Source organism: Chamaea fasciata, unplaced genomic scaffold (assembly GCF_029207755.1).
Source record: "Chamaea fasciata isolate MVZ Bird 193981 ecotype frontalis unplaced genomic scaffold, bChaFas1.0.hap1 SCAF_23, whole genome shotgun sequence".
Lineage (NCBI taxonomy): Eukaryota > Metazoa > Chordata > Aves > Passeriformes > Sylviidae > Chamaea > Chamaea fasciata.
In genome coordinates, this window is record NW_027094108.1 from 2,650,526 (window position 1) to 2,720,856 (window position 70,331).

General features: G+C 46.4%; 2 protein-coding genes across 2 annotated transcripts; both read right to left on the reverse strand.

Moving 5' to 3' along the window:
• Positions 1–549: 549 nt before the first annotated feature.
• Positions 550–24,647, reverse strand: MMEL1 (membrane metalloendopeptidase like 1). The gene is made up of 23 exons (XM_066203035.1): positions 24,154–24,647; positions 23,860–24,023; positions 17,328–17,387; positions 16,567–16,728; positions 16,078–16,158; positions 15,506–15,601; positions 15,141–15,259; positions 14,416–14,481; positions 11,838–11,972; positions 11,134–11,223; positions 10,749–10,885; positions 10,212–10,305; positions 9,830–9,958; positions 9,457–9,555; positions 9,007–9,090; positions 8,645–8,748; positions 8,014–8,072; positions 5,943–6,062; positions 4,787–4,920; positions 4,316–4,381; positions 3,299–3,394; positions 2,937–3,013; positions 550–2,579 (listed from the first exon to the last, which is right to left on the reverse strand). Exons 1-23 carry the CDS (start codon positions 24,201–24,203, stop codon positions 2,480–2,482), a joined length of 2,322 nt encoding a protein of 773 aa, XP_066059132.1. The 5' UTR covers positions 24,204–24,647; the 3' UTR covers positions 550–2,479.
• Positions 24,648–37,277: 12,630 nt separating this feature from the next.
• On the reverse strand, positions 37,278–49,759 carry TTC34 (tetratricopeptide repeat domain 34). The gene is made up of 8 exons (XM_066203130.1): positions 49,451–49,759; positions 48,231–49,033; positions 47,891–48,116; positions 46,088–46,280; positions 44,496–44,662; positions 43,767–44,034; positions 43,273–43,487; positions 37,278–38,346 (listed from the first exon to the last, which is right to left on the reverse strand). Exons 1-8 carry the CDS (start codon positions 49,757–49,759, stop codon positions 37,828–37,830), a joined length of 2,700 nt encoding a protein of 899 aa, XP_066059227.1. The 3' UTR covers positions 37,278–37,827.
• Between the last annotated feature and the right edge of the window lie 20,572 nt (positions 49,760–70,331).

Here is a 70,331-nt window from a genome sequence, read left to right on the forward strand (position 1 = left end):
GGGAAATGTTGGCTTTTTGCTTAAGGAAAATATGATAGACAACTTCTTAAGGTTGTGTTTTTTTTTTTTTTTTTTTTTTTTTTTTTTTTTTTTTTTTTTTTTTTTTTTTTTTTTTTTTTTTTTTTTGTGTATGTGTGTGTGTTTATTTTTTTTTTTTAAATCTGTTAGTTTTTTCAGCAGAATTTGTTCTGTTTTTGCAGAGTAAGGAGATGTTTCAGAAGCGCTGTGGTTTATAGGAATGGGTGTGCAAAATCACAGCTCTGATGGGAAAAGCTGCAGGCAATGGAAAGTGGAAGGGTTCAGGGAATGCTTTGAAATTCCTTAAAAAAGTCTCTGCTGTACACAGGCAGACCTGTCTGTGAAGAAACACTTTCTGTTACAGTCCTAAGAATAAAAACATTATGATTTTTAGGGTGGGATTTGGTATTCAGTGTTACTGTTTTACTGAGGTGAACTTTTAAATTAAGAGCAGTGAAAGCAGCTCTTGAGGAGGGAAAGGAGTACTACAGTTGTTCAACAAATATTAGCATTATTCAGTTAGTGTTGTAATTAGGAGGAGGGATTTATTAATTTTTAGGCAGCAGTTTCTCCGAAGATGTTTTTGTAAAGAAAACCTGTCCTCCAGCCCCATAATTATGACTTCCAGTGAGTTCACTTCCAGGTGGAAGATGCTGTAGGTGAGCTGGGAGCTCTGCACAGCCAGGAAGAGAGATGCAGCACCAACCAGGATCGTTAATTAAAACTAAAAATGAATTGTTTTGCCGGGTTTGTTGTCTGCACCGACTGTGGTTCAATGGAGTCTGGAAGCTGCTCCTGTTGGATGTGAATTTTGGTCTTTTAGGAGCTGGAGTGGGGTTTGTCACCAGGTGGCAGCATGGGAGAAGGAAAGGCTTCGGATTCCTCCCGGCAAACATCAGGATCTTCCTTACTTTTCCTGAGCGTGTAATAAAGCTTCTCTGAGGCTTCATTGTCTACGAGTCTAAAGTGCAGCAAATCACCTCTGGGTTCAGAACTTCCCGGAGGGCTGAAGCATTTTGTGATTGTGGAAAGGTAGCACGGTGGTCAGTAGGAATTCAGGGCCATTTCCTGGGGATTTGGAGCCTGTCATCTCCAGTTTGTGTGTGGGCACAGCACCAGGATCAGTGGGGCTGAGAGGGGAGGTTGGGGCTGGAGCACTCGGCACTGACACAAACTGGCAGCTGGGAAATGTTCTACAGGTGGGAGATGGGATAAACTTACACGAAAAAATAGTGTAACTTCCATGTGCTGTGATGGTCACTTGGCATTAACCCTTCCAGGCGCATTTTAATTATCTCTTTAACAGTTGCATGTGCCAGAACCTTTAATGGCCCATCTTCAGGGCTCAATGATTTTGCAGAGTCACACAGGCAGTTACTGCCTGGCTGTCAAGTGATTCCTGTGCTAGAAAGAAAAGCATTTGCTGGAATAATATTCAAAACACACTATTAAATGTTGGAAGTTTAAAATATTCTCATTATAGTAGGATGCTTACCAAGGAAAGCTCTCCATACCTCTCCATAGGGAAATCCTTGCTGAATTTGCCACTGTGATTTTTTCTTTTAAATTTTATTAAAAATTAATACATGTTACATTTTCAAGTGTAAATACTGAAAAATAGCCTATGGCAAAATAAAAAGGCACGGGATTAAAACCAGCTTAATTGTTTCCATGGATACATGTCTGCTATTTGGCAAAAGGTATTTTATACACTTTCTACAAGAATAAGCATCATTTTAAATATATCTCTGAAGGGTAGGACCCTGTAATTTAACCATAAAGACAAAATTTGTACTCCTAAAATGTGATAGTGATGCCTCACTTGAAGGGGGTTCTTTGGAGAAGAGGAACTCAAGTGCAGGAGGAGAGTGCGACAGGCGTCTCGACATAGAGCTCACTGTGTGACATGTCACAACAAATAGCAATCCATGACAGCAAAGCAGTGATCAAAGTGCAGGGGCACAGACAGCACGAGAGTTTACACCAGCTCTAACCTGGTCTGGGGAAGAACGCACCAGAAACGGAACCAGGACACTGGAAACGGAGCAGTGGCACATCTCAGACAGCATTGCTGAGCCCCAGAAAGCGGAGCTGACATATTAAAATTATTGTTCCTTTCTGAAAAATAGATTTGTGTCTGCTTGTTGGTTTTGTTTTCGTGTAAGAATTAGTCCTTGTAACCCTGATGCAGTGTCTTAGTAACAGTCAGGTTGTCGTTGGAAACAGTCGTTGGGCCCGGGAACACAGCGTGGCCTCTGGCACAGCCCGCCAGTCCCGGGATCCATCCCTGTGATCCCCGTGATCCCTGTGTGCTTCCCAGTGGCACTGGGAGAGCCGAGTGCTTCCTTGGCTCTCACTGTAGCAGCTGCCCCGGCAGCCCTGGCTGTGGCTGAGCGGCAGAACACCGGGCACATCCCTGCCACGAGCTGTTTGTGGTGTCACCGGAGTGCCCCGTCCTTGGTTACCACACCCGGCACTTCCCTGCGGGATGCATGGCCGTGCCCTTCTTACAGTGGAACACCTCGGAGAAGGCTTCAAAGTTCTGCAACGAGCCCATCACCCTAAACAAAGAGAAGGGACTCATTTACTTGGAAATTGCTGTTCCAGGGAAAAGAAAGTGGTTTGGAGCCTCAGAACCTGATTGCAGTTCAGAATATGGGATGCTTTAGGAAATATAGGTAATATGAGCAATGAAATGCCTGAACAGAGTGGGTTTGGTCTTGCTCCATCCCTTATGGATTGGCAAATTCACCAGGGCAGGTAGAGGTACGTGCTCTCCAGCAGTGTCCTACAAGCTGTGGGAGAAAATCTGATAGTCAGTCCGGAGTTATCTTGTGTATTGTCAGAGTCTCCTGTGCTGTTGTGGTGCAAGGGGTGGAATGATGAGAGTGATGAGTTAGTAAATGAATAAAACTCACCTGTACTTCAGAGGGCTGTGAACGTCTGTCTTTATGGACTGACTGGCATATTCTGGTCTGTAGGAACCGCACCAAACCTGGACAGGGAGATTCAGCATTAGTGGGTCAGTATTGAAGGGAATTCATATTGGGAACCCTCTCAGTGGCTTTCCTAAGAGCCATCCCAGTTTGCTATGATGCCATTGGGGTACATTTTATAGAGAGGCACAATAGATGCAATTATTTACTGATTAACTTTTGTTTTATCTAGGTCTTGGATCAAGATCTGGTGGTCTGGGACAGATCTATCTGCCCTTGATTTCCCCCGGGTGTTTCCTCCGACAAAGTCCAAACACCTGAGGCACAACCCTGTGTGTTCTCACCTGGGCAAAGTTGAGGAAGAAAAGCTGTTTGTGGGACAGGTTCAGTCCAGGCAGCTTTGGCTCCTTCCCTTCCCGTTCCAGCCACTTCAAGTAGGCCTGGAAATGATCACAGATCAACTCACGGGAGCAGCAGGAGGTAGATTTTGAACGTTGTTTTGGAAGGAGGGATTTTAGTCACCACATGCACTAACCAGTGTGTTTCCCTTCTGTATTCGTATGAATTTTCTCTCTCTAATACAAACACTGCAGAGAATTTTATGAAAAAGTTGTCAGCATAAGCACTGTTGGCTTCATAAACTCTTTCTATAGGAATTTGTATCTGGAAATAAAGGGTTAAGTCTCCTCTGCCTCTCTATAGTGATGATTTTTCTCTCTTCAGGTAACTGCTCATGAAATAGCAGATAGCAACCTTGCTCAATGTTAAATCCATTACCTGTTATTGTTGCACATTAATTGGCCTATTTGCTTTTTTTAGGTATATTGACACGATGGAGACAAGTTGATGTGCCCTCACGCTGGTTAATTCCCAACATTCTGTTTCTGCAGCCTCTCAGGTGCTGAGACAGTCCCAAAGCACAAAACTAAAGGGAGAGCTGAGAGTAAAAAGAGATCCAGCACCGGAGAACATCCATAGATTCCGTGTGCCGGCAGTTTGTGTCACCCCACACAGCTCCTCCACATCTGTGACAGCTTTTAGAACAATCCTAATGAAGTAATTATTTGGCATGGCGTCCCTTAGAGTTGGAATTTAGATTTCCAAAGATTCAGGATGTTCTATAAACACCCTTAGCACCATACTTAAAACACTAAAGATAAAAGGTTTTACTGTGACATCTGTTAGGGTTCTTTGTAGGGAAGAACATTCCCTGCTCCCACCTGAGCTCCACCTTCAGCTTTTGGAATATGGTGTTAACATATTAATTGTCTTTTTTTTTTTTTTTTTTTTTTTAGCACAGAATAAGTCGTCCCAATGCTGGCTGCCACGTAAAGTTAACTCACATGGTGTTTGATGATTACCTTGTAAGCCTGTCGGACTCCTCCATTATCTGCAATATTTTCTCCCAATGTGCTTATGCCACTGACCTATAAAAATAATCATTTATTTACTCTATCATCAGTAAAATCAGCAGCTCTAAGAACCGCAGGTCAGTCATACAATAGCCTGACATGCCTGGAGCAAAGGGAAGCTGTGACTTTGCGCTGGACAAGAAAGAAGAGAGTGAAATTTAAGAGTTGTAGATTGGAACAGAACACACACAAATACAACATTGACAGAACCTGGGCTGCTGCTGGACAGAATATCACTGCGCACAGACCCTGGGCTTTCTGTGCCACACCAGTGTCCCCAGTTTATCACAACCCTTGTGCCTCGTTCCCAGAAGAGTTAGTAGCTGGGGTTTGTGCATATTCCCCATAGGGATCCCCCGTTAAAGTCATCATTGGTACAAACCCAGAGCTGTGCCTGTGCTGGTCGTGGTTGTTACTCACGTTCTGTCCCCCGGCCAGCTCCCAGGTGTAGTTCCCGTACTGGTGCACCATGCACAGGGACTGCTCCTTGAAATGCAGCGCTGAGAAGTTGCTCCACCAGTCCAGCATGTTCCCATCTTTGTCAAAATTCCTACCTGCAGGAAAACCCAGGGATAAAAGGAAAGTTTTGAGTGAGATTTTAAAGCTGCTACTCTTCCAGTGTAGCACCCAGGATGTACGAGCTGCACTCCCTTCCTCTTTCCTCCCTGAATTTAGATTCTCAGAAATATTTTGGGCACAGTTTATTCTCTTTGTCACAAGGGAATTGAATTGTGGTTTCTGTTATTTCCTGATTTCCTGTTCAGTCAGCAGCCCTGACTTCAAGTAAAGCTCCAAGGCCAGGTTTTATTTCCAAGTGGTTTTTGCAGATACCGTGTAACAAAACCTTCCCTCACCCTCTGAGGTGTCTGAGGTGCTGGTTCTGTGTGGCCAGAACTGAGGTTTATAGAAAATTGAAAGCTGGAAATGCAGTTCTGGAGTTTGTGTTCTTGACTCTCTGGCTAGAACAAGGTTTTTCTTTGCTCTAGAACTCAGCTTCTGAGGCTGCATTGTGTGTTTATGCGTCATTTGCATAAACTTAATGAGCATTAAAAAAAATGAGCTTGAAGAAAATCCATGTGGAAGAAACTCCTGAAACTCCTGACTTGTTGGGTCAGAAGTGAGCTTTTCCCCCAAATTCTTTTACATGGCATTTGAGAAAGTCAAAGAAGTCAATTTATTTCAAGCATTTGTGTTGAAAAAAACAAAGTCTCCTGGGATTTCAGGACACTACTGACATTTGTTCTATCCCAAAAATTTTGTTCACAGATTTCACTATATTCAGGAGCCCATGGATCTGCCTGCTGTTTGTTTTTGATCCGATGATGCTGTAAAAATAACAATTTTTTTTTTCCTGAGAATTGCAATTACCTCAATTTATTTTTAACATCTTTCTATTTCTTATGCTCTGTTCAGGAAACATTCCCTGCAAAACTTTCCACAGAGTGTTCCCAGTAAGCTCCTATTGCTGCTGAGCTGGATGTGACTGCACAGGGATCTTCAGTCCCAGTGCATTTTAATTCCTGCCATGCCATGAGTTTTGGCTGAAATAATGACATTTTTTCAGTCGTCTCCTCACCGTTGTCATCGAACCCGTGAGTGATCTCATGCCCAATAACCATCCCAATGCCTCCGAAGTTCAGGGCCTGGGGCTGGTGTTTGCTGAAGAATGGGGGCTGGAGAATCCCAGCAGGAAAAACTGCAAAGACAGGGAGAAAGAGGGAAATGCTATAAGGTGGCTTTGTTTTTGCACCCCTGGCAGACAGATTGTTTGCTTGGTGTAAGGGTCAGGAAGGAACAGAAAATATAAAATGATTAGAAACAAGCTCATGCCTCATGTGAAATTGTTTCTCTCTTGATAAATGGAAAATGACAAGTTAATAAAGGTTTAATTTAGCACATCTGCAGCTACAATATCTCCCTGTTTGAGATCCAAGCAGCATTTACATTAAGCTTAGCCTAATTTGGTCCATAATGTTTGCTGCAGTGAGTCAAGAACAGAATGTTTAGGAGCTGTCCTTTGGAGACAGGCACAGTTTGTGTGTCAGAGCCATTTTATAGGGGAACTAATGGAGGTTTTATTGCTTTATTTGGGTTAAGGAGAGGTTAGAAATGATCCCACCAACACTTGGAGTGTAAAACATGCACAGGAGTGATTCCTACAGACCACCAAGGGCACTTGATGCCAGCTGGGGGGGCCAATATGAGATCTATTCTTCCTCAGTCTGCTGGCAAAAACCTTATCCAGAACCATGGGATTTGCTTTTCACCCCTTCTACACAAGCTGAAAAGCATAAATGCTCCTAGAGGAATTCAGACTGGCAGTAATTCACTCTAATGAGATATTTTCTATGAAGGGAGATATTGAAATTATATTTCAAGTATTTAATTCAGAGACAAAACCCTTTTGGCTACACAGGTTTTATCCATACAATTTAGTGGAGGAATGTATAAGCCAGACTGCAGTAAGACAGAGCAGTGTGGCAAATTGTTTTCTCAAGCTAGAGAAATGAAGAAACAGAATTTAACTGACATGCACACTATTGTGGGTGGTAGTGCTTGGATTTTTACACAGGCATATTCATCTCCAAGTTGCTTAAATGAGTTACTTTTGTATGATTTATAAGGACAAAGCTGGAGAGGAACCAGGTGGCTTCAGGACCTGAGTTCCCTGCCTGGAAAGCTGATTCCAATCTGTGTAAAACCAATGGGGATAAACTGGGAGCTGAGGTTGGCCACCAGTAAAGCCCCCAGGAGGGCCCTGCCGTGGCTGAAGGTTCTGGTGCTGCGGTACCTGCAGGATGGAGGTGAGTGGAAGCTGCACAAAGGTAAACGGATTTTGGGAGAGGTCAGAGGGATAAATTATCGGCAATTTGGATGTTTATGATTTTAGCAATTACAGAAGTTTTCTGTTGTGACTGTTGGTAGATTGGGCTGTTTCCACTCCTGGCCTTTGCCCTGGGAGCAGGATGCCATTACTGTCTGGCCTAAAACCCCCATGGATTTGTCCTTCTATGATATCAGTAGTTGAGTAGCAGATCTTCCTGGCAGTCTGGGAATTTGAATAAGCACTTCTGGAGGGAATTATCTATTGTGTCTGCTGCTGGGGGTGCTCAGAGTTCAGCAGAGACTCAGCAGTTTTAACCTGAGCTCCTGCATGAGGTCTGAGCTCAGGGAGCACAGGGAGCCAGGCAGGATCTGAAGGTTTTCTGTGCGAAGAAAGATGAAGGGCAGCCCAGCAGCTCTGCAGAGCTCACACAGCTGATGCTCTGGGGGCAGAGGCAGTTTCTGGGGTGGCTCTTAGCAGTGTAATTCCAGTGCCACATGCACAGAGCAAATTGGAGGGCTGCCCCATGTGCTATCAGAACGTAGGAGCAGGAGCACGAGCAGCCCAGGACACGCTGGGAGCATTCTCTGGGTGCTGGCACTGGTGCTGTCCCAGGCTTTCAAACCCAAGACTGTCCAGTGGCAGGGTATAAACTACACCTGCCAAGGAGGGGGAGCTGAATATTCATCAACAAAGTGCTTGAGCTGAACAGCCTGGCAGCCTTGCCCAGAATTCCTGGATGGGTACAGGCAGCTTTACCTCTGGATGCACACCTGCACAGCTGTGTGGATAAAATTAGCTGGTTAAAAGTGTTCAAACCTACCTATCTGGTTCCTGTTGGGGGAATAGAATGCATTGACCACTGCAGCTCCGATTATCCATCTAAAAATAAATGTTGCGCACAGTTAGCCATGATGGATTTCTTCCCCCGATGTTTTTGAAATTTAATTCTGGTTTAAAAATGCAAGGTATGTAGGAAAGGATTGTAAGGATTTAATCCTTTCAGGGATTATATATATGTATATATTTACACACACATATATATATGTATATATTTACACACACATGTATATATATATATATATATATATATGTATGCATACATATATGTAATATATATATTATCAGGAATGTATACATGGATATATAAAGAAGAAAAATCCTTATAAGGAGATTATATATAAGGAAAGGATTAATGTAGGAAAAAGGGTGCATTGATCACAGCTGTAAAGAATTCCTGATACCAGGAAATATCTGGAGGATTTTTTATGGGCAGCTTTCATCCCAAACCCACAAAGGAACAAACATTCAAGGGAAAGAGCATTTTTCATTTTACCTTAGAATTGTTTAATTCCTTGATTATCTCAGCCATGGGCATTCCCAGGTATGAGTTAAATACCCCCACCATTAACCCAGAATTTAGGCTGTGTCTGTGTCTCTGTCTGGAAACTCACATATCTTGGTCAACTCTCTCTCGAAGCTTTTTCAGGCTCTTTTGGGCTCCAGCTCGCAGATTTTCCAGGATGTTTTCAAAGTAGTTGTGTTCACTGAAGTTTAACTACACAAACAGGGACCCAAGTACATTGGTCAGCTGAGCAGGAAGAGGAACTTCTCGTCCCACTGAATGTCCTCTAAAGAATGTTTTGGTTGCATGGTTTCACTGAATAGTTGCCTCTTTGCACCAATTATTTATTAATATGTTCATTTCAGTGTCCTTGGAAAGGGCAGTTGCACAGGTACAAATATTCCAGGGGCAAGAAAGCAAATGCAGGTGTTTATTTGGAGGTATTCAGTGAGACGTGCACAAAATACTTACATTGGCATATTCCAGGTCCAGTTTCTCATTCTGATCTTCCAAAATATAATCTGGGTAGCCAATTTGTTCTTTGATTGCCATTGCCTGGAAGAAAAGAGTTGGATGTTTCCTCTTAATTGTGGTTTTTGTTGGTGTGTTGTTGTTTTTGCTAAAGTTTCGACACAAATAATAGTTAAATGTTTGGGGTTTTTTCTTGGCTTTGGAATGGTGCTGATGGTCCTGAGGTCAATTAAAAGCTGGAAATGTTTTTTTGGGGGGGGAATTGCATTGTATCCAGTTGGAAATTTTATTGATGTGGGCTAACAAAGGATTGAAAGGAGAGCACAATGTAACAGGATATTAATGCCCTCTTTCCCTCTTGTTTGTGGAGAAACTGGAAATGGTGACACTACAAAATTCCAAATATTTCATGTTCATAAGGGAATACTGAAATTCCTTGTTATCTCTGACCTTCTCACGAGCTTTCTCCTTGGATGCCTCATCCATCCACTGTAACTCATCCAAAGTCTCCACGAACACTTCACGGATCTTCTCTATTAAATCTTGGACCTGAAGGAGAGGCAGGGAGACGCTCATCATTCACATGCCCTATTCCCAGGCACAGCTAAGAAGGGATGAAAAGCTTCCTCCTGGAAGCTGATGTCTCCAGATTCTGTGCTCTAAACCATGGTACTGAGCATCTAAAAGAGCACCACAAATGAGCTCTAGCACCTTCTTGACTGGTGGATAACTCTCCCAGGCAAAAACCAGGGAGCTCACACCAGAGGGAATGGGCACTGTGGGCATTGTGGATGTACAGTAGTACGAAGGGTAAACTACATACCATCCTCTTGCTCTCACCAGCAAAAGTCTCCCGGACATACATCGCTCCCACCGCGTTCTCCATGTTGTTGTTGACGTAACTCACGCACTCCCTCCAGCGCGCCTCCTCCAGCGTCGTCCCGTACAGGGCCTGCAGCACCAGAGCCAACATTAACGCTGCCCCTGCAGCTCTTCCAGACCTCTGCCTAAATCAACCCAAAGGGTTCCACTGCTGCCATTGGGTTGGTTTGAGGATTCCAAGATGTAATCACGGAATCTAGGATGGTTTGGGCTGGGAGGGAGCTCTAAGTTCATCTCTTTGCAAACCCCTGACAGGGTTATGGTGTTGACCAGGCTGGATTTGGTGGCAGTTGTGCTCTCCTCTTTATGAAGAGAGGAAATACCTTCCTGTAGCTGGCCCGAGCGTCCTTGAAGCGCCGGCTCAAGCTGCTGACCCGGTCGATCACCAGCCGCCAGATGAGGTAGTTCTGGATGGTGCTGTGTGGGAAAGCAAAGCTGAGCTTAACACCCTGTAAAAACCAGCACTAGTGCAGGCAGTCAGAGGGGAATTTCAATTTTGGATGGAGACAAGGAAGGAAATAATTGCTGCCAGTCCTGTCATTTAACTGCAGAGTCATCCAGCCTGAGGACTGGGCTGTCGTGTCTGTTCTGGGATTAATTTATTTTTCTTCCTTCTAGAATGGAACAAGAGCTAAGCCTGTCATGTATTTTTTTCTTCCCATTTAACCTTTTCTAAGCAAGCAGCAAGTAAGACACCTTGTACTGCAATATTTGGACTTTGAAACCTCCAAAGGCATTTCTTGTATTTTATAGAGGTGTCATTTTTCCTCAGAAGCTCGGAATCAGCAAGAGGGTCCAATAATTGACATTTGAACAATCCTTCCGTGACTTTTGTCCTACCTATCCTGCAGTTTCTTTACCTGGCTGAGTACTTGGAGATAATTGCTTTCAGCTCTTGCAGATAAGGCATGCCATACACAACCACCTCTTCCTCCTGGTCCACCTGAACACTTACTGAAGACATGACACGTTGGATGAAGAAGGTCCAGTTAAATTCCTAGGCAGACAGAGAGACATTCCAATGTTGGATGATTAAATGCCTCAGTAACTGGACTTTTGACAGTCTTATGACCTTGAAAGCAGCAGTTCAGTAGGACAAAGCTTTTGAAGGAATTCTGAAGACAAAATTAGGAGTGGGAATGAGTTTGCACCTCTTTGTTGAAGCACTGATTAATTCACAAAGCCATTTCCAACTGGCATGGAATTAAAAGACCTGAAGTATGAGACTGCTCATGAAACACTTACATTGAATGCAAACTTTTCCTGCAGCTCTGCTAAGGTCATTTTGTTGTACAACAAGGTCACATCGTGCCTTTCCTCTGCTGGGGTCGTGGCCTGAAGACATTCACAAGGTTATTACTGGAATCAACTGACAGAAATATCAGTGGCTGAAATCGCATGCAGGTGCACACATACACACTCCAGTAATATTCACATTAACCAGTTTGTTTGGGAAAAGGAAAATCATTTGGTTGTGCCCAGTGCCGCTTCCAAAAATTCAGTGCAGGAGCCTGGGTACCCCACTATTCAATAATGTTTCAGGGATATATTGGGCCAAGTGCTTCCTTCTGTCCTCTTTAGAATAGAAGCCTCCTCTGGGGGATTTTTGGGGTGCTGTAGGTTATTAAGGATGCAAGGGAGCCTGCCCTGGTGTTATCCCAGTGCATGGTTGGCAGGGGGGGAATTATCCTGCTTTAGCAGAGTTCCTAATAGAAATAAGGCTGGGACTGGAGCAGCACAGCAGCAGTGTACACAGCAGGCAGAATTAGAGACACAGAGGCTCTGATTTTTGGGCTGCTCATGGCACAAAAAGTCGTCTTCCCCCACTTTGTTCTGTTCTGTGGGTTTTCTGGTGCACTGAAAACTGCTGCATAAACCAGCAAGAGACCCTTCGCCCTCACCCCTTGCACCCCACAGCTTCCTGAGGAGTTCTTGATCTCTCTACTCACATTTGCAATCTCCGTTTCAAGCTCCATGACCTTTGCCATTTCATCTTGGACAAAGGAATCATCTCTGGACACATTCTTGTCTTCCCGGATCATTTTGGCAATGGTGATCATGAACTGCAGATAAGCTTCTCTCACCTGCAGTCAGACACAGAATGTGTAGAAAGGGTTTGCTGTCCATCATTTCATAGACTCCCAGAATGATTGGGGTTGGAAGGACCTTAAACCCCATCCAGTGCCACCTCCTGCCACGGGCAGGGACACCTTCCATTATCCCAGGTTGCCCTGGGATAGGCATTCCCAGGGTTCTGTGTCCCAGGCCACCACAGAAAATGCTTGGGCAGCTCAACTGCTTTGGAAATTTGCCCCAAGGCTTCTAGACAAGCAGCCAAGCCAGCACAGAATAAAGATTTATATATATTTGTATAAAATCATGCAATCCCAGAATGGTTTGGGTTGGAAAGGAGCTTAAAGCCCATCCACTTCCACCCCCTGCCCTGGGCAAGGACACCTTCCACTTTCCCAGGCTGCTGCAAGCCCCAGTGTCCAACCTGGGATTGAACACTTCCAGGGATGGGGCAGCTACAGCTTCTCTGGGCACCCTGTTTCAGGGCCTCACCACCCTCACAGAGAATAATTTCTTCCCAATATCCCATCTCTGCCCTCTGACAGTTTGAACCCATTCCCCTTGTCATATCAGTCCAAGCCCATGATAATAGTCTCTCTTCACTATTTCTGTAGTTCATCTTCACATTTCTCATTCAGCAAAGCATTGTCTTTGTCATGAATACTTTACAGGGCACTTGCCAGCCTCAAAACACACTTTTTGCTTCTCTGTGCCATCCAACCCCAGCATTCTGAGTTAGAATTACTGCTTGGGCAAAGAGGAGGCTCTGTGCTTTGAGTTGCAGTATGGGAACAGCGATCCAAAATTCCAGAGTGAACAGGGAAGGTTTGAGTTCTTTGAAAGTAATACCATAAATCTTCTCAGGTCTGGTTTTAGTGTCTGAAAGAAAAGCTCTGTTTCAGACAGTTCCCAGTGACACCTTTGCTTAATTCCTGATGGGAGGCTCTGACTGATTTATGCCTCATAATGGGCCTTGGAAAGACATTTTGCAGCTGGGGGAATGCTGATCCCTGATACAGGAAAACTTGATGCTACCTGTTCCTCTCACATACTTTTCTTCCTCCGTAGACCCTGGAAGCCAGATAAACACGGTGACTGTGGTGAAATTGAGTCTGGGCACTTACAGATGATGATTTGTGGTTTTAGGCTGAATGCTGAGCCTTAATCAGGCCAGACTCCCCCAGGCCTCAGGAGGAGTTTTGCCAAAAGATGCTGGACTAAGCACAGGGGGAGTTTGGGTCATCAGAGTTGGGCTCATTGTCTGGGGGCAGCGAGCTGGTAAATACAAATAAAAAGGGGTTGTGTCTCTTCCTTGGTCATTAGGATTAAAAGCACAGCCTCAGCCCCCCTGCTTTGTGCCTTCAAATTAAAGCTGTATTGAGCAGAACTGGATTTCATTCACTAATTTAGGATTGTCTCTGCACTGTACCTGATTTCCTACCTCCTCCAGGTCAATCTATGTCTGACCTTCATGCCCCAATGCATAAATATCCCTCTTTTCTGCTGTGAGTTCTGCTGTGGAGGTGACACTTGCAGGGGAGATTCCCGTGTCAGCAGCTCTCCACATTTCCCAGCTTCCAGGAGACTGTTTTGTCCCAGGAGCTGGCAGCTCCTAAAGGTGCCCAGAAGGTGTGGGGGCAATCCCCTATAAACCTCCCAGGGCTGTATTTTAGCTTTATTCTGTATAAAGTGTGGTCAAATACACTGAAGTGAGAAGAAAACTCTTCCCACTGATGTTTTCATCTGCCTTTACAACCACGAGACAAAAGAGTCTCAAATGCTGATTGTTGGCCCTCTGTATTCCCTTCCATTCTTATTAGGAAAATTGGTTTGATGTTGGGCTGCAAATACTCTTTGTTAGCAAGGCATAATTGAGGAAAATAAAATGTACTAAAGCAGTATTTTCATCTTGGAAACAGATAAATTATCTGGCTCTGTTTGCAACAGCTCTCTGTGTATTCACAGAGACAGTGTTTTTGCAGAATCAGTGTTTTTGCCCTGAGCGATGGCAGAGGAAAGCAACTAGAAAATAATCTCTCACAATTTCTTGTAATTTTGGGGGAAGGGGAGAGTAAGTGGCAGCAACTTCTTACTTGCTGAGCATCAGGGATTCGGAGGAAGATGCAAGCAAATCCCCTGCACTGAAAATGTGAAGATGTCCTTCAAAATGAGAGACTGTCCAAGCCGTAAAACACAATTTTATTTTCTCATAACCTTCTTCATGCGTTGGCCAGTTCTGGAGAGGCTTTATATTTATACAGGTGTTCAGTCCTTTTGCAAACTTTACAGAATGTTGGCTTAATTAAAAAAAAAAAAATCTAGCAATGAATGTCACAGTCTAATTCTGATTATTGCATAGCGTGAAGATTCATGTATTGGGGTTTTCAAAAGCACAGGGTTAAGGAATAAAGTTGCTTTAGTGGCACAGAGTAAATCAATACAAGGGATACTTACTCTTTGATAGCTGCCCCCATTAAAGTAGTAGTCCCTGGATGGCATTCCCAAACTTGGCTGGTCAATCTGGAGGAAAATGCATTTCTCTGGTTAGTGGTGAGCAGGAACTGGGCTTGTCCAAAGGAATCCTTGAGAGGCAGCAGGAAATGCTGCGTGTGCCACCATGTCAGGGTTGGAATGACACCCCTGCCAAACACCCAGAAAATTTGGGCTCTCCTGGGTCTGGGGTGAGGTGGAAGGTACAACTTTAATCTCTGGGTTTCCAGGTAAGGACAGGGTGGATCTTAGTGTGGGTTATAAAGCAAAATCTTTCAGTTATCATGGAGATCCAAGAACAAATTTAAGTCACTTTTCTACATTGCTTGACTTTAGGGCTGGACTTCTTGCACAACCACCCATGAACAAACTCTGAAATACTCTTTATGTATTTTAAACCCACGGTTTCTTACTATATATTAAACCTCATCATCATTTTTGTAAGCCACAAGAATTTTCAGCCCTTAAATGCTCTAAATCAGCAAAGTTCCATTGATTCTTATTTCTTATTATGCCGCCATAAAACATTTCCCAGTATGTCTTTGAGACAGATCTGACACGTGGGGTACAGAACTGTTGCCTACATTTTACCACTATTGTTCTATGGGAAGCTCATCTGTCTGCAGTGTAAATAATTGTCCATTGTGACTCTGGCATATAAATAATTCCCTATCATTTTTTTTTCTTACATAAATGATGTGCCTGCTGGAATCCCGGTCATCATTCCACACGAACATGTCAATGAGGACACGTTTGTTAAACCTGGAGTTCATTATGGAAAGGTTTTCCTCCATGCTCCAGCTGGGCTCTGGGAGATAAAAGGGAAAACAGACTTAATTTGTCAATCTACGTCAGACTGGTTGAAGTTGTACAGTTCACAAGCTGGTTGCTGAAATTTTGGAGATCTGTTTAAATGGATTAGCGAGTGTTAAATGTGTGATATCCTGACTTCTGTTTGGGAAGAGAAAATGAAAATGGAGGATTTCACTTGGTGACAGCATCCTCCCTGATTCAGTAAATAATTCTGACTGAACCCTTCCAGGCCCAGAATTACCTTTGGTCTTACTCCAGTCTGCAGAAGCCACTGGCCAATCTCCAACCATCCTCAAGGCCTCCAGCAGAGGAAGGGAATCTCGTTGCTCTATAAGGCCTGAGGGGGGAAAGAAATTCTGTGTTCTTTTCATGCAAAAATAAAATTAGAAAAAATAGGTAATGGGCCTAACAGTTTAAATTTGCAACTCAGTGTGTCATAACAAGAAATAAAGAGATATCGTGAAACCATTCTGTATTAGTCTTCAGAAAAGGAATGAAAATACTTCTGTGGCTCCAGTGCTGGTTTGGGCTGGACGGGTTTGGGAAAGATGAGCTGGGACAGGTTTGTGCCTCCGGAGGGAAAGGCTTTGCATCCACACCAGAGGTGGAGACCCAACACCCATCCTTTCCACATCCCAAATGGGTGTGTTGAGGTTTAAGGAGATACCAAGGCATCTTCATCCCTCTGAAGATGAATTTTCCAGGCACAGCCACACGGATTAGCCAGATATTGACTGAACTTTGCTTAAAAGGACTTTGGTTTTTCTGTACACCTGGTTTTGAACAGGGGAATCGATGGAACAAGACACTCACTCTCGTTCATGCAGGACTTGTAAAGGATTTTAGCTTTCTGAAAGGCTTCTCTGTCCCCTTGATCTGAAGTCTCCAGCACACCTGGGGAAGGAACCATTGCCATCAGATTTTTGCCCTGGAGAGCTTTGATCATTTTAGAGAAATCCATGAGGATTCAGGGCTGTGAGAAGCACTCGTAGGCTGCAATTACTGTCAAACTAGAGAGCTCTTCATGCCATTAATGAAAAAAGTGTCAGGAGGAAGGACCTGCAGACAGAGCTTGCTTGTCCTGCTTTTTTTGGAGTTAGTACCCAATCACCTCGGGCTAATTTTTAGTGGGAACAGGATGTTCCCAAAAAATGGGTGTAGTAAGAGATGTAGAGATTAAAGGACCAGAGAGAAAAAATTCCCCAATCAACACTTCCCTGCAAGTTTATTTCTGTCTGATGTGCAGTCAGTAACCTCTGAAATAAGCACAGGTGCCTGGGGATGGAGCAGCCTCGTCCCTACCTTTCAGGATGATCTCCAGCTCGTCTCTGAGGATGTCAAAGATGCTGTATCTGGAGCTGGTCTCTGGGATGACGTGCCGGTTCAGCCAGCCCCCGCAGGCGTACTGGTAGAAATCCTTGCACGGGTCAGCTGTGGGGTCCATGTTCTGGATTATTCTGGCAGCTGGGCAGCAGAATTGGACAGCTGAATTCTACAGACTGCCCAGGGATCTCTGGGACTACTGAAGACTCTCAAGGAGATGCTTGGCAAGGCTCATTCCCACACATTACAGTTTGAGGAATCTTATTTTCTGCTTAAAAATGGATTTGAATGGCAGAAGAGTTGTCCCAGAGGAGGAGGCCTTGCAGGGAAGAGTGCCTAGTGCTCCCTTGGGCTCCTGTTTAGGCACTGGCCAAGAAACCAGCGCTTCCAGGGGGCTGTTGGGAACATCTGTGCTGGACCCTCACCTCTCTTGAGGTGTAGAGGCCAAAAATAAGAAGGTAGATACCCCATGAGAGAGAAAATTCAGTCTAAAGGGTATTTTATTATGCTCATAGGTACAGATTGTGTTGGTCAGTCCATGGCCTTGTGGTTCAGAGCCAGAGCTCTTGGCCACACTGGCAAATTTCCTGTTCTACTTATGAATGATATTCCTTACCCAAGGGGAAATCTCATTCCTTTTCATCTACTGCAGCCTTAAACTTTGAATTATCTCTTATTTAGGCTCAGTAAAAACACATAAAGCCTCCCCTCTGCAGCAGTGATTCACAATAACCCATTACCTGCTGTCACACACCCAGGGGTGGTACAGATGTTGCCCGAGTTGGTGCCATAGTGGGAGCCTGCAGGGAGAGGAGAGGAAAGCAGATGGAATTACTTGTTTTGGAAGGAAATTGCTCCCAAAGTCACTCACCAGAGCCCAATCTCAGTGACAGCTCTGCTTGGTTTGAGAGCAGGCGAGTGAATGTTGGTGCCAGTCAAAGACATCAGATGACAACCGTGAAGAAATCTGGGGATTTTTGAGGAAAATTTATTGGCAGCAACATTACAACAGTCTTGACAGTGAGTTTTATCTCTCCTGGAAGGAGAATAAGACCATCTTTTCTACCTGCTAACTGCCTCCGCAGTCTACTCTGAAAGTATGGGATCTTTTTTTAGACGATCTATTAAGATGCTCTGAGCATCTTCCAAGCTGAGTCTGAGAGGTTTAAACAGGGGGCAAAAAGCTGGGTCACTGCTGCCACACTGCTTTGAGTCACCAGGATCAAATTTAGGAAAAGAAATGACCTTTATTTCTCCAGGTATTTGTGTGCTGGGGAGGGGGGAGCCTGTCACAGATTTGTTTGGCAATTGTTTCATGTGGCCTTTAAGGCTGGTTCTTGCTGCTCACACGAGAGGTTGTCCCTAATCTGGAATTTTCAGGGCTGATGGAATAGTGTAGGAATAAGGAGACTGTGGACCTTCTGTTCAAATTTGTCCTGCCTTGAGTTGAGCATGGAAAAAGGCCACTGAAATCCTGCTCTTGGCTATTCATTTCCTATTTTTGAGGGCTTAGTCTTGGCTTGTGAAGTTCTCCCGGTGCAGAAGGTCCCCCAAAAGCCAGAGCACACATCATTTTTGATGCTGAGTATTCAGGTGAATGCATTAGTGATTCTGGGCAGGTGTCAGGTCTCTCCCATGTGGTGTTCCCTGTGGAGCTGCAGGGATTTGAGCCTCCCATCTGGAGGGCCTTGGCCCTGGGAGAAGAAAATTAATTTTGCTGGTTTAATTTCCCATTTGAGAAATTGGCTGTCTTGGTTTACTCCCCACTTATATCGAAGAGGCAACTATGTGGTTCCACTCTGAAAAACAAAATCTTGGTACTTTCCAGCAGATTTAGCCATTTTAAAGCTTTGTTTTTCGTCCTTGTTTGCAGAAAAGAGTTACTAAAAAAAATCGTTTTCGATGCAAATAAGTGCTTTACATGAGAGCAAACAAGATTACAGTAATTCAGAGAGAAATAAAACAGTGGGGGAGAAAAGAGGGCTTTGAAGTTCATCAGTGGAAGCGACATAAAAAGCCCCCACTGTGCTGGGGAATGTTCAGGGCTCAGCTGAGCGTGGCCGTGCTGGGTGGGAGCACATCTGCATGAGAAAAACTCTGTGTCCTGCCCTGGCTGGTGTCTGGCAACCTGAACAGGGGAGGAGCAAAATATGTGGAACAATGGGAAGCTTCACAGGATAGTTATACATATATATATATATATATATAATATTTTTTTTTGGCGTTTTTTTCAGCATTCGTTGGAATTATTTTATTTTATTTTATTTTATTTTTTTTTTGTGTGTGTGTGCTGGATGAAGCTAAACCAAATTTTTGGGGTTTCTTAAACGCTCTTGTAATTAGACATTTGGCAAAGTCAAACCTAAGAGCCCGGGGTATCTCCAAGGGGAAAATAAAGTACTTGGAGGGAAAGAAATGAGTAGTTCAAGGGCAAAAGGAAAGGAGCAAAGAGCAACATGAAGAAGAAATTATTGTACTACAGGAATTTTATGTATCTCTCATTGTTTCCCAGGGACCAGGCAGGACTGAAATGGATCCTTTTTTTCTTTCATTTACCTATTTATTTATTTAATTTAAAATCAAAGCTTCTCTCTTTACTACAACCTGGCAATGTCTCACTTCAGTTTCTGGAACCAACTGCTTTGAATGAACCTTGAACTCCTCTCCCTCCCCCAAGCCCTGGTGATCGTGATGCTGTAACTGAGCAGGATGGGCAGAGCAGCCAGAGCTTGGTTTGCAATTCGAGGGCACACTCAGGGCTCTGAAACTCTGCCCCAAAACCAGATCATGGGAAATGGCTGGGGAAGAGATCTCAGTTTACCTCGAAAAGTGTCTCCTTTGTTTCTCTATCAATTCTGTTCTTTTATTCCTCAGAGCCTTTCCCGCCACAGGCTCTGGGTATGACCAGCTCTGCCCTCTTTGGCTTTAGAATCCCAGATCTTTGCTCACTCAACTGGAGCCTTGTCACCCGCACCTTCCAAAAACTAGAAATGAACTTTAAATGCACCTACTGAATTCTCAACAGCTCTGCCTTTTGTTTTCTCAATTACTTTTCTAGAACAGCCCAAGTTTTCAGTAGAAGCACAGGCATTTCTCTCTTTATTTTCCTCCCTGGTTAAGCACTGCTGGCAGGTTGAGTTACAGTGATAGAGAGGCTCCTGCTTTGACATCCATTTCAGTCTGATACAGCAGCAGCAGAGAATTGAGAGAGACAAATGAAATGGCCTGAGCTGTGGGACTACTCCAAATGGGAGAAAATGAGGGAAATTAAGCACTCCAGATGCTACTTCAGAGGTGAACTGCTCACCTGAGAGATGGCAGAGCTGGGACATGCTTCAGACCTCCTGGGGTCACTGTAGAGAATTTTATTGTCTTAATTTGGCCTCACAGGAGCCACTGAGCCCTGTCCCATTTCCTGGCCAGCAGCAGGAGCCAGGAATGACTGGTGGGATCTCTGGATGGCCGCAGTCCCTTTCAGCAGCTCACCTCTGGAATGATGGTGCCTTTCAAACCCAAGCTGCTTTTCCAGGGCCTTATTGCAGCTCCTTTTTCAGAGAACAAAAGCCAAGCCAAGCCTTCTGCAGGGCTCTGGAGGACACAGCTTGTGTTTAGTGTCTCCCCACTGCGCGTTTGGAGGAGCACAGATGGCTGGGGATGGCACACACGGAGACAATTAGAGCCACAGTTGTCACCAAGAGCTCACGTGGGAGCTTTTACCTCTCAGCACCTTCCCTTTTTCTCAGATCTCCTCTGCAGAAGTGCTGTTGGCACTACAAGCTGCCCTTGTTGCTGTTAAAACAGAAATTTGCTCGCAACAAACAACGGAATTGCCAAATTCAGGTTTTCTTTGCTGCCTGTGCCAGGTGTCAACGCCTTCAGACGGAGTGCAGAACACAAATGTTTGGTTTTATCCCACCTTTCCTAGCATTTCTTACCTATAACCATGGCTGAGCCAGAATTTTGTGTGAGAATCAGCAAACTGTGTGTTTGTTTGCCCGTTTTGCAGCCCTGCATGGCCTGTCACTCCCCATTACAGCTCTGCATTCATGTAGCCCCATCTGACTACGACTGAGGAGAGTCTTGCCACCCAAATGTCACCACGACTTGTGTGTTAGCTGCCACTTCTTGAAATTCTGCATCTCCCCTGAATAGCTGCCTCGTTAATGAACGTTCCTGACGTCAGAGGACATTTGGACTTCACACCAGTGAAGGAGAGGAGCCAGAGCTCAGCTACAAACTTGTCTCAGTTTTTAGTTTAGATTCTACTCCTGCTCAGCAGGCTCGTGTAAATCTGTTATTTAAGTGCACGACAATAACATTCAGCACAGGGAATGCAGGAGAAAAACGTGGGTTTTCTTTTTAAATCCACCCCCAGAATTAGGTGCTGCTTGGTTTGTGTTTCTGTTTGTTTGGAGCCTGCCTAAGGAGACAGCAGAGGGCTGTGACCTTGGACTTCCTAACAGCCAGCAGTGGCAACGTGTTGGGATGCAGACAGACACAAAAAAATATCAGTGAATCTTTCTCCTGAGAGGGCAACCTGGGAGCCAGAAAGTCAATCAAATAACCAGAATTACGGGAGCAGCAATCAGGTGAGGATGGAAGTTGTTTGGAGCTAAGTTGCTGGAGGAGCTGCTGAGTGATTTGATGTGCCAGCGACAGAGAGGGTTGAGATGTTCCTCAGGCTGTGACTTTTCCAGCAAGGGTTGAGGTTTGGAGCTCAGTAAATACTGAGGGGGAGCTGTGAAAAGGCTGCTGAGGTGGGGGTGTGGGTGTGAGGGGAGGACTGAGAGCATGGTGAGTTCAGATCCAAACCCAACCCTGCCTCCCTTGCTAGGATCACCCAAATATTACTTTATTCTTCCTATGTTTTGCTTCAGCTTATTTAGATAAGGGTGGTTTTTTGGTCTGAGAACTTCCTTGGATGTCAAAAATCCCCAAATTGTGTCCAGAACTCTGTAACTGCACTGCTGTGAGAGTTTGAGTGTTTTTGTTGGCTGGGAATAGAGCTAAAAATCCCAGTCAGCATTAACAGAACTCCAGGAATTATTGCTGTGCCCACAGGGCTATTTCATGCACCACATTGCTCTTCTGCAAGATGTATACCAGCAGAAAAATATTCTCCCTGAACCACAAAGCCTAAACATGCCTTTATAAATTAAAACAAAAAAAAAAAGTGAATGCAAAGCAGGACAAGCAATGCTTTGATTTTCTAATTTAATTCCTAATTACAAGCTAAACAAAATTATTTTTAGTAGCCTGGGTAGTGTCATTCTGATCAAGGATGTATCAAGGTGAAGTGAGAAATCTGAGTCTGCTCTTAGTGAACAATGCAGTGCCCCATACACATCCCAAAATTAACATTTCAGTGAAATTAGCGATAGAAGAATCCCAGGATAACACTGTTGGTTGTATCACATGCATGGTGCTCAGCCACTCTGTGTTTTTCCTGTTGTTCTGTGGGATTTATGTGGCTCAGCTCTGAGCCAGAGATGCTTTTCCCTTGGGGAACCTGAGACTTGAGGCTTTTGGCTGAGCATTGGGAACGGGCTGAAGTGTGACAGCAAAACAGAGCTAAGGGGGACAAAACTTTTCAAGACAAAAAAAAAAAAAAAGTTTCTACTGCAGGAACAGTCTGAAAAGCTCTTACTGACTCAGTTCTTGCATGTTGACATTGCTCTGTGGGGATGAAGCTCCTCATGCTGCTCCTTTCCCACCTGGAATCTCATTTCCCACCTGGAATCTCATTTCCCACCTGGAATTACCTAAAGCTCGTGGCTGCTCCAGCTGTGAGCTGGGCTGAGGACAGAGGCACAGAGTGGCTCCAGGGCAGAGCTGAACACACCTGGTGGGGTGTGAGGAGCACAGACAGGCAGAACATCAGCCCTGCACTCAGGGAACACTTCCAGGGAAAGTTTAATTGCAGATATGAGCCTGCAAAAATATTTAGGTTTTAGACCTGTTTTCTCACAGATAAGCCTTCCTTAGACACATGTAGTGAGCACAGAGTCTGCCTCTGGATCTGGATGAGACCAACACTTGGGCAAATATTGTGAATACCTGAATTCTGGATTGTCTGGACCCAGCAGACGATGCAGGGCAGATTTCTCAAATCCTTTACGCACGCAGGCAGCAAAACCCTGCCTGACTCAATGTTTGACACAGAAACTCCTCCTCCAGGACCTGGCTCTGGGGAATTTCTTTCCCCTCATCTCCTGAGCAAACAGAATAAACTTTCTGATGAACTTTATGAATACCAAATACTCAGATTTTGCCTGGCGTTCAGCTGCTGCTAGCAAAAGGAATGAACAATAACGAGGCTTCTTTTTTTTTTTTTTCATAAATTATTGCTCAGGATTGTGCAGTGTTTCACTCACAAGCGCTGAAAATGCATCTCCCTGCAGCAGGGGAGGCAGAGACACTGTGAGGAGACAGCAAAGCCTTGCTCTAGTTTTGCTGTTCCCACTTTAATTTCGTTCTCCAGTGTTTTAACAAAGCTCCCAATCCAAGAGACTTTAATGGAAGTGACAAACATGAGGCAGAGCTGCTCCCGAGCATTTGATGCTTCACAGGGTTTTAAAGTGGGACTTTGCACTTGCTGTGCCAGTGGGAAAACTTTGGTTTTACCGAGTGTGCTCTGCAGTTAAAATATTTAGGCAAAACACTTCAAAATAACGTGGCTCAATGTCAGGTTTCTGGCAAGATATTTGCATTCAAGTCACTGAAGCAAATCGCACTTAGAGATCCAACTGCCTGATGGAATATTTAAAAAGTCTCCTTTTCCTCGGTAGCAAGTGGCTTTTTTTTTTTTTTTTTTTTTTTTTTTTTTTTTTTTAAGCTTTCACATTGTAATAAGCAATTTCCCCTTCAGGGAGATTGTTTTTAGAAGTGTTTTAAAGCAGCTGTTGCTTTAAAAACCCTGACAATAATGAATCTTGGCTTGTGCTTGGATAAAATGAGGAAATGTCAGTCCTCGCACACAGGCACACACCTTCCCTCTAAAACAGCGCATCAGCTTTGTCAAAACAACTCGGAATTCAACACACTGCATGGAATTAAATAAAAGCATGGAATTTTAAAGAGCATAATTCAAAATTTAGGTGAAAGCCAACATAATCTCTGTGCTCAAGTTGGGAGCAAGGCAGGGAGAGCCCAGTGCCCCACAAAGGTGACCTCATGGTCTCCCCATATTTTTGTTTTCATTTAGCTCTGTGAGAAAAAGGACTTTTTCTGCTGTTTGCAGAGGGAAGGGGAGGATTATTTCCAGGTTCTTACCTCTGCTGCTGGCATAGAGGATCACCAGGGCGACGGCAGCACAAGTCATGAGGAGCAGCAGGACAGCCAGCCCGATGGCCACAAAGCTCCAGGGCTTCTTCCCGGATTTGGTCGATTTTTCCACAATATCCATTTGACTTTCTGATTTCCCCATTATTGTAACTCTAAATCGGGGAGGGGAGGGCGAGAGAGGGTTAACAGCACGGCTACATCAGGAGAGGGAGAAGAAATGCATGAGAAAGAGAAAAAAGGAAGCAGAATAAAAGGAAAGAAAGAAAACTTCCAAATTATTACATGTATTTGTCCATTTGATTGTCCACAGATTTGCCAACCTCACTCTCCATGCCCTGTGCCTGCGTGTCTGCTCTCGGGGGGGGCTGTGCTGCCCCAGGCTCTCCGTGGTGCAGTGTCAGAACTTCAGGAGCCTCTTTGGGAAGTCTGCGAAAGTCTCATGACCAGGTTGGGCAACTCCTTTCTCCCAAAGCAGAGAAGGAGGAGCGGGGGGCAAACTGCCGCCTTCCCCTGCCCACTTCCAAAGTATTCACGCTGCCGTGAAGAATTCCCTCCGTGGCGCTGGGCAGCTCCTGCAGGGCTGCGTTAACAGCCAGAGAATCCGAGCTGGGATCCTTCCAGGTGCGAGCGCCCTGGAGCGGCTCCGTGGGCAGCGGCGCTGCAGGATGGGGACAGCGGGCGGCTCCGGGCACACGGGGCAGCTCCGGGGGCTGCGGGTGGCTGCGACTTCGCCGAGCTTCTCCGAGCCATGCTCAGGGTTGGGAGCTCAGCCCCGAGCCCTTCCCAGCTCCACGGAGATGCTCCGGGGGAGGAGGAGGGGGTGGGATGGGCTGGAGGCGCTCCGCGCCGCTGCGGCTTCTCCCGAACTCCCTGGGATTCTGTTGTTCCCGGAATGCCCCCCGGTTATTCGGCTTCTCCCGAGCTCCCCGGGATTCTGGTCTCCCTGGAATGCCCCCCCGGTTATTTGACTTCTCCCGAGCTCCCCAGGATTCTGTTCTTCCCCCCGGTTATTCGGCTTCTCCCGAGCTCCCCGGGATTCTGTTCTCCCTGGAATGCCCCCCCGGTTATTTGACTTCTCCCGAGCTCCCCAGGATTCTGTTCTTCCCCCCGGTTATTCGGCTTCTCCCGAGCTCCCCGGGATTCTCTTCTTCCCCCCGGTTATTCGGCTTCTCCTGAGCTCCCCAGGATTCTGTTCTTCCCCCCGGTTATTCGGCTTCTCCCGAGCTCCCCGGGATTCTCTTCTTCCCCCCGGTTATTCGGCTTCTCCCGAGCTCCCCGGGATTCTGTTCTCCCTGGAATGCCCCCGGTCATTCGGCCGCTGGGCTCGCAGGGGAGGTGGGAACCTGCTGAAGCTTTCCGGCTTCCCAGAGCGCCGGCAGCTTTGGGGTGGGATGGATGTGTGTGCAAACAGGCTGATTTATGGGGTTGTGGCAGGCAGTGCACACAATTCCTTCATGGAAATCTGGCTGGGAACAACTGGGAAAGGCAGTAAAAGCCAGGGCAGGGTGGGCCTGTGGTTTCCCTTGGGTTTTGTTTTGCTCCAGAGCAGACTCCAGGAGCAGGGAGAGCCAGGCTGGTGCTGGGGGTGCTTTCCCCCGAGCTGGGGTCACTCACTGCAGGAATTCACACCGGAGAAATGCTCAGGTTGTGCCTCTGCACTCCCAAGTTTTGTGTGAGTTCAGGAGGAGGTGCTGGGGGCAGAGCAGGGACTCCTTTGTGGCTGTTCGCTGGGAATGGACACAGGGTGTTCCAAGAATGGGGAACAATGAACACCAGTTCCTTCTGCCAGGAGCCCAAGTCTCCTGTCCCAGTCAGCATTCTGCCATAAAATCCTTGGGAGAGTTTCCCTTTTATTTTTTTCTCCAGAGTCAGGTTAACTCAGGCTCCTGGCAAGTGTGAGGGCAGCAATTCTCATCCCACCAGCTGAGGAGGAGCAGGAGAACACAGGGATGTGAAATGCACACGTGCTTGAGCAGATCCTGGGTGTGCATATGGGGAACAGAGCTGCAGAAGGCAGGGTCACTTCTAAGGACAAAACTATACATTTAACTGGGGTATAAGTGATCTCTCATTTCTGTTTGCAGAAATTCCTACAGCTGACAAAGATTGGTTTCCTGCGTTTATGGGAATCTTCCTTGTTGTTGAGCAGTTTTACTCATACTTTACAGTGTAGCTGCCTCCGAGTAGGATGTACCTGGTTGGCATCCATAAAACTGCAATAGGCAGGTGCCTCACAGGACTTAATGTGGCATTTTTTGTAGATTTAATGTGGTCATTCTCATAGATTCAATGAAGTTACTTTTATAGATTTAATGTATTTATTCCTACACCATGGCTATAAGACACTGCAGGGTATTATTGTGCCCATTTTGGAGGTGGAGAATCAAGATGCCAAGAATCTAAGAGCTTTATTCCTTCTGCTGTGCTAAATGAAAAAAAAAAAAAAAACAAAACCAAAAAAACAAAACCCAACCCAAGAGAACTCAAGAAACCCCTTATTTTCTGTGTGAGGAGCACCAGCAACTGTAAAGGAATTATTTGCAGAATCATTAATTTTGACTGTCTTGAGCAACTTTGAGTGGTCACTGGAATGGAGCAATCTATCATCCTGACAGTGCAGCAAGGTCCCCGTTCTGGCCATTGCTTCCAAGGGGACAGACCTGCTTTGATTCCTGCCAGTCCCACTCTCACCTTGGAGCCTCTGTGGCAAAGGCAGCTCGATGCTGTGAAGTGGAATGGGGTTGCTTCGTTATTTATTTTCCCCTAAATCTCACATTCAATTAAATTACTCATAATTTAATCACTGCCTGCAGAAACTCCCATCTGCTGGCCCACTCCACCATCCCTCAGCTCTTTATTTGACAAAAGAGCTTTAAAAGCTTAATCCCTCTTTGCAATCCTGGGATGGTGAACACTGGGCTGGGGATTTCTTTCTCCAGAGGTTGAGGAACAGTGGGGGTTTTCAGTTCTTGGAAAACATCCTCTCTCCCCAAAGCAGTGTAGACTCAAAACATAGGAAGCAATGAGGGATTTGCTGTTTGGGTTGGGCCACTTTGAAAGGATTTCTCCCTTTTTGCTTACTTTGTAACTTTGCAGAGGAGGTTCTCCTGTTACTGGAATTTGGAAGTGTAAAGAGCTCGCAGTGGCAGGGTTACAGCTTGAAAAAAGCCTCAAATCAGGGGTTTTTACCCTTGGATCCTGCAGGGATGAAGCTTGAGCAGCCAAGCTGGATGACTGCCTCTTTGCGGGATGTGTTTGCTGGGAACTCAGAGACCCCACACATGAATATTTACTCAAAAGGTGCTTCCTCAGGCACAAGGCATCCCAAACTGCACAGAACAGAGGGAGCAGCTCTGGGGTTTTATGCAGTGTTTTTCTTCTTGGGAAAAATTCTCAAGTCTGGGGGGAATTTAGGACAGAGGTTCCTGCTCTGGACAGCAAATATTTGAGCTGGTGCCTGACTCGTCTGGGAGACAGCACTTGGATATTTTTGTCATTGTGTTTCCCCTGGAGAATCTGGAATAACCACGGTTATACCTGGGACTCTGAGCTGGGGTGAGACTATTCAAGGATATTTTTACCTTGCTCAGAAGTTTAGTTGCTGTGTCATAGTTGCCACAATGTCAAGTTGACCTTCAACTCCTCCTTTAGAAGGAATTGACTCTGGAGATAAAAACTGTCTGGAGTTGTGCATTTTTCCCCCCTCTGCCTGTGTTTGTTTTGCCACTGCTGATGTCACAAAAACATTGTGCTTATGAGAATACATAACCTAACATTATATATATATATGCTCCTGATATTATTATATGAGAATATATTACCTACTTTAGTCGCCTGTCTGATTTTTGCACAGTTTTTAGTCTTAATATTGATGCGATTGAATGCTCTGGGTCATCAGAACAGATGATCCCATGGTTCCTGCTCCCTGTATGCTCCCAGAAATCCAGGGAGTGGATGTGCAGTAGAGCAATGATTTCCCAGCTGGAGCTCTGGGCTTCTCCTGCAGGAGTTAAAGAGCTCCACCAAATGTAAAAACAACTCCATGTCCTAAAGCAATCTGAGCCAAGCAGGATGTGGCAGCGTCTTTAGTGTGATTTGTCTTAAGAGTTGTTGCCATGGAAACAAAGTCTCCATCTCTATCTGGTACATCCTTATAGATGTCCATAGTGAGACGTGAGGGAAATTCTCTTACCTCTGGGTGTCAGGGTTTGTAGTTTGCCCTGAATCCTTTGCCTGTGCAAAGGAAAAAAAAAAAGAAATTATTTGAGGCAGTCCTGTGTCAGTGGAAGTGCAATTCCAGATCTGGAATCACTTTTATGTGAACTGCAGGTGAGAAATGATCAGCTCCTCTGTGTGAGGGGCAGAGGTGTGGGGACCAGCTCCAAAAGTCCACCAAGACTGCTTGAAATCCTTCCAATTATTTACCTTTTTGGTTTTAGTACAATAAAGAGCCATGAGTCTGGAAAGAGAAGCTGTCACCTGTTGTCATCTGAGTTTCAATGTTCAGGTTACCCAAAGTTCTGTTTCTTCTGTGCATATAAATTAATCTAAACAGGAAAACCGACCTGAACCAAGATTTTTGATGCATGTGTAAAATGGTCAGTTTAGTAACCAGAACAGTGTCCGTTATTCCAGTCAAAATGTCAGCAAATGAGATTAGTATCCGCTTTCAACTTAAATACAGAAGAAAATCTGAAGCTATAAGGTGACATTAAAACAAAAAAGCCCAGCCCAGCAGCCTCTCCCCAGTGAATCAGCAGATGCCTGGCTCCAGGACAATGGCTGGATGTAGCCTGTGATTTATTGTGGCAGGGATGCTGCCCACAGAGGAGAACTCATTGTGCTCAGAAATAATGGCTTTGTCTCTGAGAGCCAGCAGAACCCCGTCATCTGTCAGCCAGCAGAAAAGAAATAAAGCTCAGCATTGAAATATCTTCTTGGAGCAGGTTGGCTGCCAGCTGTGTGTGGTGGAAATAAGTCCTGGTAGAGGCACAGCTGAAACAGTTTAGAATTGGGAAAACCTCGAAGTTTAGGCGATGTTTCAAAACTCTTCTCTTGCTCTCCCTTTAGAGATGAGCATCCTTGGAGCACCCTCAGAATTAAAAACTCCCAGAAATCAGAGTTATTATGCAGGAAAGGTACAGTAGCTCCTGCCCTGAGTGTCTGGATGCATTCACTGCAGAGACAAGCAGGTAAAAAGGTGAAGGTGTCTTACCTGGCTCTTGTGGAGGAGCTTTTTCAGCTGCAGAGGTGCCTCGAGCAGTTTCTGGAGTGGAACTGGACTGTTTGTGTTTTCTGGCAGTCAGAAATAAACATTTATTCATGTTCCCAGCACGGATCACCTTCCAGGCTCTCCCCGGGAATGGTCTTTGCAAAGTGCTGTGCCCAAATCTGCCTCTCTCCCCCTCGCTCACACCCAGGTGTCTCCCGATGCCCAATGAATTAAACGCTCTGCTCCGAGACTTCTCAGGGATTTAACCCCTTCCAACGTGTCTGAAATCACTTGGTTTTATGTCTAGACTGGAAAATAGGTTGTGTAGCAGGGCTGCCTTTAGGAGGACAAGGTGATTTCCTGGCTTGCTTAGCGTTTGGAGAATTCACTTTATTACAGTAATTAACTCTTAGGAAAGTTCTCATTTTCCATGAGATGCTCTTTTTCCCCAAGAGGTTTTTCGAGGCTTCTGGAATGCAGTGTCTCATTTTCAAAGTTAATTTCATTATTGTAATTATTTCAGTATTGCAATTATATTCTTAATGAAAAAACTCTTCAAAATTATACGTACATGACTTGAGAGGTATAAAGGTATATTTTTTGCATTGCTTTGCTGTAGAGGAAGGCTGATTCCAACAAAAAAACAAAGAAACCAAACCCTCAGATATTTTACCTTAAATTATTTTCGGTTAAAGAGCACATGCAAGTTTCAGCTGTTGCAATGTACTGCTTTTAAAAATGACAAGGAGACACTTCCTGTTTCGAAGGAAAGCTGCTCAGACCAGTTGAAAAGTTAGAGTACATAACCCCAGTCCTGTGTTTAAACACCACGCACATGTTATTTAATGCAACACAGAAGTCCAAGCCATAAAATGCTCTTCAATGAACTATTACACTTGGTTTCAGCAAGACTGTGAAGTCCTGGATTATTAAAATGTTTGTAAATATGCTTAACTTCCTGCAAACTTCCCATTTTCACCCAGCCCTGACACTTCCCTTGCATTCCCACTGGGAATTAGGATGCCATGGGGGAACTCAGGGGCTTGGCATCCTTCAGCCTGAGGGCTGAACTTGCCCCCTGGACGGACAATTGGAGTGTGAGGGGTGGTTGTGACAGGAGCAGGAGCTGCAGGACAGGAGGAGGCGGAGTCTGGTCACCTCTTTCAGGTAACAGCTGCTGAAGGTGCCTCAAACCCCAGAATGGTTTGGTTTGGAAGGGTCCTCTGGACATCACCCAGTCCAAACCCCTGCCAAGGCAGGGTCACCTGGAGCAGGTGGCACAGGTGGGTTTGGGATTCTCCACAGAGGGAGACTCCACGCCCTCCCTGGGGAGCTGTTCCAGACCTCTGCCACCTTCATGGAAAGAAGTTCTTGCTCAGGCTGAGATGGAACTTGTTGTCTTTTAGTTTACGGCCATCGCTGGTTGGATTTAGGGTTAGGAATGGGCACTGGGGTGCAGAGAGGTCCTGGGTGCCCTCAGAGCAGGGTTTGGGTCCCAGGTGCACCTCTGGTTGGAATTTCCCATTAGGGAATGTTTTACCTGCGGGGTTCCCTTTGGAATGGGCAGCTCTGAGTGGTTCCTTGCGCAGCAAAGCCTCTGGGGCTCAGTCAGGCAGGGCACAGGGGATCTGAATGTCTTTATTATTTCTCAAGCCTCACCATTGTCAAAGGCAAACACAGAGCCTGCCCTGGGGCTGGGTATCTCCTCGTCCCTGCTGAGGGTCTGTGCCAGGGCAGCTGATAGCACAGGGTTAAAATGTTTCTAGAAATCATGGGAATTGTATACAATCGGTTCAGGGGAGGTGGAAAGAAAGGCTGGGCCTGGATAGGCCTGAGGAAGGGAACCAAAACTTTGTAGTCCCTAAAAATGAAGGTTGGGCTTTGTCTTTAATAGATCATGTGAAACTGCACCTGCATAATCATCATATGATAAATGATATGATTGTCAAATGGAATGATTGTTTGAATATTATTGAATTATTTGAATAATTGAACGTGATTATTGTTTATTTGTAACGATGTTTGGGGGGCCTGATGAAAACGACAAGAATTCATACAATGGAACAATACGGGTTTAATAATTAATATGTAGTTATATAATGAAAGGGTATAAAAACATGTCCATCCCCAATCCATGTGGGAGTCAGATTTGGGTCTGTACTCTGTACCCCTGATTCCCAGAGCTCTTCGATAAAAGCACCCGCATAAAATCATCCTGTGATTGTGTGTTTCAACGCTAACACAGCTGGGCCAATACCCGGGCACAGAGCAGGGGGTGACCTCCAGCAGCAGCACTGGCTGGGGACAGGGGCTGGGGACAGGGACAGGGGCTGGGGACAGGGACAGGGGCTGGGGACAACGTGCAGCTCTTTTACAAGAATGGAAAATGTACAAATAATGTCATCTTCAAAGCGCCGTGTACCCGGAACTAAGAGGTACTGACAAGCATCTGAAAGAGAGAATTATCCCCATTTTACAGATGAAAGGGAGTCACACAGAGAATCAGAGTCAAGATTAGATTAATAGACATTGATGCCAGAGGAGCTATTATGTCTTGTCTGGCATCTGGCAGAACAGACTGGAGAATTTCACACAGATTGCTCCATTAAATCCCTAATCTCTGTTTGGGCTGAGGAAAAGACCTCCAGAGCTGACACAAAGACACTGCACCATCTTCAAGTGAGTTGGCTGTGGGGCACTACTGGAAGTTCACATCCTATCCCAGTTGGAGTTTATTTAACTTCCTGCTGCCTCAGCTAATTTTATTTGAATAATATTTTTAAGAGCCCTCCCTCCCATATCACCTGAAATCTCCTTTGCATTTGTGCTCCCTCGAGGTGATTATTGAGCTGATACTTTTCGTGTGGGAGACGAGGGCCGAAAGGATGTTGGAGTGGGAAAAGTTTAATCTTGATAAAATTTTTTTTTTTCCGGTGAGAATAATCAATCACCGGAAGAGCCTCCCCAGGGACATGATAAGGTCCCCCTCTCTGGAAGTTTACAGGATTTCCCAGGCTGGGCAGGGTGCTGGATAATCTTATCTAGGACCCCTTTCCCATTGGAGGTTGGCTCAGACGACCTTTCGATGTCCCTTCCAACCTGGGCTGTTCTATGATTCTGTGTAAAGGGTTTTGTGGATAGGAACTGATGTGTGTGCTTAAAGGTTGTGTTGGATCAGGTCTTGGGGACCAAATCCAGCACCAATTAAGATGAATTTTCCCAGTTTCCCTGCTGAGAATGATCTGGATCTTTCCAAATGACACAGTCTATTCTGAACTGTCACTTCCGTGGCATTTTCCTCTACATCTGTGCTTGATGTGTGATTATCCTGCAGTTCATCAGGCAGGTTTATTAGGAGACTTAATTGGACTGCATTAGCTGGCAGTTAAGCCATCCAAGCCATTTGAGAATGCAATCAATTAAAACATCCAAGCACATTAATGGTGTGGACACAGGGCAATTTATGTAGATGGCTAATTACCTGTTTACTCCAGGAAGCAGATCAAGAATGGCCAACTGATGCACGAGAAGAAAAGAAACAACATTGCAAAAATCCTGTTGGCAAGGCTGCAGAAATTAGCACATGGCAAGGTACAATTGTTTCCATTGTTAAAGTCTGCAGTGAGAGAACAAACCCTGCACCGTGACAGGCACTCAGAGGTGTTCCCAATAATTTCAGATTTGAATGTGACTTGCAGAGAACAGATTGAGCACATTACCGATGCTGGAATGTCTTATAATGGCACATCTGAGGTTTCTAAGCAATCAAGAAGCTCTGAGATGGTCATTTCAAGTGGGGGACTGCTAATCCCTGTCAGTTTTCCATTTCATCCACTACTGATCTGGATCTGAGGCTGGGGCTCTGCGGGGACTCCAGGTCCCTCACTCTGGGTGACCTCCAAGGAGCTGTTTTTGGTGTGGCAGCACCCACCTGGAGATGAAAGCACAACTGAGGGCCATAACAAAATGCAAACCGGGGTGGATTGGAATCATTGGCATCCTCCTGTGCTTCCTGATCCCTCCTACAATCCCCCCCTGGCTTTACAGCTACATTTTCTCCTTTACTGATGCAGTTCAGGAATGAGGCATGCAAACTGATTATCAGTGCTCTTAATTTCCTTTACAGTCCGGGGGGAAATTCTTGTTCTCGTTCATTCTCTGCAACTCCTGACTTTTTGGGGTTGTGTAGGGGACATACAAACACAGAAATGATCAGGTTGGGGAGTGGCACACCTAAAGCCACAGCTGCTCTGGCACAGAACAAGTTCTCAGTGGCTCTCAGGGATGCAAGGGAGGCTTGTCAGGGTTTCCAGGAGGTCTCGACCATGCATCTTGTGCCCAAGATAGGCTTTGGAAGTGAATTAATTGAAAATTACCTGGTTGCACATGTCTTAGAGGTGAAGGTTCCACACCTGTATTGAGGTGTGGGACCCAGAGGGTCGGTGGCACCAGGCTGGGGCTTCAGGGAGGGCCAGGACAGAAGGTGTTTTCTCACTTTCTCACCTTCTTAACTGCTGGTTCATTAGTGAGGACCTAAAAACAGCATCACTGCGATCATGAGGGGTTTCTACTCTCTGCTGACATCTTTGGGACTGGCTCATGTTCTCCAACCTCCCATTTAGGGTGGAAATTTGTTCCCCACCTGTCCTCAAACATCCTCATCTGCTGAGAGCTACAACCAGCAATATCAGCTGTGCTTGTTTTCTGCCCTCCAGGCACTTCTGGGAGCCAACAAACCACTGCTCCTGTGCTCAGGGTTGTCTGTACACACCTGTGGGCAGGTGCACACTCTGCAGCATTGACAGAACAAATGGAAATGGAAAAGTCATTCCTGAAATCCACAGCAGGAGCCGGAGGGGGGAGAGAGTCTCCTGAATCCCACAGCTTTGGGATGCTGTGCCTCCTAAATAATGAACTGCTTTTCTTAAGGTGCCACTGAGTAATGGCTGAGTGAAGCAGCAGACCCCAGCACAGACCAGCGTGGCTGGAATCCAACTGAAGCAGCCAAGGCTCCAAAGGCAGGCTCCAATGGCAGTGATAATTTCATGTAACACGTGAAATTTCTGGTGACAGCGACTCCTTGGAGCCCTGGCAAATTGGAAACTGCTGGATGCAGCAGCAGCACAAGGATAACAGTTAATCTTCTGCAGGGGCAGGATGGTAAAAGAAATGGCTTTTAGATTAGCTGTCATTAGAGTGAAACATCTGCCCCTGCAAGCCAAGGGGACTGTCCTCACTTGGGCACAAGGAAGCTCATTAAATCCCCGGGTTTGCATGGCTCTGATCCAGAGCCACACTTCCACCACGCTCTGAAGCTGGGAAGCACAATGACTTGGGCTGAAAGGCAGGAAGATGAATTCCCTGGAGATGTGTCAGCTTCCAAAGCAGCTGCTGAAGTTGGTTCATGTGTTTAGATTCCCTTAGTACCTGGGAGCACACAGCGAAGTGAAATAGGAAAATTAATGGCAGTGATGGGGTTTAAAAGGAAATTAAACCTTCTGAGACCACAAAAGCTCAAAGTTTAGCTCTGCCTGAACTCTGAGGAAAAGCTTCCAGTGGAATATTTAATTCCAAACACTTTGCCATCATTTCTAAGCTGTTCTTTGCCTGCTGGACTGCAGAGCATGAGGTCAGGAAACTTTCCTTGTCTAACTCTATTTGTGATGCAAATATTCTCACATCTGATTTTCCTTTCACATACTTAGAAGGAATGTTGAATGCTTCAGAGGGGCAAGCCTGGCAGGGCAGTGTTTGTGCAGGAACATTCTCAACCATGATTTCACAGTTTTCTTTCACCCTTCATTACCTGGTGATGATGTGCAACATGGTTATTAAGGTTTCAGAACACTTTAAAGGAATAAAATTTATGGAGAGCAAAGAAATACTTGGTATTTAGTGCCTGTATAGAGCTCAGAGCTGAATAAACCACAGATATTTAAGCTGTAATTAATTAATGACAGCAGCTGCAAGCTGGATAACAAACAGGTATCCAGTTTCATCTTTTATTAGGCCGTATTTTCTTCTTGATTACATTAATCTTGATTAATACAAATGTATTTGAATTCTTCACAGTTGTGTGACATTTACAGCAGAATTCCTTGAGGGCATGTCCTACAGCACATGGTACAAGGAGCAATAAAGTTCCTTTACTAAGTATTCAGCCTTGGGCTGCTTGCACAGGGTGAGGGAAGGGTCCCAAAGCAGAGGGGAAACAGCTCCACAGTCCCTGTGAATTGCAGCTGCACATTAAAGAAAGGTGCAGAAACGATGACTGCAGGTTTTTCCTGCCAGATTCTTCAATCTGGAAGAAGTAGAACCAGTTGTTGTTGTTGTTGTTGTTGTTTTTTTTTTTTTTTTTTTTAAGAAAATAGCTTTTATCTAATGATAGAATTACCGACTAGTTTGGGTTGGGAGGGACCTTAAAGTCCACCCCTGCCATGGGCAGGGACATTTTCCACTACCCCAGGTTGCTCCAAGCCCTCTCCTAGAACCTGGTTGGAAGAGTAAGAGCACAACAGAGAATTAAAGGACAAATCAGGAGCTTGGGCACAGGCAAAGGACTTTAGAGGGCACAGAGAGAGGACAAGGAGAATGAAAGACACCAATGAAAATGCTGAGAAGAGTCAGGAGCTGCTGGGAGAAGCAGCCATTCCTCAAGGTCTGGAAGAATAGGCAGTCACCTGAAAAAGAATTTTTCCTCAGGATAGCCCTCTAGCAGTCTTGCAAGGGTGCCTGGTCCCTATTTTTAAAGAAAAAAAAATCTTTAGGGGCAGTAAATGCATTCTGTCCAGGAGAATACATTGCTTAACAAAAAGAACGGGCCAAAATGCCCTGAACTTCCAGACTAATGGAGGGAATATTACTCCGGGGGACAGGACAACTGGATTGTCTTCTCAGGGCTTTCCATGGTCTGAAATAAGTGGGATATCCTGTTTTTACATAATGGAAAGACTTCCAGAAAAAATTCCAAAGCCCTAAAAACCACTTCTCAAAAATTTTTTGAGACACAGAGAATTTCCTGTCTGTTGGTTAGTACTTGAAGGGAAAACATGATCAAATTTTTTCTTTTCAGCTTGCAAATGGAGCCAACAGTTGTTTAAGGATATAATTTCATGCTTGGAAAGAAGCTCTCCCGCAGCATCTTTGATGCCCATTAGAGAGAAAAATCCTCATCAGTGTCACTAGGATTAAAATCGAATTTGAAGGGCAGGAAGCCCAGTTTTACCTGTGCTTTTACGGCAGAAAAAAAGGAGCATGCAGAGAAGAGGAAAAGGTGGAAGGTTCCAGGTGGTATCATTGCTACGGGTTGATCCCATGGCTGCTGAATGAAGTTCCACCCCAGATTGTTTCCTTTGAGACAACAGCACAACAAAAGAGAGACTGCTCCCTCTTCCCTTTCATCCTAATGAAAGCAGCACAGCAGTCCTCAGCGTTGCTTTAATCTTTGTTTTCAGCAGTAGTTTCTGTTTTTCTCCACGGTTGTATTATCACACTCCAAAAACGTTGAGGTAACTCCTTTGGAGCAGCCAAAACAAAGAGAGGAGCTGCTGCTCTGGGCCCCACCTCGGGTCCTTCCTGCTCCTGGCCTGAGCTGAGGGCTCCCATCACACAGGTGAATCCCCAGGGATGTCCCAGCGCTGCCTCTGGGGACCCCAAATCCACCTGAAAGGTGGAAAACAGGCACATGACAGCAGGACAAGCCCTCCTGGGGCCTGCCAGGGGCTGATTCCACGCTGTCCAGCAGGCAGGAGGAGGAGGAGGAAGGGATGCTGCAGGACTGGGAGCAATCCCATCTTGGATGCTGTCTCCAGCCTCCTGCTTGTGCATCATCACTTCTGGATGAGCTGCAGGGCTGGCTCTGGGGTTTGAACACCCAGGGGTGTGAGGGATGGGATTCAGCAGCTCTGGCAGACAGCTCTGAGGGGAGCTGATCCCTGTTCTCTGCCCTGGCAAAGGGACACACGGGATCTGGGAATCCAAGGTGAAGCCTGGGGTGGAGCTGGCCATGTGCCCTGGATATCAGGGCAGGAGTCCCTGCAGTGGATTTTGATTTCTTTTGAGTCTCACCCTTCACCTTTATCCATTATTTCACTGTTCCCTGGGCCAGTAGAACAGTGTATTTGGTGTTTGTGCTGCCCCATCCCCCATATTGCTGCTGATCCTGGCAAATCCACTGCATTCCCACCAAGGCAGATCCTACATCCATGAGTGGGGCAGGAGAGGGGTGTAACACAAATGGGCCTTCACAAACACCCACAGGAGTTACTTTTGACTGATCCTTCTGACTGGCCCATAAAAATAAGGCCATTGGATTGAACAGTACATGTTAAAGCTCATCAAACACTAGCTAGGAAATGCACAATTATTATTCATGAGCTGCAAGTGATTTGAATGTTTTCCTTCAGTAGGACTGGAACCCCTGTGTTAGAATTCCTTATTTAGCCAGAAAAAAAGGCTTTTTTCACAATGGGGAGTTTACATAATCCACAATAATTTTAAGGAATCCTGAATGCTGCAATTTTCTCTTTTTTTCCCTCATTGCTCTCTTGGTCAGTTCTGTTTCGCTGCCTCAAACTTTCTACTCCTAATTCTGCTGTCCCATGTTCAGTGTCACGTCTGTTGCATATTTATCATGAGCTTCTCATCTTTCTTATCTTTCTTATCTTTCTCATCTTTCTCATCTTTCCTTCATTCTTGCAGCCTCCCAGAATGCAATCAGACTGGAAAATCCCCAAACAGAGAAATCAATGTATGCTGCAGCTCGACGCCTCCCTTTTGAGTCTTGTTTTCAGCTTCTGGAGCTCGGAACTTTTATCGATTTTAAGCCCACAGTCTGTGATTTTCCAGGCCTCTTCGTAACGCTGCTTTTCAAAGTTACACTGTGCAATTTTGTGAAAAGTTTTGGTTAAAGATTCCCTGCCAGGGCAGTTGGTGATGGTGCCCAGGGCCAGGGGCTCGTCCAGCTGCAGGGCTTGCATGTAATGCTGCACTGCTGCCTCCTCCTGAGCCAGGGCCAGCAGCAGGAAGCCCTGGCAGCAGTGATCCCCAGCCTGTGTTTTTGGGCTGTTAGAGCCGTGCCCCTGGATCACTTTTGCCATGTCTTTCAGAGCTTTCTCGTGTTTTTTCAGGTACATCAGGCAGGCAGCTCTGCGCCGCAGGTACCTGGGGCTGTCCCTGCTGGCCAGCACAGCCAGGCTGAGGTAGCCCAGAGCCTGCTCGTGGTGGTGGCTTTTCATCAGCACCTTCCCTTCCTGGGCTGCTGCCTGTGGGGACAGAAGTCATCCAAGTTAGTTAATAAAGAAATAAAAAAGGGGGAATATCTAGTCTGGACTGGTCACAGACACTAAGAAATCTTAGTTATTTTATCAAATGTTGGAATTGCATCTAGCTGGGGAACTAATAACTGGTGTATTTTTGCATACAGATAAGATATAAAGCTCTTGGCTCGCTGGGCACTTGCTGTTATCTGAGGAGCTTCTGAAGTCTGCTGTTTCTGCACGTCTGCCAGAATTTCTTCTGAATTTGTTTACATTCCTTAGGAGTGGTGAACAAAAAGCGGCCTGGACCAACTTCCCCAGGTGCTGCCCCACGAATGCAAGTGCTAAAAATGATTTTTTTTTTTTTTTTTTGTCTCTACTGGAGCTTACCTAAGCTGTAGAAAAAAAAAAAGCCCAACTGGTGGCTTTGCTAATTGTGAATCTCGAGAGCAATTTGAACTCTCTGCCCTCATCTGAAGAGACAAACAACAACAAGAAAACAGAGAAGGCCAAAAGAGCCACATAATTTTTAGGTTCATGGAGGTCAATAAAGAAAACTCCATTAGAACTATTTGCCTCAAATGGATTTCTCATTATTTCCCTTTATTGGTAATAAATAAAGCTTTTAACGTGCTGCAGCAGATTGAATATTCAAGATATAAACAAGGCAGCCATCAGCAGCTGAGGGCTTACAAAAGGCTGGGCCAAACAAGCTGAGGCTTCAAGCAAAGGATAAATGTTTCCATTCCATAGGGTAACTCCTGCTTGTGGATGCAGAAATCCAGTTAGCCCAGCTCCTGTTCCGGTAGCCACACTCAAGGGCCAGGTCAGGTCCCTCCAGTCTCTTAGTGTGACCATTTTATTTTGGCTGACTGAGGTTAGAATTGATTGCTGTCTGCCAGGACTGAGGAAAGCAGGTTCTGCAGGAAAGGGATCAATACTGCAGGGCAAATCCCAGCGCCTCATCTGAGAGCAGTGGCATGAAATAATTTAGCCTCTCCTCATGGTTTATGAGGGATTCTGCCCCAGTTATTTCATTATAATGCACATTACATATATATATATATATATATATATATATATATATATATTCTCTTTTTTTTTTTTTTTTTTGCTGTTTTGCTTGATGTAGTCATATTTATTAAGAAATCTCTCAACTTCCACACAGAGAAATAGCAACAGGACCTCTTCCTGAATAGTGTCAACCCCTGGCTTTAAAAATTCTGGCCATAAGTTTTCAGGTAGCCTGTCTGAACCCATCTCAAATATCTTGTGTACATTTAAAGAGCAGCACATTTATTTTGTCCTTTGAAATGTTTTTAAGACAACTCCTCAATGCAAGAGTCCCCTCAGTGGCAGGAATTTAACAAGGGCTCAAGGTGGAATTGCAGCTGCGTGAGGAGCATCCTGGCAAGAGAAGGTGTTTTTATTCCCCATGAAATTCCAGAGTTCTGGATCACATTGTTCCAAGGAACGCAGTGCAGTTCCTCCAGATAGCTTGTGTTTGTGTAGTTAAATTGTCATTTTCAGCCTCTGAGGTGCATTTGTTGTCTCAGAGGCAGAGGAAAACACAATTGTTGTTGTTGTTATGCTGAATCTGATGCTGGAGACTTCGGTGCTCTAACCTGGGGCATTTGGGGTTATTGCACCACAGGCAATATTGCATTTATTCACTGAGCCACTGCCTTGACTCCTTCACATTTCCCTGAGAGTCCTCAAACCAAGCCACGAGATTCTGCCTTTCCTGCCACACTTGAAGGAAAAATCCCATCTGAAAAGAAAAGATTCCCTTTCACCCTTCCTGATGGAGCAAGGTTGGGCAGCTGGATTCTGGATCCTCTTTTGGCTCTGCCTGGCTTAAGGGACCTGAGCTGGGACATTTTGGGGGTGTAACAGGGAAGGATTAATCAGCATCTTGCACGTGATCTCCTAACAGAGACAAAGATGAAAACCTGGCTCAGGGAAAGAAGGCGAAGGAAGCCAGAAGCACGTGGCACAGCTGAGTTCAGCTGCTCCCTGCACCTGGCCTTGGAGAAACATTTTTGTCATCAGCCTCATTGCAGGTGACCTGGAAGGGCAGGAAAATCTGTGGAGTGCATTCCAGGGGAACCCAAGTCCAGCTTGTCGCTAAAAGTTAGATTTTGGCTTCCAGACTGAAATAAGTCAGGTGCCACCTGGAAAGGGCCACGAGTGGATCCCTGGATTAGGTCTCTGTGCCCCTTTTCCCATTTATTCACCTCGCTGAGTGTAAAGGACTGAACATACACATATTTTTGTGGCATTTTTGGTTCCAATCCCTAGGGACCAATCTTATGATATGACCAAGGCTTAATTCCTTGGAAAGAAAAAGGAGTGAGGAGTTTAGTGGACATGGAGTTATGGCCAAGGGTTAGTCCCTGAGCAGTAAATCCCAGCGGATGGAATGATAAACTCTGAGCTTTGGGAGAGGGTTGGATGTTCCCAGAAGGGTTTGGAGCAAGTCTTTCCTTCTCCACCTGCACGTGCCATGAAGGGCATGTGGAATGGCAACTTCACCTAATTCTGGCACAGACCATGGAGTTTTGGAGACCCTCTCTGTAGGAATCTGGATATCCACAGAAGCTGCAACCCCAGGATCTGTGTGAGGGGCTGGGAATCAGTCGTGCATTTACCCCTGACTTAGGAAAGCCAAGGGTTGAAGCTGCACGAGCAGCAAGCAAACTCCCTTCCTCTGACCTTTTGCAGCTTAATAAATCTTTCAGATTCCTATTCCCATGGGGCTTGCCCAGTTGTTTACAAATTTCTCAGCATGGGACCCCTTCGACTATAAATAATGGGAGAATTTTATGGCTTTGTTTTCCATGAAAAAAAAAGAGTACATCAAGGAGCTCTCTCCTTCCTCCACCCTTTCCTATTCAGCTTATGGAGAACTATTTTTAGCTCTTCAGACCTGGCTCCAGGATAATGATGACACGGTTTTGAAACGCTCTGTAATTCCAAATACTCCAAAAACAATATGGCAGAGATGCTTTTGTGCTGGAGTGCTGAGACGGGGTGTGAACTCAGAACTCTCCTTTTCCTACCTGGGAAATTCAGGAACAGAGCAAACTCCCTGCCCCAGGGTAGGAACCCTGGCAAAGTCAGGCCATCACTGGAAAATTTAGCACTAATTCTGTCTGTAAGCTTTTTAAATTCTGCTTTTACTGAGATCTTCCTTTCACAAACCAGAGTAACCTTGCAGTCAAAAGGAAGTTCTGCTGAGAAATCCTTTGAGACTCTGGGCAGGTGGATGAAACAATTCCTTCCCCACCCCAGAGAGCACACACTCCTCCCCTGGCCACAAAGCACATCTAAAAACCCCCAGGTGCTTGAGTTCAAACATTAACTAGTCGAACAAAAGCAGGAGATGAAAGAGAGCAATGTTCTCTTTTTAAACTTCCAACACTGGTGTTGGGCTCCAGTTTTGAAATCAGCCTGGTCACACCTCTTGTCTCAAGCATAAGAATCTCTCATGATAAATAAGCCACACCGAGGGGTTTTATTTCAGACACAGCTGCCAAAAAGAGACAGAAATAAGTTTCTCTCCCGTTTTAAAGGCTTCACTCACCTGTGGCACCAGCGGGTTCTCACATGTCAGTGCAGTATAAGCGATACAAATGTTCATTTGTTTGTTTCTTTTCATTTTTCTTTTCTTGTTGACAGCAGAGAACATCCCTCCTGTGTTGCCTCAGGAAGCAGCAGGGATGGACTGGGCTGTGAGACCCCCACAGAAGGAGTGATGTGGCAGCAGGGGAAATTCAGCTGTAAAATGTCTCTTCATTTACAGACACCTCCTGAGGGCCTCCCTAGTCACAGTCTCAATTGTTCCTTTATCAACTTTCTGAAGTGGAAGATTGCAAATTGCCTCTGAAATCTTCTAACTCTTCCCCCTAAGACTGAACTTTTTACATTATTTAGAAGAGAGGGGCTCTTTTTTCTGTAATGGGGCATGTCTGGGGACTGGTAAATTAATACTTGTTTACTTATATCCTCCTGCTGTTCTGTTCAAATACATTCCAAGGGCTCCTCTTGCTGCATTAAGGATATCAGCATGTTGTTTGTATTATAACCTGGGAGAGAGCATAACAATATAGCTTCTCACCAGGGTGCACACCAGCAACAAATTGAATAAAAGGAAGCAAACTGATTCTCAGAACACAGAGCTTCTGGGTAATCAGAATTGCAGATGCTTGGCTGAGTGTTAAAACTCTCCACCATCAATCTGGCCTTCTCCTGTCTTATTATTGGAGATACTTTCTGGGTGCTCTTTGAGGGAGAAACTTGAAAAAATGCTCAATAATAAATACTTGGGGGCGACCAGAGCTATGTGAAATTGTTGTGTCAGTTTTAACTAAGAAAACCAACCTCAAAGCCTTTCATTTTATAAAAATATGAACATATCAAAAATCCTAAATGTTGCACAAAAGAGCAAGAAGGATGGAAGCACTTAATGTCACTGAATTGAAACATTCAGTATAATTTTACCAAGGAAATGAACAAAACATGAATCCCCCTTCCCCAGGAGCCATCCATGAGCCCCATGTATCCCCCAGACTACCACAATTAGCAATGAGCTGTTAAATTCCTGCCTGCTGCCCCTCACCCCCCCGAATTTCAGTGTGAGCATCGCCAGGTCCTGTGCCAGGGAAACCAAAAAGGAATCCCAAGTGCTCAGATGTGGCAGTGATGGATTATCAGAGACTGATCAAGGTCACTGCAGTGAAAGAAGTTTGACTCCAACTGCCCGACCTGGCTGGAGGAAAAGCCAATTTGTGTCCTGTCCATCTGATGAAACTCTTCCCACGCACTTCTCAAGGCAGGGAGAAATCCCTGCAAATCCCAGTTTTGCTTCCCAATTCTTTCCCCACTGAATCCATGGATGTGGGATCATCCAGGATCAAAAAAAGGCTGTACCTGAGCGAGATGCTGCTGTTGCTTGGTGTCTACAAAGTTCAGGAGAAAAGCCAAGTCCTTTTCATCTCTCCTGGCCAGGGCACTGAGTGGGACAGCTGCTCCTGCCACGTTCCTGCCCTGCAGCTGCAGCACAGCCAAGCGAGCCCTGGCAAAGTCCTCAGCAGGGCAGTGGCCAAAGGCTTCCTGCAGGTGCTTCAGGGCCTCTTGGTGCCTCCCTGTTGGGGAACACCAGCACAAACTCCAAAACCCATCCCATGGCGGAGAAAGGCACCGAGAAACCTCAGCAAGGCAGGGTTCAGGCACCCAATCCACATTAATGTGTTAATTAACCCTGTCCCAAAATGTTTTCAAACTTCTCTTGAGAAGCACCATCCAGCACCACCCAGCATTATCCAGCACCATCCAACAACACTCTTGACTCTTAATGTTCATTTCCATCCATTCTCTGCCCGTTCACCAGGCCTGACCAGCTGTGCTGGAGGACTGGAACTCACCATTTGCCATCAAAACATCAGTGTAGAAGATGTGATGCTGTGCAACTCTGCAGATTTTGGTCAGTGCTTTTGCCATCGTGAGAAGGTCCCCCAAGGTTTCTTCTCCTGGGTGGTCTTTGGTGGCCACGAGCTCGGTGAGAACAGCCCTGCCATGCTGGAGGAGCCACCCAGTGACCAACCCTCGGGCTTCAGGCTTCAAGGACAGGATTGCTGGGATCACCGCTCCTGCCTCCACCTTCAGCGCTGAGATCAGATCTTGCACTGCCTCCTGTGGAAAAACACCACCAAGGAAAGAAATGGAAGCAATAATTAAGTATTGATCATTCGTTCCATCACCTGCTTTCTGTTCTCTGCTGAGCCATGGAAGAACTTTGCTCTTCCCTGTCCTTGTGCTGCAATTTTTTTCCATTTTCAAAGGTGATAGGAGATCATAAATCAGGTTTGAATCATAATTCAGGATTGAATGAGTGTTTGCAAAGTGTTTTCAATTCCTTGGGTATCACAGAAAGTAATGGCCAAGGTTTAGTCTTCCTGTCTCTAGGCTTGGGAAAGAAAATCAGTAACCTCAGGTGGGCTGTTCATACACCCAGCCAAACCCAGAGCCTTTCACTGCCCAAATTCTGTGAGAAACTCCCGATTTCACCGATTCCACGGCAAGTTCTGTGATACTTTACACTCACATCGTCCAATACCGTCAGGAAAATCAGCAAAGCCCCACATGGACAGTACCTTCTGCTGCCTCAGAGCGAGGTGGACAAACCCTCGGCCGCTCAGAGCTTGCACATTCCTGGGGTCCTCCTTCAGGACAGCATTGAAATCAAAAATCGCCGTTTTCATCTGCCCCAGGCGCCCATAGCATCGGGCCCTGGTGAGGAGACAATCCTCAGCATAACCACCTGCAGGACAGGGATGCAGCCATGGTTACTGCAAGGATACCCACAGGAAGCTACAAAGAAAGCTCCACTTGGCCTGAGGATACCTCAGGGTGAAGTACAACGAGAGTTTGCTTAAGTGGAGGTTTCCTTTATTTTCCCTGCAAGTGGAATTCCTACCACGTGTTATCAGCCATGAGTGGAAAGGAAAAAAAAAATCTGTGTCAGGTTGGAGTGGGAGCAGCACAAAAGAGAGGGGAAAGCCCTAAGAGGGAGATCTGTGACTGTGTGAGAGTGGAGGCACGAAGCCACTTGGCTATTTCAGTAAAGTGGGCTCAGAATCACAGGATAGTTTGGGTTGGAAGGGACCTTAAAGAATCCCCAACCCCCTGCCACGGGCAGGGAAGGCACACATTGTTTTGGATAAATGAGTTATCCAGATGGGACTGACTAATTCCCTGCCAGAATTAATATGCACTGGGATTTGTGATACTGAGCTGCTTTTTTGTTTTCGTTTTGTTTTGTTTTTTCTTTGCTTTCACCCGAGTCCTGCCCAAATAAACACATAGAGTTATCAGTGAAAATCCTGGTCCCTCCACTCCCTGCCTGCAGAGCATTTTTCTCCCTGCCATCCACATATCCCTTCCTTCCAAGGCAATTTCAATAAGGATCTTAACATGCCCAGGGTTGCAATCAATAACTGTGGCATCCAATATTGGATGATAAATCATCAGTGCCACTAGAAATATGTTTTCATAGGGAGGTCAGCAAATGCAGCTGCCTGCAGAGATCAGCCAGCAGACAGGCTCCAAGCAATTCCTCTGCAGTAATGAGGCTTTTCCTCCCTCCTGATTTGCTCCAAAACTTCTGTACCAAAGATTATTATCACTCTGGAGCTCTACCAGTTGGCTCCTCTAAAGACAATATCTATTTCTTAACAAGCATCTGTTCTAGCAGGTGGGGAGCTGATAAGCTGGAATGCACGGGCTGTGAAATGGAACCATCTCCAAGCAATTAACAGGCTTTTTATTCCATTTCCATGAGCCAGTCTCTCTTCTTCTCTGTGCTGCTGTCATAACATTTGCTCAGAGTGAAAGGCAGATTTCCATACAAACATGGTTTTACTTGGAACACGCCAGAAGCATTTCCATGTCAGCCTGGTCTCTCTCCTGAGGGAAAGCTGGGATAGTGAAATGTGTGAGGGGCTGCATTCACTTTTTTGCACTGGGTGAAGAAAAGGGCCTGATGTCCATGTAGAACTGAGCTGAACCCATTTCAAGGAATTTAAAATTGATTTTCTTATTGTTTAAATACACCACTTCATGGCCCAGGTGAACCAGCTGTGTCAGCCCTCACCCGGGAGGAGGTGACAGAGGAGATCTGGACATCCTGTCCCACCCATGTGATTTCCTTTAGGAGCAGATCCCCACGGACATCCTGGTGTCCTACCTGCAGCAAGGATGGCAAAGGACAGGTGGGCAATGGCCTCTTTGATGGCAGCACCCTCCTGTTTGCCCTTCAGGATGGCCAGGGCTCGCCAGCGGCAGTGGCTCTGCAGCAGCTTTCTGTCCTCGTCCTGGAAAATGTCCAGGATTGGCAGGAGGCAGGAGGAGTCTCCAATTCTGATCAGTCTCTTCAGCAGCTTAAGGATGAGAGAGGAAAAGGCAGTGGAGAAAGAACTGAACGAGATGTGAGGTTGCGTGTGAGACCACTGTGACCTTCCCCAGCTTCCCCACCTCTCCCTGGGGCTTCAGCCAGCCCAGGACCACAAATCTCCCTGATTTATCTCCTGAGCTGGCCCTGGTGTGAATGCAGCTTGGAGAAAACGGGAACTCTTACCTGTCCTCACCACCACTGCAGCTGTGAAAATAATTCTGGGCAAATACCTGGTGCTGCCTGCTTTGTTTTGGGCAACATCTGCTCGACATTGGCAGTGGAGTGTTTTTATAAATACAGGATGATTGCCCAAAAAACAAGAGTGTTCCTGTGAAACACAAGGATTCCAGTGACCCATTTGAATGCAAAATCAAACCCAGTGAATTAATGGAAAATAAGGGAAGTGCTGTAACTTATTTTTAGTATTGTTATTGGGAACCTGGGAAAAGCATGGATTCAAACCCACAAATTACTGAACTCCTGGAAAAGAATCCTGTCTGACCTTTGGCATCTTTGCCTCAGCAAGCACTTTTTTCACTGCACTGCATTTCCAATGAAAATGAATCAAAAAATGGCTTTTACAGTGCTCGGCAGTGACTGGATATTCAAATCTGAGCCAGAGAAGCTTGGACAAGAACAAAGTTATCCTGATGTACCAGACACATCTCTCGAACTCGTAACTTTATTTTATTAATAGATAAAAGTGATTGGCATCTGCCAGGCAACTGGGATAAAAACATTTTGGAGAGAAATTTTCAGATCTTCCGTGTAGAACTTGCAGCAGATGGAAACCCAACTTCCAAGGGCAGCACTCTAACAAAGCCACACCCTCCATTAACAGCCTTCCCAAAGGCAGCAAACTTTTATTTTTCATAGGGAGTAGTGAAGTGCTGACAATAACACCTTTCTCCTTATCGGTTAGCAGAATTTATACGGCATTTAAAAAAAAATACAATAGTTCCCTCTGATGGCAGAGCCTGGGAATTCAGCTTTGTAATCCTGGGTAGGAGAACCAACTTGCTGGAAATGGCTTTCAGGGTTCCAAACAAAATTTATCAGCATTAGAGAAAGAAAACTGCAGACTGACACTGGGGTTTCTGCATTTGTGTCTTTCTGCTCCAACGCTTAGGATAATCGGCGAGGTGGCACTTGTGCCTTCTTTTCTCTAAGGGAACATTCCCAATCCCATAAAGTTGTCCCCAGGGACAGGATGCCCTGCCTGCTTAAAGTGCTGAGAAATGCCATTAAAAAGCACGTGAGGAGTGAGCTGGATTTAGCTGGGAGTCCTTGTGTGGCCTTTTTGGACACAAATCCCTGTGATTCTGTAATTTTATGGCAATATCAACCCCGTATTTACACCTTCAAAGCTCTTCTAGAGGTTCTGCACGTGGTCTCCTAGTTTCACTGTGTCACAGCTCTCCCTGTTGCTATTCAGGGAGCTCCTAACAGCAAAGTTTAGTTTTAAAGAGGAAATGCACCCAAATCCCTGAACGCAGGGATTACTCTGTAATTTCACTGCTGTCTGGGACAAATCTGGCAAATCAGCTCTTGAGGAGGGAATGAGCCTGAGGGTGAGGTTTTCCAGGTGCTCCTTACCTGGTTTCCATCGTGCACAAAGCCTCTCTTGAGCTGCAGCAGGGCCAGCCTGGCCAGCACTGGAGCTCTCTGGGGGTTTCTGGAGAGGGCCAGTGACAGCATCATGTGGGCTTCTTCCCCACGGCCCATCTGGTACAGGGCATCAGCACACAGGAGCCGGGATGCCTCGTCAGAGCTGTCCAGCTCCACCAAGAGAGAAGCCAGCTGGAAAACCCCAGGGGCATCTCTGGAGGGGGGAAAAAAGCCAACAAAACAAAACAAAACACCTTCAAGGTTTAGGAACGTGCAGCGCAGCCCCGTTTGCTTTTTCTGAAAGGAAACTGAGCTGCCTGCTGGGTACCTCTTCTTCTGGAGCATCATCTGTCCTTCCTCCTGGAGGACCTTCAGCAGCAATCCCCTCTGGTTCCAAGGCACATAGGACTTGATGGTGAAGATGGTTTCGTCCAGCTTTAACTGGCAAGCTGTGATATAATCCAGGGCCGTCAAGTAATTGCTGCCTCCAGAAATGCGGATCAGCCCACGCCCACACAGGGCTTTGATGCAGCTGTTGGGATGTGGGGAATCGTGCTCGATGACCCTCTGGAAGTCCTGCAGGGCTTTGGGGTGGTCCTGGGCGTGGAGGGAGCAGAAGCCTCGCAGTGCCAGCAGGGTGTTGTGGTAAGTGCTCTGCTCTGCTGCAAGCAGCTGCTCACACATGTCCAGGGCGGCCCCGGGCTGTCCCTGCAGGAGGTGACAGTCTGCCAGGCGGACACTGAGCTCCCGGCTGGAGCCTGGGCAGATGTGCAGGAGCAGCTGGATTGTCTGGATGACAGGAGGGAGCAGCTCAGTGCCACGACTGCCCCTGAGCTCAGCCCGGACACGCACAGCCTCCCTGTATGCTGCAAACCTCTCCTCCAGGGCATCTCTGGCCTGCTCTTCGATCTTCTCAGCATCACAGGGTGAGAAAAGCTCTTCAAAGCGTTTCATTGCCCAGGCAGGGTCTGCTGCAAAGGCTGCTCCTAAATCCTGCATCATTTCCTGCGTCCGTCCGCCCAGGAAGAAATACCCAGCGGCTCGTTCCAGGAGCAGAGCCAGAACATCCTCACCTCTGGGATTGTCAGCTGAGAAGCCCTCAAGGGCCTTGGTGCAAACAGCCACACACTCCTGAAATTGGCCTGTTTTTAGGAGGTGAGCTGCCCTTGCCCTGCACACCCCGCCGTGCCCCGGTGCCACGGCAGCCAGGAAGCTGTAGCAGTCACCCAGCCACTGCTCGGAGGACCTGCAGCCCGGGCTGTCCTCCTGCCACGTGGAGAGGTGATCACAGAAAGCCCGGACCACCTGGGGCAGGTGCTCCCTTTGCCTGCTGCACACGTAGGCCACCGCCTCAGTTTGATGCCGCACAAAGGCTTGGACATAATCCACGATTCCCTTCCCAACCTGTGTCCCTGAGAGCACCCTTGCCAGCGCCCTCAGCAGCAGCAGCTCCATGGAAGCCCTGGGGTCAGCCTCCAGCAGCAGATTGCATCTGCTCACCACCTCCTCCGAGGCCCCTCGCCGGAGCAGGGCCTCCAGCTCGTACACCGAGGCCACCACGTTGTTGGGGATCAGGGCGGAGAGGAAAACGGCAGCTATTCCCACGCTGAGGGACACCACGGCCAGGTTCCTGCTCTGGATCTCGGGGATCTGACCCTGGCCTTTGCACCAAGCCTCCAGCGTGGCCACCACTCCCTCCCGGAGCCCGTGGCCTACGGAGCTCACTCTCTGCACTGCTGTGGGGGCACAGCAGCTGAAGGCAGCCAGGTAAAAAGCCGTGGCTGCTGGAAATTCCTGCTGGGAGAGGTGCTCGTCCCCTTCCCCACAGAGCAGGGCGGCCAAATCCTCGGGGGACATTTCCCGCGCTTGGGCCTTCACCCGGCGGCATCAGGGGTGGCACGTGGCTGGGGCCTGTAAAACAGAAATGAGGGGCTGTGGGAGAAGGGTTTGAGAAAAAAATCAGCAGTGAGGGGCTGTGGAGCAGGGTTTTAGCAGAATTTTAGCAGAAAGCCATCAGTGAGAGGCTGTGGAACAGAATTTTAGCAGAATTTTAGCAGAAAACCAGCAGTCAGGGGCTGTGGGGAGGAGGTTTGATAGAAAATGAGTAATGGTGGGCGATGGAGAAGAATTTTAGCAGAAAAACAGCAATGAGGGGCTCTGGAGCTGAGTTTTAATAGAAAATCAGCCATGAGGGGCTGTGGAGAAGAAGTTTGACAGAAAATCAGCCGTGAGGGGCTGTGGAATACAGGTTTGAGAGAAAATCAGCAATGGGGGAGCATGGAGCAGAACTTTAGCAGAAAATCAGCCATGAGGGGCTCTGGAACACAAGTTTTTCTGCTTGGAGGGAAAATGCCAGATGTCAGCAAGCCCAGGTGCTGTGAAAAGCCAGGGTTTGGTCACTGCCAGGTTTGTGGGGGAGTAAAGTCATGAGGAGAAACATCAGAGAGGTTCACAGTGCCCAGGCAGGTTGGAAAGCACCCACACCCCCTGGTCAGCGTTCCCTGCCCATGGAATGAGGCTGGGACACCCACCTGATCAATCTTTAATCGTCAATGTCGCCGCTGGTGGGGGACACAGAGGAGACAGAGCCACACCTCGATGCCTCTCCCAGCCCTTACCTTTTCCCTGGGCCTGGAGAAAGGAGGACAAACTCGGCTTTTTTCCACCCAGCGGGAAGGACGAGGCTGCTGCCCCTCATCCCGCACACCTGGGCCCGGCCCTGCAGGCGCGGGGGGAGCGCGGATACCTGAGAGGGGACGAGCCCGGGGCTGGGACGGGAGGGATGGAGGAAAGGAAGGAGGAAAGGAGGGAGGGAGGGAGGGAGAACAGGGCGGGAGCGAGCGCTGTGTTGCCTGGAGACCGCAAACACTGCCCGGTCCGGGCGTCCTGCGGGGCGGGGACGGGCACGGGGACCGTGCCTGCGCTTCTCTCATCATCCCGCGGGATGGGGCGGGATGCTCAGGGCATGGCCAGGGCAAGGACCCCCCTCATCTGACAGAAATGGTCCCTCACCTCGGGGAAAGGATCCCCACCGCTTTGAGGAATTGATCCTGCTCATCTCGGGGAAAAGATTCCACTTACTTTGGGGAAAAGATTCCACTCACCTCGGGGAAAGGATCCTCTTCACCTTGGGGAAAGGATCCCCCTCACTGTGGGGAAAGGATCTCCCTCATCTTGGGAAAAGAAACTCATCACCTTGGGGAAAGGATCCCCAACACTTTGGGGAAAGGATCCCCATCACCTTGGGGAAAGGATCCTCATCACTTTGGGAAAGGGATCCCCCTCACCTTGGAGAAGGCATCCCCATCATCTTCAGGAAACTAACCCAGGTCATGATCCTCAGCAGGACAGATACAGGGAATTACTTACACAAACCACCAAACTCTGTGATGCAACCTAAACTTTTAGCCTGATATTTTTATTAATAAGCCTTATTTTTTAATTATAAACGTTATTTTGAATAGTAACCCTCATTTAAAAAATAACTACTCTTACTTTTTAAACAACAACCCTTATCTTTTAAATAATAATACCCTTTTTTAACAATTAGAGTGCTTATATCAGTAGATCAACTCTGTTTTTAGGAGTGTTTAGCCTGATGATGTCCCTTTAAGCCAGGGCCACTCTGAAGTGCAACTCTTTCTTTCTGCACATTTTTTGACATTCAAAAGAGTTTAAAAAAACCCTCTATGATGGATAGAGATTTTTTGACATTTTATTAAGAGTTTGCCCATTACGATGATTTGATTACTTTCACTTTAATTACCCTAATTAGCCATCTAGATATAATTTAGCATTGCTGTCACATCGGGCCACAGGTGATATTGCCAGGAAAAGACTCAAGGGCACAACAGAAGCAGTTCTGAAATAGAAATCACATTAAGGGGAGCTGGGTTGATCAAATGCCTCTGCCCCTCCTTGGAGGCTCAGGCAGAGCTTGTGGGAATAAAATTGGGACTGGAGCCTCTGACGGAGCCTGGTCCAGGCTGCAAAAATCATTACCCATCATCTGACTTTGCTGCATGACTGAGTGGGCTGGAAGTTGCTTCCAGCCACGTTTGGCCCCGTAGATACAGAGAACGTGAGGATGGCATTGTCCTCCATCCATCATTTCCAGCTGAAAAAGGCTGGTTTGGATAAGGATCCCGTGTGCTCCCTGCTGTGCACGGATGGTTTAGGGGATGCTGTGCTTAGCCAAAAAGGCAGCAGCCTCATGAAATGTTATTTTGTTGAGTTTAGGTAAGAAAAACACAATCGATTTTATGTTGTGTATCAAATTTAAAACAATTAGGTTCCTAACTTTGGTCCTTGAAGGAATAAGAGGAGCAACACCCAAGGAGCTCAGTGGAAAAAGAGAATATTTCTCTGTGCCCTGGTGTCATCTCTGAGAGTGTGAGTGTTTAAACCTGTTCTTGTAAGAGGTGGAACCAGCAATGTCTCTTAAAGACTTAAAGATTCCTCTCAAGCCTCCAGACAACTTGCTGTATGTCCTGTGGGGTAGATAAGAACAGCTCCTTTCCTAAAAAGATCATAAAAACACGGAGGGGGGGGGGGGGAGGATGGTGGAGATGTCTATCTAAACATTAAATATTAAGTCTGCTGCACACTCATTAAATAGTAACTCTACTACAACAGCTCCTCGGGATGTCTCTGATTACTGATGAATTTTTAAAGGGAGGTCTGCAAACTTTGTTTTTCCTGCTTTGCAGAGCAGGAGGTGCTCAAACACGTCTGCAACAGCCCTTCTCAGAGACAGGGCTGAGAAATCTCGAACTTCTTTCTTTTAAAGGCTCTCAGTGCCTGTAGTGTAACAAGTCCCTTCTCTTATGGCTGTTAAATGTAGCTAGGGCTGAGGCTGAGAAACCAGCAATATGGGGTTGAAAATTTGGCCTAAAAGAAGGATGACCTTTCTTCGACAGAGAGGAGCATAATGGGGTGGGGTATTAATAATGTAAAAAAAAAAAATCTTTGATTTATTCGATGACTGTTTTTCACTCTGAGCTGTACCTGGGCTGGAAAGTAGACACCAAATTCTGCTCTCGCTGAAGCTGAGGAGCTCTGCTGGTGTGTGAAGCCACACGATGAAATTTCACCCCGAGGCATCTTTAGTTCCACGGCCTCAGTCTGTCGGGAGAGCTGGGCTGCCAGGAGCTCTGTTGTCAGCCTGAGGCAGGATCTCCTTCTCCTGCGGAGGGAATTTGCAGCCCTGGCACCGTGTCCCCATGTCCCCACAGCTACTGCTGTGCCTTTGGGTCCCAGAAGAGTTCAAATGGAGATCTCCAAGGGTTGTCGGTGACAGATCTGCTTCCTAATGCAGTCTGGTAGGAAATACTAATTTTCAGGATGTTTTCCATCTTTTGAGTGTTGTTTTTATCACAGAGTCACTGAGGTTGGAAAAGATCTCCAATATCAGAGTCCATCCTGGGCTTGATTCCCACCTCGTCACCTGCCCAGAACACTGGGTGCCATGTCCAGCCCTTCCTTGGATACCTCCAGGGATGGGGACTCCAAACTTCTCTGGGCAGCTTCTTCCAAGGCCTGACCACCCTTTCCATGGGGAAATTGCTCCTGATGTCCAACCTGAACCTCCTCTGGCACAGCTTGGGTCCATTTACCCTCATCCTGTCCTTTTTTCCCTGAGAGCAGAGCCTGACACCCCTCCTGTCAGGCAGTTGTGGAGAAAGAAGGTCCCCCCTGAACCTCCTTTTCTCCAGGACTTAAAATCCTATTATAGAATATGTTAGACAGCTCTTTGGTCAAAATTTCCTTCTCACCAGACAATCACGACCTCCTGGGTGCATGAAGGTGTGTGGGCACAGAGAGCCCAGGTGATCTCTGCATGCACTGGGCTATTTTCATCTCTGCTCACCCAATAAGAATGACAACGCAAAGGATTGCAGGGATCCTCGATAAGGAGCAGGATTAAGATGCACTTGAGCGAGATTACAAGGAAAGCATGGTTGTTCCATTAGGAAAAGGAATAATCCCTTTGTTTATGTTCTGGAGATTAAAGCAGTGACAGCAGAAAGCACCCAGAGGTCACCACACGCAGACTTTGCTGTCTCAGTGGCTGTCTGGGCTGTGACTCTGACAATTCAGCTGCGCAGTTGCAGAATTTAATCAGTTCTCCTTGTGCTGGGAGTTCTGCAGTGTGAGGCAGGAAGGTGGATCTGCCTATTCCACAGGCAGATAGGAGTGCTGGACTTGGAATAAAAAGGAGGTTCCCCTACGATGTTCATGGTGTTCCCTTAGGATGTTCACGCACCTGCCTTCCCCTCTGATGCTGCATCCTCTGATGCAAAGGCTCGAGGGTAGAAATTTTCAGCTGAAATCACAGAATTATGAGGTTGGAAAAAGCTTCCAAGATCATCAAATCCAGCCTGTGACCGACCACCACCTTGTCACCCAGACCAGAGCTCTGAGTCCCACGTCCAGTCATTAAATTGATGTTTAAGAGAGCTCTCAAACGTGTGGGTGGAAGGTGGTCCAGGGCAGAGAAGTTTTAACCTGGTCATTTTATACTCTGACCCAGTCAGTCAGGATCTGGCTGAGTATTACAAATTCAACCCCTGGAATCTTGCCCTTTCCTGCTCTGAGTTATTCCACTGGAATTTCCCAGCCTGGCTCTGCAAGTCCAGGATTTTCTAGATGGAAAGTGCTGAAATCAGGAACAGTTGGGCCATGTGTGACTGGGGACCAAGACGAATCTCTGGATATCCAAACACTCCGACATCCCAGATTTCCCACCCTCATAATTAGGCTGATTTTCCATCTGGCTCAACACCTCCATGTCCATGTTCAAACAGGTTTGTTTGAACAAATTCCTCAATATGTCAAACAAGGGGCATTTAAAAAAAAAAAAAAAGCGATGCCCTTTGCTTCTGTTCTTCCCAGTGCAAAGTGACAAAGTCATCACATTTCTGTGGTGTGATATGTTATTTGCCATGTTTTTTTAGGATAGAAGCATTTGAGACCAAGGACAGTGATGAGTTTGATGGGCTGAGCCTTAGAAGGGACTCCCAGCAATGCTGAAACTTGCAATAACAGACCATGAGGGATAAAAAAGGGAAGTTGTTAATGTTGCCAGCTGAAATTAAACACTGTTAACCAGCCCACTTTATCCCTCCTCAGTTAATATTGAAGTTTTCTGCTCTTATTTCCCCTCATTCCTTCCCTGCTTTCCAAACAAACAGGGATAAGGGGATGTTGTTAAGGGATAACTTGTTTGGTTCTGCTGTTTCCAAGTCATCTGGGCCTGCAGTAAGTTTATCAACCAGCCATGGCAACATCAATCACCCAGAAAAATAGCACAGAGTGAAATGACTTTTCAAAATGTCGTTGGTATAATTATCATCTTGGCCATTACATTAAATGCCACCATTTATAACTGTTATGTTTAAGTATGCAAACAGTAATTAACTTGGTAATGAACTGAGGACCCCTGTGCCTTTCTTCCCTCAGCTAATTTGCATGTTAATTATCATTAGCAACCAGGGAAACAAGTTATAAACAGCTTAATTAGCAGCTTAATCATTTTTACAAGAAAACGTGCTGCACTTTGATACACGAGCAAGAGTTGGATTAATGAAGTCAGATGAGGGAGTTCTCCCTGTGCTGGTCCTGCTGCAGTGCTGGGCTCGTTTTGGGTTTGTTTCGGGCAATTTGGGGCCCCAAGATGTGCTCTTGCACACCCCTGTGCACACTCATGCCCTGGGCATCCTTGCACAAGGCTCTCTCAGCCTTCCTGATTGGTATCTACTTTGGAAATTCTGAATTTCCTAATAAAAACTAATTTACTTTAGTTTTATCCCCATTTTGTTTCCTTTTTGGCAGAAATTTTCTGCTGATTTAATGGAAAATTTAGATATAGTTTGATTGTTTAGATATAATTTGATTATTTGGCTGTAGTTTGTTGGGGTGTTTTTGTTGTTCGTTTGTTTTTTTTTTTTTGGTGTTTTTTTGGGGGGGTTTGGGTTTTTTTTAGGTGGTTATACTTCCATCTCCCAAGTACAGTATAAATAACAATTATATTATCTATATTCTAGTATAAATTATAACCAGCTCACATGCATTTAGAAGACTTTTTCCTTCTTTTTAATTTTTTTTTTTTTTAAATTACACTCAGAAGTTACAGAGAGAGCTGGAATTTGGTCTTAGAGACATAATAATTAAAGGAAGGCAAACCCAAATAAGGAGGAGAAATGCGAGCTGTGGTTTGTGGGTGGTGCTGCCCACTCTGTCTGATGGCAGGTGCAGTGACCTGTGTGGATTTTGGATTTAGGAGATTTTTCCAAGATCCTGGATGGGTAAAATCTCCAGATGAGGCTCACCCAGTTCTTATCCTTTGGATAAAATGTCGTTCTGGGAATTATCCCACGTTACCCTGCCAAGAGCGCTTCTCACTGGATCAGGAGTCAATCATTTGATGGAAAACAGCAGGAATTTTGTCCTAAGATGGGAACACATTATCCGAGGAGGTTGTGGGATCTGTCACCAGGGATTTTGGGAACGGGTCAGATAAACATCTGTAAGAGAGGGTTTGGGCATTCTTGATGCTGATTCAGGACAGCAGAGCCTGGAACCGGGCAGCTCCTGGGATGTGGCTGCAGAGCATCCCCGGTGCTCCATTGGGACATTTGAGATCCGACAAAACCCCTTCCACCGCAGCTTTGACCAAAAATCAGGGCTGAATTCCAGATTCCACGGAATCTCAAGCAAGCTGAGGATTCCCGCGGTTACGATGCTGAGAGAAACAGGGGTTTGTACCCAAATTCGGCTGAAGAGGCGACGCAGCCTCGATTGTCGCCCCCGGTCCCGCAGTGCCACCCCTGCGGTGCCGGGCCCCCGCCAGCAGGGGGGGCCAGCGCTCCGCCGGAAAGGGCAGGAACGGGCCCGTTTGGGAATAGCCCCTGAAATTATTATTTATTTTTATTTTTTTATTAACACAGAAGCAGCAAGCTGCCGCTGCCTTGTGGGCTCAACGCACGGAACTCGCCCCAAAAGGCTGCTTGCAAAATCCTGGTTTTTCTATCCAGAATGAAGGAGCTAATTTGGGGAGCTCAAATGCCTTAAATGTCTTTGCTTCTTCCTTTTTTTATTCCTTTTTTTTTTTTTTTTATCCCCACAGACAGAAAAATTTTGATTTTTGACATTTGAATTTACCTGCTGGCACGTCACTGGCCCTTATTCATTCAAAGGAGTCTGTAAGGACGGGTGAAAATCTGAAAGTTCCCAGCTCAGGCAGGCAGAGAGTGGCAATGAAGGGTACAGTGAAAAACTGCAGTCCTTGGAGGTTAATGTGTAATTTTAGCAAAGAAAAGACAGTGAATGCTGGAAGGGGAAGGAATCGTTGCATGACACAAGGGTGGAGTGCTCCAGCCTGCTCCAGAGCCCTGCATGGCTCGGGAAGGGGGTGAAGGGGGTGATTTACAGCAGCTGAGGGGCAGCCCCGCGTGTTTTATCTGCTCTGCCACTGCCCCCATCATTTCCTAGCGAGGGGCACTGCCCCTGGAATGGCAGCCAGCAAAGACAGAGCTTCCTGTGCTATGTTCCATAAATTCTTTATCAGCTCTGTAATCAGAGAGCGTGGCTGGATGTTGATTTTGTTACGGTACCTGGAGCGAATCTCTATATGTTAATTTAAAGCCATAAAACTACAGCTTAGGGTTTCGGCGTCCTAATTGAAACTTCCTCTTCTTGGAGGCATTCATTCCGCTGCAGAGGAATAATAATCATGGGGAAAGAAAGGGAGATGCAGATAAAATGAGAGGGCATTGTTCTCAGGAACCCATAAATGCCAGGGAAACTCCAGCACCTGGTGCCCAGCACACGGCCATGCTCAAGGATCCCCACGGGATTTTCTGTTGGATTTTCCCAGCAGGGCAGTAGCAGCTCCATGGGATTTGTTGTCAGAAATGTGAGGTTTTGTCTTTTTCTCCTGGAGAATGCCCTCATTTGCACTGTCACAGCCTGGGGAGCACCAGAGCTGGACACAGCCAGGCCCAGGTCGTGGTTGTGTCATTTCATTGTCCTGTCGATACTTGGCTCCTCTGCTGTGGAAACGTTCACCAAAATCAGAATATTTGTTCTCAAAGTGTTGAAACCAACCCAGGCAGTCACTGACAGCTGCAGATCACATCCTGAAAGTCTCACACCCCTCAGCCAAGAGTGGGATGGGAGCATCACCCCAAGGGACAGGCACAGAGGGTGGGTGGTTGGTCCAGGGGGGGCACTGGGCTCCTTCCTGTTGTTCTGCTATTTCCTCAAGCTCAAGGTGTAAGTTCTGCTCTTCTGCACCCTCCAACCTCAGGCTTCTGTGTCCAAAAATCCCATTAAAGCCCAGACAGGGTGTGAGACCTCGTGCTTGGAAGCGAAGCAGGAAGGATAAGACAGCAGCAGCTGCCAGACTGGGAGCCAAGGGCTGGTGCAGATCAAAGGCAAAACTAAATTATAGATTGATAGATGCCTTTAGTTTATAAGTTATTAAGCACCAGGTAACAGGTTAGATTAATATTGTGCCTGGAGGTTTCTTTTTTGCTTCCTTTTTTTCACCCCCTCTCTTTCTCCTTTTTTAAAAATTGGAGAAAACAAAATATTTTTCTAATTAAGTAAATCTACAGTGCTTGCTAATGGGGCCCGTCTGTGTGCTTGTCAGGGCACAGGGAGAGCTGGAATAATGATTTTATTTTTTCATTAAATAGAATTATAGGCAGTTACTCAAAGCAACTGTGAGTCTAATTGAAAGAAAACCATTTCTTCTTAATTTACTTTCACGGTTCTGGATGATAAAAGAGTGCGTTCGCTGGAAAATTAAATAAAAAACACAACACGAGGAAGCTTGAAATAATGCTGCTCAGGCACAGGTGGGAAGAGGGAGCACAGCAGCTTTCCTGCTTGTTATTAGTGCAGATACCAGAGCTTCCTCTTACACCCAAAAAGCACATTTTTCCTTCCTAAGCTTCCCTTCCAACTCCCCATTTCTGTTTCCAGGACATCCCTTTGTTTTCCAGTCTTCCATCCACCACGCTGACCATGTAAGCTCAGCCCTTCTGCAGGGTTAGATTTCGCCTCTCCTCCCATGAATGGTAGCAGGTTTTTGCCTGTATCCCAGAGGTTCCTGGCCAGTTCAGGGACTGGGATCACTGGGATCACTGGGATCACTGGGATCACTGGGATCACTGGGATCAGCAGGCACAGGTGGGATGTGAGCAAAGGGTATGGGAAGAGCCCAGGACACGGCAGGGCTCTGCTGCCCAAGCCCTGAAATCACCGTGTGTGAGTCTGGGAGAAGCCAGGTGGGGAATTCAGCTTGGAGAGGGAATTAGAGCCACTCCAGGAGTTATTCCAGGGGCAGAGCAGAGAGTGGGTCTCTGTAAGGATGAGTTCCAGGGTGTGAAGTCACATCTAAGAGGGGTCTGGGGGCTGGGAACTGCAACAGGGCTCTGCAAACACTACCCAGGAGAAGGCACAGCCCAGGATCTCCTTCTCCTTCCCTTCCACTCCCCCTTTCCTCAGCTCCAAGCACCAGCCTTGGGCTCCAAGAGCACCTGGGATTTCCCAAAATCTCGTGGGCTGCTTGGATTTCTGTTCTCTCAGTGGCCAGGAAAGGTTGCCCGTGCCTTCTCAGCCTGGAGTGGCCACAGAAACCCTCAGGCTTGTGCAGAGTGGCCCAGCACGGGCACGGGAGGGGTTAAATAAATGGGAACTGATTAATTCCATGGCCAGGGTCCCTCCCTGGCCCTGGTGCCACATCTGGCAGGGTCACAGCAGCAGGGCCCGGCTGCAGCAGGAGGAGAGGGTCTGTTTCCACTAACCAGTTCTGCTACTTCTTACACTAAGTACTTCCTAAAGAGGGCCTGGGATAAGGTTTCACCGGGGCTGCCGTTAGATTTACGGGGATCCCATTTGCTCCAGCTCTTGGATTCACTCAGGCCGGGACAAGATTAAAACCAACCCTTCAATTTCCTTTTTTTTTTTTTTTTTTTTCTTTAGGAAATGAACTGTGGCTTTTCTGCTAATGAAAGTGCAGAGACACTGAACTCATTCAGGCTCTCTGCTGGCTCTGGGTGTGTTTGATGTGTCTTCAAGGTGCACCTGAAGGAAACAAGAAGTTAAGGCAACTCTTGGCAATTAGCACTGAACCTTATTTTCTGCCTTTTGTCAATGCCTGTGCATATAAGGAAGCCAGAGCCGTGCTTGGAATTGTCATTTTGGGAAATGTTTATTCTTTTCTGTTTGAAAATAGGGTAAAGAAAATGTAGTGAAACTTTCCATGAAACAAAGCTCAGTATCCAGATGCCTCCTGTATCTTCCTGTGATCCTGTGAGGCTCACAAATCTGTTTCATTCCAGTTTCATCTTCCCGCTGGTAATACAAAACTCAAGAAGTAATTTCAGAAGAAAATTGGAATCTGCTCTTCTTCTTCTTCTTCTCCTGAAATATTTCTGAGGAATGGTGTTTGTAATTGAGAAGAGCTTTTCCTTACAAACTGTTCTGCTGTTGATGCCATGGGACTGTCCAAGGGAAAGAACTTCCCTGTGATACCCCCTGATCAGCTGGATCAGGACGATCCAGAGCAATGGGACAAGATATTTATATTTTTCCCACCAGCAGATTTAGCTGGGAATTTTGTGACAAAAAGGGTTTTCATTGCTAAGTGCTGGTTCAGCCAAAATTATTTTTCTTCCATCTCACTCCCAGAAAACACTGCCTCCTTTGTTTCCTTCTGCTGCTGGAGGACCTGGGCCTCTGGGATCAGTGGTTCCAGTGCTGTCCCAGCACAAGCATTTTCCTCCCTTTGGAAAATATGAAGCCTTCCAGGTAGTCTGGAGGAGAACTGGACACCAGAAAAATCCCCATGGAGGCAAAGGAGCTGGGATTTTGGGATCCAGCTGAACTCTGGCTTGAGTCTGATTTACAGAGGACTTGCCAAAAGAAGGCTGTTGGGGTTTTCATTTTGTTTGTTTGTTTTTCCTCAGTATCTGAAAGGATGGGGTCAGGTAAAGAAAATTCCTGGTCAATGGGCTCACTGTGCTGTACTGATAATTTAAACTGGGAGGAACCATCACCAGGCCCTTGGAATTTTAGGTTTGAGAGACACTTCCAGTCCATGTTAGATGAACTAAAATGAAGAGATGCTGCTGAATCTCCCATTTTTATTAATGTGGAGGCCCTCCCTGCTTCGGAACATCCCAGTGAAGTGCTCTGAGGAATAACCAATGTCCTGGGAACTGCCTGATAAATGCTTCTTTCAAAAGAAAGACTTTTTTTTCCCCCCAAACTCTTTAATACCTTCCTAATCTGAAGGACAATTTTTCTCCTCTATAATCACTATATTAAAATTTAATACGGAGTATTAATATAACATACTTAATGACGACCTGGATATTATTCTGGACATATCTGCACTCCGAAAACTCTGGGAGCTTGAACAGGAGAGAATTTCACTCTTCCCAGGCTTGTGGGGGTAGCAAAGGTGTTTTTGTTGCTGCCATACAGAGCAGCGCTGGGAATTTTGTTGGCAGGTGGCAAGCAGGGAAATGTGTCCTCTTATTTTTTCTGCTGGGATCGTTTCTGTTCTGGAAAATGTTCTTTCTGAGCCCATTTTTGTAGGGAATTTAGATGACAAGAGAGAAGAGAGGGTGCGGTGGTTGTGGAGGCTGTTACTGAGGTGTTCAGTCATGGCAGGGTGGAGGATGGAGAGGTTTGGACATCCCTAAAAAGAAATAACTGAGGAATAGAAAAGGATATTTTACTGTCCCCCACGCAGCGTGGCTGTTACCTGTCCCCAGAGTCCCTGGGCTGTGTCTGGGGGACTGGGGGCTCCATGCAGGACTCTGGAGTGTGGAAAAGAACTTTCCCACCTCTCTCCTTGTGTCCTTTATCCCTTTGCTTCTCTAGGGAGCAGATTCTCAAGATCTCATGCTTTGCTCTTCCTGCAGACGGTGCAGCCTCACCAAGGAGCCTCAAAAAGGGAATCAACCCCCAAATGATGAGATTGGCTCCAACCCACAAGATTACTGTTGAAAGATTGTTTCAAAATTTGGGGTTTTGAAGGTTTGTATTGCTAATGTTCAACCTGTGGTCCACAACTTGCTGTAAAGGAAAACTCATTTAACTTGTAAACGCAGCCAGGCAAAAGCTCTGGCTTGATGCAAAGTGCTGGAACTCAGGACAAAAATCTGTGTGGCTGACAAAGCCATAAAACCTCAGATCCACTCAGAGGAAAAGAACACAGGAAACAAATATTTCCATGCAGTTTGGGTCCCTTTTTTTGCAGGAGTGGCTTTGTGCGAGTGCGTTTCCGAGGGGCTAAAAACGGTGAGAGGGCTTTTTTTTACAGCACGTTTTAACAGAGTCGCTAGGTAAAATATTTTCACCTGCAAAGAAGTCTGTGCTGAGGTGGAGGGAGGGGGAAAGAAATTGGAAAAAGAAAATAAAGCAGCAGGCAGTGGGTGGCAAAAGGGAGCGGGGGACACAGCGGTGAGTGTGAGGGATGACTTGGAAAGGAGAGGGATGCCATTGAGGAACAGCAGTAGGAAGGAAAAGGGAGCGGGGGGGCTGAGGGGAAAAGCAGGAGACATGGTAAGTTAAGTAAATTCACATTTATTTCTGCAAGAATTTGCTTCAAACGCTCTTCCTGCCCTTGCTGAAGGCTGGGTGTTTGGACGCCCTCCATGCCGGGGGAACAAAACGGCTCTGTTGGAGCGCCGGGGGTGAAGCCCCGGTCACTGGCACGGCCGGGCTCCTGTGCCCCACCTGAGGAGCACATGGAGCTCCTCCAGAGCTCCTCCAGAACTCCCCCGAGCCCTGCTGAGCCTCTGGGCTGGGCTGGGAAACCCAACCCCGCTGCTGATTATCTCCAAGAGCTCCGTGGAGGAGCTGGTTCTGAGCCCTGGTCACCTCCCCACCATCCCGGTGGTGTTTAAATTCAGCACGTCAGGCCAGGCAGCTGAATTCCCATCCCACCCTGCCAGGGAGATGTGCTCAGAGATGGTCTCTGGGTTATTGGAGGGCCCTGGATGGCAGAGAAAATGAAAGGCTTTTCAGCACCAAGGAGGGCAGCAGGGTTTCCCCCAGCTCGCCTCCCTGCTCACAGACAGCAGATATGGGCCAGCTCCTTGGGACTACAACCAGGCCATTGTTCTGGTCCAGGGGGAGCTGCAGGGAACAATGGGGCACATTGTGGGGCTCTGCTGCTGGAGGTTTCTGAACGTGTGTTGAGCTGTGAGGGCTCAGAACATCTGCAGAGTGATGGTGGAGATGTTTCTGCACGGGCCTGAGGAGGCTCCTTCACACAAATCCCTCTGTTTTTACCAGGATTTCCCATTCCCTACGGAATCCTGCGTTCTCAGCTCTCTAGTGGCCTCCCTAGACAAAAGCTGCAACCCTTTAATGATCATAATTTGGAATGTTTTACCTGCTATGGACCCCAGTCGTGGGTGTTGTTGCATGGCAGTTGCTGTGGGCATATTCCATAGGCCAGCAGTATTAGCATCATATTTATACATATATTTTTTTATTGGAACTGGTTGTTCTGGACCACTCTTATTAATCTGCTGTTTTAAAGTGTAAGATCTTCTTTCCTTTATAATACATTGTGTAATGGGATTTAAGAAAAGAGCTGATCCACTTTCCATGTCCATTCAAAAGTACATTTTGCTGCTACAGACCCGTTAGTCTTTTATGCAGGAGAGCTGTAATTTTAAAGAAATTTTAGAGATTTCATTTGAAGTTCCCTGCAGAATTTATTTGGCTTCATCACCTGCAGTGAAAGGTTTTGGCAGATAAATCCTGAGTTGCTTTCTGAGGTGGGAGCACCATCCCATCCACATGAGCTGGAGGAGAATCTGTCAGGAACACCAGCACGACTGACCAGTGGTCTGACAATTAAATCTAATATTTCGTCCAGTGCAAGTCTTGGTTCCTGTAACAGGAACCCTCCTTCCAATGGGTAAATTTTCCCTTTGGGATGTAGGATCTGCTGGAATTTTGAACCAGGGGCTCCCACCCTGTATCTCTGGCACTGGCAGTGATGCCAAGCCAGGAGTACCACGGTTTTCTAGGAGAGGTCAGTCCCCCTGTGAGAGCACCAGAACCAGGGAAAAGATGTTAAAATATGAAGGATGTGTTTTTAGGATGTTTTTTCTCTGTGTGTTGATGTTTTTTATTACTTGGGTTTTAGTATTTTTTGGGGGGAGGGCAGCTGATTTATCCAAGTTCACCACTGCCAGAGGCTCCTCTAGCCAGGGATGCTCTGAATGCCCTGGAAGAAATCAGAGGTTTACACCTAAATTTCTGATTAATTATCAGAACAACTGATCAGTAACTTACCAGTTAAGTGATAACTTTAATAATTAAATAACTGATTAATTATCAGTTATTAAAGGTGGAGAAGGCTGAAACAAGTGGTGCTCCTGATGCCATTTATCTGTAAAGCTCCTGGTGGGCCCTGCTAACCCAGAGGGCTCCAAGGCAGCCTCCAGCTGGCTGACATTTCCCACACGTTCAGGGTGTCCCCCCAAGATGTTCTCCAATTAGTCACCATCACTCACAGTCTGTTTTCCATATTCACCCACAGTTTACAGTCAGGCAGAGGAGCACAATGGCAGCACAGCTGCTCCCAGCCAGACACAAAGGTTATGGCTCTGTGTACATAAGCAAGCTGTGAAAGTTCCAGTCCCAGCCACCCAGCTCCTTCACCCTCCTGTGCTTTTAAAAGCCAACAGAAGCAGAAACAAACAGTGAGTGCGCCTCTCGTCTCAGCCCTGGAAAAACATTTGGAAGCATGGAGTGAAAGGGGGGATTTTTGTTTTTCTAATTTGATTCCCATTGCTGCAGCTGCAGCCAAAACCTTTGGGTTCTGGAAAAAGTTCAGAAAGTGCTGCTTTTTGGAAGAGGTCGTGTTTATTGGAAAATTACATCTTGCCCAGTAAAAACTGACAGTATAAGTACTCCAGTCTATTAAAAGCTACAGAAGACACAGTTAAGAGTTTATTTAATGATTGCTGCAGATGGGGTTTGGGAACTCGGAGCCCTGGCATTGGTGAGTTGGGCTGGGGATTGTGTTCTGGGAACACAGAAACCATCACTGTCGCGTTAGTGACCCCTCTCATCCACCCTTGTGCCTAAATCAGAACAAATTGTCACAAGGAGGCTCTTGCCTGGTGACTTGTAACTCGTTTTTCCTGAAGGAAAAGGTGTCAGGGATCAACACAACAGCTCAGTGAGAGCACTGGACACACCACAGCTGGGGGAACCCAAAGCTGGCAGACCTGGGATCCTATTCTGGGAGCAGACTCTGGCTCAGACTGGGGCATGACCCCGTGAAGTTTCCTGGAACTCTTTGGACTATGGAACAAAAATACCTTGTGGAAAGAGAGGAACTGCTGCCCCAGAAATGTTAGACCTGACCTAAACCCCATCAGAACGTCATGAGCTGTAGGCAGTGTTTGAACCGAGCCCTTGAAACACAACTGCTCCATGGCAGAGCTCTGCATGGAAGGAGGAAGTTCCCATCAAAACCTGGATCTCCAGAGAAGGTCTATTTCTCACAGTTCTACCCATGAAGAGGAGAACAGCCTTCTCCTTTGCTCAGGGAATCCTCCCATACTTTCCCCCCCAGCTCTCAGATCTCTGCAGAGCAGTAGAAACCCAGAATAGCTCAGGTGGTTTGCATGGCTCTCACACACATCCCACATCTGCCTCCTGCCATTCTGCTCAGCCACACCCCACTGGGAAGGTGTGTGAGCCTGGGGGCTGTGGGGGCCTCTGCAGATGTTTGAGCCCAGCCCAGCCCTGCTGATTTCTTCTTTGCTGCAGTGGTGCCCGCTGTCTTTGGGCTTTGCCCCCTCTGACAAACTTGTCACCTCGAATTTGCCTGGTGCCCTCAGCCTGTGGGTTGGGCTGGAACAGCAAGTGCTTGTGCCAGGGAAGTGGAAGTGCTGTGAAACTCAGTATTTTGGTTCTGGGGTCTGTTGGCTGGAGACCGACTGAGACTCCAGGTACCCATGGAGGTTCTGCTCCCTGAGACTGACCTGGTACTGGATCACCTACAACTGTCCAGGAATTTTCTCTTCTCACTTCACTGGCTCCTGAGACCTGGAGAGAGTGGACAGAGACTTCCTGTGCTTTGGAGAGGAGCTGCCTTTCCCCTGAGCATCAGCTGCAGTTTCACTCCAGCCAGCAGAAAGTGTGTGTGTGTGTGTAAAGATCTTCGTGTCGCAGCTGCTTAGAACAAATTCAGTGTAATTCAGTTTTACAAGCGGTGCTAGGCTAAATCCAAATCAACATTGCTTTCAGCAAAATGCAGTTAGAGTTCTTTTTGGCCTGCTAGCAGAGCGTGTGTTGCCATATATGTCTTTGAGAAGCAAAATAAAATATGACATTTACTGACAGCCTGCTTCCAAAGTGGAACGGGCTGGTCTCAGTTACACACGGAGGCTCTGGAGCCAATCCATGATTGCTCCTGATTCCCTGAGTTGGAGCTGCCATCAGGATGGAACCTCTGCAAAGAGGAAAACTCATCTAGCAGCAGCCTCTTGTAAGGAGATGGGGATGCTTCTTTCAGGAGGGATACTTTCAGCTCAAATGATGGAGTGAGTTTTGAAATTCCTCCTGCCCCAGGCTCAAGCCTCGTTCTCAACCTGAAAAGTCTCAAAGGCATCTGTAATTCAGGGAGTTCCACAGCTGAAAACTGGAGAGAGCCCAGTCAGCAGTGTGTGGAATATTGTGTGGCTCTTAGGACATCCTTGGGGAGCTCCCCTCAATCCAGGGCACTCACCGCTCACTCAGCGTTGCTGTTCATTTTCTTAGAGTTCCTTCTGCTGTGGGCAACACGGATCATGGAAGGGTTTGGGCTGGAAGGGACCTTAAAGTTCATCTTTTTCCATCCCCCTGCCATGGGCAGGGGCACCTTCCACTATCCCAGGGTGCTGCAAGCCGTGTCCAGCCTGGCCTGGGACACTTCCAGGGATCCAGGGGCATCTCCAGGCTCTGACTTAGTTACACTCAGTTACCATTGTAGGGATTTGTTCTTCATGGGGAATAACCTCATTAGTCCACCTAAATACCCTCTTGCAAATCTATTTCCCCCCCCAGCATCAAGCCTGGGGAAAAAAAGGGAAAACCAGAGGTGCAAGTGCACACAGATATATTCTCTGACCCACTTTCCCTTGGAGCTGTTCCCTTCCTCTGCCCACCTTTGGACTCTGGACTTCCTCCCACCTAGCCACTCTCCTGGGACACTTTCCCCTTGGAGCAGGTGCCACCCCCACTTCAGCTCTGCAGTATTTGGGCAAGTGAGCAGCTGGGACAATGTTGGCTGCTCTCCTCCCCTTGTTCCCAACCTCCTCAAACCTTGTGACATTACTTTGGTGATAAATAGTCACCATAAATTCTTTAATAGGACGAAGATAGGCTATCCCTCATCCCAGCCAGGCTGTGGGAAGGTTGTAAATCTGGAACGAGAGCCATTCGTTTGGCTGGAGAATCCAAAGCTTTGCTGTTAAGAAGGATTCATTTCCACCCTCGCCCTCAGTTAATCATTCTCCAAGTCCTCATAAATATCCTGGGCAAAGGAAAAGAACGACCTATTCTTGCTGTGCCATAAATGGGTGGTGTTGTGCTATGAGTTTTTACTCCTCAGCTCACAGGTGAGAAATTCAGTAGCAAACCAGAGGTTGCAGGGTGGGGGTTTCTTGCTGACTCTGCTTTCTAGGCCAAAAGGAGGTGGAATAAATGTGTTCAGAGACCACATAATCTCCCAGGAGAGAGAATAGAGACAGCCAGGATCACATGTAGGTGTGTATTGATGTGTTTTCTCTTTTCAAAAATCTATATTGGTGGTGAAAACTTGAGAAAATACTGCACCTAACTACTGCAACACCTCTACTGGTTAGACTTCAAAAAAGCTCAATTATTTCATTATTTTATCATTTTTTTTCATTCAAAATGTGGAAGTGGGAGGGGTTTTCAAGGCTGACTCTCAACTGCAGAAGGCAAAACCACTTTTTTTTTACTGAAGTGAGACATTTTCAGGCACTTATTGAAAATATTTTCTGAAAGAGAGGGAAATAATGAGTCACGAGGATTTCCATCCTGAAAAAAACCACTGGAGAAAAGACCATGTTGTATTTCCATTATAAGGGAAGGTTAGGAGGACTAAAAGCCAACGTGTGAGCAGATTTCACGCAGGAATAGCTGAAATAGCCACAGTTCTACTCGTGGCTGATTCCTTGAGGATCCAGCTGTAACTCTGCTACAGGTGGAGCTGCTGCTTGCTAGACCCCAGTCCACGAGTTAGCCTTGGCCAAAAATTCCTTATCCAGATGTGCAAGTTATTGTTTTTCCTAAAAATGCCATTTTTCCTCTTGAGAATGGTTTCTCACCAATTCTTGACTTGAATTGTCTTTTGCAAAAATGCTTTGAGTTTGTCAAGATGTGTTGTTTTGAAATTTTAAGGGATGTAATTGTCATCTTCCTGGTTTAAATGACTTTTTGCTTCTGAGGTCTATTGAACTGAAGCCAAGACATTTAAAAATGTTCAAAAATGAATATTTCTCCGAAGTGAAAAGAAACAATATGAGAAAACACAACTTTCTTTAGGCAACTAAACATCCTTGGTGGTTGTGGCCAGAGAAGTGTGACTTCAATTGAAGGAAAAATGGGCAGGTTGGTGGTTCCAGAGTTGAGCTGTGTTTGTTTTGGTGATGGGAACATCTGTCCCTGGCAGTGGCATTTGGTTCCTGGCAGTGGTTTTGTGGTTTTGGTTGCTTGCAGTCCAAACTGTAGAACCACTGGTGATTATGAAGACCACACCTACAATTTAATGTGACCACAAGTGTCTTCCTGTCACCAGTTGACTCAGCACTGATTCATCTGCTCTGCCGTGGTGCAAAACTTTCTTCTCTTGTGTGGCTTCTTGGAAAGGAACATGTGGTTGGGAGGATCATTCTTGGAAAGCTGCAAGAAATCTAGAGTGGCCTTTGGGGATGGGAAGGAGGGAGGTCACTGTGGTGGTGCTGAGAAGTTCAGATGTGTTCAGTGGGGCAACCACCGCCGTGGATTCATGACTTTGAACCTGTGAAAAAAATCCTGGAACACAGGAGCTATTCTCTGGGAGTCTGCAAGTTATGAGAAGAAAGTGTAGAGTGGAAAAAAAAAAAAAAAAAGGAAGAGAAAGAAAATTGTCCATTTTTAATAAATTGCGGTGTTAGCGGACCAGGCTTTGCCTTGGGATTAGGAGCCAGCTTGGGAACCAGCGAGGGCTATCTTTGCCTTCCCCTAACCTCATTAACTCTGTAATGCTAAACACATTCTCAAGCTGGGCTCCTCTTCCTCCCAGGGCAGGAGCACCCATCTCAAAAGCATCTCTTGTGAGCCCCTCGCCGGGAACGCTTCCCTTCTGAGCTCTCATTGTCCGTGCCCGCAGATAGCTGAGCAGGTATACACGCTTCAATCCAAGACAAACACTTCCCTGGCCTCCCATTTATTGCTGCCCTGGGCTGCTCTGAAGCTGGCCACTGTGCTGGGCTATCGTGGCCTCTATCGCCTCCTCGCAGAATGTAATCCATAAAATGCTTTCATGGTAACCTTAGACAGCAGCGAGCGGCGATAACATCTCGAGGCCCCCGTGACAGACAGGAACTCGCAAGCATGGAGTTAATAATGCAAACTTTCAAAAAATGAAACTGGCAGAAGGAGCCGAGGAGGGGAATAAAAGGGGCCGGTGTGGCTGTAATTGGGACCATGTGAGCTTCCTTAGAGAGGGATTAAGGGAAAGAGACAGGCCTCGCCCGCGAAGATTAGTTTCAATTAGACGGGCTGGAGGCGAAAGTCAGGACTTGGTGAAAGATTAAAACAAGAAGGGAGAAAGTTTCCATTGCTTTTGCTCCAGGCCTACACAAGAGGGTTCAGTGAGATCATGCTAATTGAAGGCAAAGCTTGCATGGAAGTTCGGAAGAACTCGCATTAATTGATTCGATGCTGCAATTTTTTTCCCCTTATCCGCAGTGTTCTTTTGGGTTGTTCTTTTTTTCTGTCTTTTTTTTTTTCCTTTTTTAATCTTTTTCCTTTCAAAACCATCCCCAACTTTTGCTGTGGTTGAAATGAAGAGAAGTTGTGGACACCCTACCCAGAACTGAAGGGAGAGCAGGGGACAGTCCCTGGTGCCATCCAGCCAGTGCTGTTCCCATCTCCCTGAGCCCCTCCCAGTTTAGCATCAACTACCAGAACCAAATTGATGCTGTCACTGTTGCTCCTGCACAGCTGAGGTCCTGGTCTCACAAGTTAAAAAACCTCTTCTCTTGACAGACTTTTTTTATTCCTCACACGAAGATCCGATTTAGGGCATTATTTAAAACTCCCCGCTGAAATTTACAGTGTGAGAATCACCCAGGCCTGTGTTTTTTTTCCAGTTTTGAGGTTGAGT

Bases quoted from the DNA above. Each gene is read 5' to 3' on its own strand.
- MMEL1 (XM_066203035.1), bottom strand. From the start codon at position 24,203: ATGGAGAGTGAGGTTGGCAAATCTGTGGACAATCAAATGGACAAATAC. The intron at 11,224-11,837 runs GTGAGTAGAGAG...GAATGTCTTCAG, and splicing joins TTGAAACGGAGATTGCAAAT to GCCACGACCCCAGCAGAGGA. The intron at 2,580-2,936 runs GTGAGTTTTATT...CTCTTTGTTTAG, and splicing joins CACAGCCCTCTGAAGTACAG to GGTGATGGGCTCGTTGCAGA.
- TTC34 (XM_066203130.1), bottom strand. From the start codon at position 49,759: ATGTCCCCCGAGGATTTGGCCGCCCTGCTCTGTGGGGAAGGGGACGAG. The intron at 44,035-44,495 runs GTACTGTCCATG...GTTTTTCCACAG, and splicing joins TCGCTCTGAGGCAGCAGAAG to GAGGCAGTGCAAGATCTGAT. The intron at 38,347-43,272 runs GTACAGCCTTTT...CTGTCCCCACAG, and splicing joins AACAGCAGCATCTCGCTCAG to GCAGCAGCCCAGGAAGGGAA.